The sequence below is a fragment of the Brassica napus genome, chromosome A9 (assembly GCF_020379485.1).
Source record: "Brassica napus cultivar Da-Ae chromosome A9, Da-Ae, whole genome shotgun sequence".
Classification (NCBI taxonomy): Eukaryota; Viridiplantae; Streptophyta; class Magnoliopsida; order Brassicales; family Brassicaceae; genus Brassica; species Brassica napus.
Window position 1 is genome coordinate 26392171 of NC_063442.1, and position 69837 is coordinate 26462007.

General features: G+C 34.1%; 12 protein-coding genes and 3 long non-coding RNA genes across 15 annotated transcripts in view; 5 read left to right on the forward strand and 10 right to left on the reverse strand.

The window, feature by feature from the left end:
• Nucleotides 1-1207: 1207 nt before the first annotated feature.
• Nucleotides 1208-2543, forward strand: LOC106352363 (transcription initiation factor TFIID subunit 8). Its single transcript, XM_013792007.3, has one exon. The coding sequence runs from the start codon at nt 1453-1455 to the stop codon at nt 2293-2295; it is 843 nt and encodes a 280-aa protein (XP_013647461.1). The 5' UTR covers nt 1208-1452; the 3' UTR covers nt 2296-2543.
• Nucleotides 2544-3227: 684 nt separating this feature from the next.
• LOC111198129 (bifunctional aspartokinase/homoserine dehydrogenase 1, chloroplastic) lies at nt 3228-7734 on the forward strand. The gene is made up of 17 exons (XM_048739082.1): nt 3228-3541; nt 3615-3989; nt 4075-4163; nt 4261-4567; nt 4683-4735; nt 4820-5028; nt 5107-5194; nt 5288-5401; nt 5548-5646; nt 5730-5924; nt 6001-6083; nt 6162-6387; nt 6509-6654; nt 6768-6903; nt 6994-7077; nt 7157-7249; nt 7350-7734. Exons 1-17 carry the CDS (start codon nt 3355-3357, stop codon nt 7593-7595), a joined length of 2730 nt encoding a protein of 909 aa, XP_048595039.1. The 5' UTR covers nt 3228-3354; the 3' UTR covers nt 7596-7734.
• Nucleotides 7735-7847: 113 nt separating this feature from the next.
• Nucleotides 7848-9019, forward strand: LOC106349174. The gene is made up of 2 exons (XM_013789102.3): nt 7848-8032; nt 8139-9019. Exons 1-2 carry the CDS (start codon nt 7966-7968, stop codon nt 8573-8575), a joined length of 504 nt encoding a protein of 167 aa, XP_013644556.1. The 5' UTR covers nt 7848-7965; the 3' UTR covers nt 8576-9019.
• Nucleotides 9020-9225: 206 nt separating this feature from the next.
• On the reverse strand, nt 9226-10959 carry LOC106349175 (phosphoribosylglycinamide formyltransferase, chloroplastic). Its single transcript, XM_013789104.3, has 5 exons — nt 10319-10959; nt 10134-10248; nt 9862-10038; nt 9659-9785; nt 9226-9577 (listed from the first exon to the last, which is right to left on the reverse strand). Exons 1-5 carry the CDS (start codon nt 10635-10637, stop codon nt 9464-9466), a joined length of 852 nt encoding a protein of 283 aa, XP_013644558.1. The 5' UTR covers nt 10638-10959; the 3' UTR covers nt 9226-9463.
• Nucleotides 10960-16006: 5047 nt separating this feature from the next.
• On the reverse strand, nt 16007-17834 carry LOC106350855. The gene is made up of 2 exons (XM_013790691.1): nt 17009-17834; nt 16007-16131 (listed from the first exon to the last, which is right to left on the reverse strand). The coding sequence occupies exons 1-2, from the start codon at nt 17832-17834 to the stop codon at nt 16007-16009; spliced, it is 951 nt and encodes a 316-aa protein (XP_013646145.1).
• A 924-nt stretch (nt 17835-18758) lies between these two features.
• BNAA09G25340D lies at nt 18759-19621 on the reverse strand. The gene is made up of 2 exons (XM_013792008.3): nt 19143-19621; nt 18759-19044 (listed from the first exon to the last, which is right to left on the reverse strand). The coding sequence occupies exons 1-2, from the start codon at nt 19406-19408 to the stop codon at nt 18930-18932; spliced, it is 381 nt and encodes a 126-aa protein (XP_013647462.1). The 5' UTR covers nt 19409-19621; the 3' UTR covers nt 18759-18929.
• LOC106349177 (protein PHLOEM PROTEIN 2-LIKE A9) lies at nt 19154-21023 on the forward strand. Its single transcript, XM_013789106.3, has 4 exons — nt 19154-19326; nt 19747-20261; nt 20338-20429; nt 20519-21023. Exons 2-4 carry the CDS (start codon nt 20184-20186, stop codon nt 20934-20936), a joined length of 588 nt encoding a protein of 195 aa, XP_013644560.1. The 5' UTR covers nt 19154-19326; nt 19747-20183; the 3' UTR covers nt 20937-21023.
• On the reverse strand, nt 20910-22992 carry LOC106349176 (phosphatase IMPL1, chloroplastic). The gene is made up of 9 exons (XM_013789105.3): nt 22588-22992; nt 22352-22419; nt 22130-22263; nt 21939-22027; nt 21801-21858; nt 21677-21729; nt 21385-21597; nt 21208-21309; nt 20910-21131 (listed from the first exon to the last, which is right to left on the reverse strand). Exons 1-9 carry the CDS (start codon nt 22888-22890, stop codon nt 21033-21035), a joined length of 1119 nt encoding a protein of 372 aa, XP_013644559.1. The 5' UTR covers nt 22891-22992; the 3' UTR covers nt 20910-21032.
• Nucleotides 22993-23006: 14 nt separating this feature from the next.
• BNAA09G25370D lies at nt 23007-23944 on the reverse strand. Its single transcript, XM_013789107.3, has one exon. The coding sequence runs from the start codon at nt 23903-23905 to the stop codon at nt 23624-23626; it is 282 nt and encodes a 93-aa protein (XP_013644561.1). The 5' UTR covers nt 23906-23944; the 3' UTR covers nt 23007-23623.
• A 7377-nt stretch (nt 23945-31321) lies between these two features.
• Nucleotides 31322-42372, reverse strand: LOC106352368. The gene is made up of 3 exons (XR_001271588.3): nt 41289-42372; nt 32894-40388; nt 31322-32673 (listed from the first exon to the last, which is right to left on the reverse strand). It is a non-coding gene; the product is annotated as an uncharacterized LOC106352368 (long non-coding RNA).
• An 8496-nt stretch (nt 42373-50868) lies between these two features.
• Nucleotides 50869-54796, reverse strand: LOC125577614. The gene is made up of 2 exons (XR_007316026.1): nt 51485-54796; nt 50869-51270 (listed from the first exon to the last, which is right to left on the reverse strand). It is a non-coding gene; the product is annotated as an uncharacterized LOC125577614 (long non-coding RNA).
• Nucleotides 54797-56848: 2052 nt separating this feature from the next.
• On the reverse strand, nt 56849-60454 carry LOC106350856 (agamous-like MADS-box protein AGL63). The gene is given in 6 exon segments (XM_022690942.2): nt 56849-57395; nt 57630-57806; nt 57897-57938; nt 57940-57970; nt 58497-58671; nt 60433-60454. Coding segments are annotated over 6 exon segments (495 nt in total). The 3' UTR covers nt 56849-57347.
• On the forward strand, nt 60200-61630 carry BNAA09G25400D. The gene has a single exon (XM_013789108.3). The coding sequence runs from the start codon at nt 60453-60455 to the stop codon at nt 61416-61418; it is 966 nt and encodes a 321-aa protein (XP_013644562.1). The 5' UTR covers nt 60200-60452; the 3' UTR covers nt 61419-61630.
• A 1505-nt stretch (nt 61631-63135) lies between these two features.
• LOC106350857 (putative F-box protein At1g30925) lies at nt 63136-68011 on the reverse strand. Its single transcript, XM_048739084.1, has one exon. The coding sequence runs from the start codon at nt 64310-64312 to the stop codon at nt 63542-63544; it is 771 nt and encodes a 256-aa protein (XP_048595041.1). The 5' UTR covers nt 64313-68011; the 3' UTR covers nt 63136-63541.
• A 1156-nt stretch (nt 68012-69167) lies between these two features.
• LOC125577615 overlaps nt 69168-69837 on the reverse strand; it is a 7644-nt gene continuing 6974 nt past the window's right edge. Inside the window, exon 2 of the long non-coding RNA XR_007316027.1 lies at nt 69168-69563. This is a non-coding gene — a long non-coding RNA (uncharacterized LOC125577615). The remainder of the gene's footprint in view (nt 69564-69837) is intronic.

Here is a 69837-nt window from a genome sequence, read left to right on the forward strand (position 1 = left end):
CAGCTCATGGGGTCAAGGAATTTGCAGAGGAGGGAGACATCACTACACTCGGAGCTGGAAGCGCTAAAGTGGGCAATGGAGAGTATGCTACAACACTCGACCTGCCAGAGGTTTGGGACGGACTGTAAGGACCTAATTGCAATGATAGAGCAGCCACAAGATTGGCCCAACTTCTCAACTGAGCTGGAAATCATTCAAACTCTTCGGTTATGTTTTTCGGACTTCAAGATAAGCTACTTTCCAAGGATGCATAATGAGATTGCGGATTCGTTAGCTAGGAATGCACGTTCTTTTCATAGATCCTTATGTTTTATTGGTTGTTCTATTCCGGTCTGGCTTCTCAGACCACCTCAAGTTTGAGTAATAGAATAGCCGTTTGCCGTCAAAAAAAAAATCTACTAGGTAAGAGCATTCCTAACATAGTATTTTCTTGAGTTTCTTGAAACTTCATATGATAAATTTTAAAGATACCCAATTATTATTATATTTTTATTTTAAGTATTTTTATATAAAAGATATACCATGGTTGAAAGTGCTCTTATAATAATTATAAGAAATACTTAAATCTCTACAGAAAAACTTTAATCAAAATAGGCTTCGGCTCGTATTGGGCTTCTCGTAACTCCACAAAAGCTTATGAATATGGGATATAACTTTGATAAACGATGTTCAAAGTTCAAACGATTGTGTTTGGTACGGAATAGGGATATACACATTTATCACAAAAAGAAGTTCGGTTTGGGTCTAGATCCTACTAATTATCCAAGCAAAATTTATATCCCCAGAACTAAAAATGTTCTAGAAAACCAGAACCAAACTAAAAACAAATAAATATCAAAATTTCTATAGTACAATTATTTATTTATAAATATTAATTATATTTAGTTTAAAATAACTAAAAACTTTAAAATAATATTTATAAACTGAAATAACCAGAAAAACAGATTTATCATAATAATTTTATCTAAAATATTTAAACTTATCCGAATTATCTATTTTTCGAAAACTTAAAAAATCTGATATTTAATAAAAATCTGAATTTTTTAATTTTTTTTAACTCGAATTAATCTAAAAATCGAAAAAAAATCATCTCGGATATTAGTTGGTTCCTAACTTTGTTACCTGAACCACTGGAAGCGAACCGAATTTTGTAAATAGTGAAATGGATTCTAAACCTATATAACCAAATAATCAAATCGGAATCGAGACCTGAATGCCCATAGCTAATGGGGCGTTTATCCATTGACTTGCCTTTTCTTTCTACAAAGTAAACAAGAAACTTTTAATGGTTTCGTGGTTCGTTCATGCTGGATTTTAAACTATTAACCTAAGGGGCGGCGGTTCGAAACTTGTGAATTTAGGGTTCTTTTAAAATTCCCTCTTTAAACAATTGCAATTCGCCTCCTCTCTCTCTCTCTCGAATCTCGTTCCTCTAAAAGATCTCGACCTCCAATGAAGAGACGGCGTAAAGCCAGAGTAAACTCTGAAGCACCCGACGACCAATCAGCGGCGGAGTTCTCCTTCTCTCTCACCAGAGTCGCCGTCAGCCAAATCTGCCTCTCCGTTGGATACACATCAACCGATACCTCCTCCACCCTCAACACTCTGACCCTAATCACCACCAAGTTCTTGCAATCCATCGCCGAACTCGCCGCGTCGTTCTCAAACTCAGCTAATCGCACGGAGGCTAACCTCTTCGACATCGTCAATGGTCTCCAAGATACCGCTCTATCTACTTCCGATTGTTTCCCCGGCGGATCCACGTTGCACAACACCGAATCGCACTGCCTGATCAAATCAGCTGTTCTCCGTAACCTCTCCGATTTCGTCGCATCCGCCTTTGAGATCCCTTTCGCAAAGCCGTTACCCAGGCTAGAAATCAGCGGATCACACGGAGGAGATTCGACACGTACGGCTCCATCACCGGAGAGGAGATCAATTCCAGCTTGGCTTCCGCCTTTCCCGGACTCTAGCCTTTACCGCGAACGATACGCGAAGGAGAGATCCGATCGTCTGTGGGAGAACTCTGATTCTGTTATTGGACGTGAAACTTTTGCGGAGACCTCCGGAGTTGAGAGTTGTAGAGGTAGAAGCGGCGGTCGTTTACCGCTGAGGAGAGCGAGTGTGAGATTTAAGGTGGAACGAGATTGGAGCAATGGCGGAGGCTCTTGTAAAAGTAATACCAGATTGGAACGGTGGCGGGATAATAAAGAAGGTGAATTTGAGGTTAAGAAGAAAATTGGAGAAGAATACATTTACTGTGCCGATATTGATGCCGGCGAGTGGGATATGTAGCATCATCATCTACCCGGTGAGGGAAAAAAATTTCAAAACCAGGAGGCTTAAGTTGGTTTCGAACCCGTGTCCTATTGAGGATTGGTGCAAAATATCATGGGTTTATACCACACGAGCTGCGCCTCTAGTTGTATCGGTTCTCCTTTATCTGAGTTTATAAACGATTAATATGAAATTATTTGATTCCTTCTGTGAGCTTATTTTGTATAAAGTTTCAAATCTATAAATGATAGAATTGTGTTTTTATATTTTTCAAAACAATGGAAACGAATATTGAACCTCACAGAATTTGATTGATCTTTAGACGTTAGCCAATGTTAAACTTGGTCATAAAAATCTAAAAGATGCTTACTTTATACATTTGAAATTTGATGGACGTTACTATCAACATATTATATTTCACTAGTTCTATTAAAAGGTGATTAAAATAATAGTTAGATAGTTTTATACAGGCAACTGGAGTAATTTGATGTTCCAAGTTCTTATTATGTTGTCCTTTTTTTTTGAACAAACTTATTATGTTGTCATCATTGTATACCCTCACACCCAAATGTTGATCATAACAAACAATTTAGTTATTTGTTTCACTTATATTTGTTGCAGAGAAAACTTTTTATAATAACCCATAGGTTGGTGGATCAAAAACTTAAATATATAAAGGAAAAAAAAACAGAAATATCATGTGTGTTTTCTTTCTTACCAAATTTCAAGTAGTTTTTTTTTTTCTAATGGGTTTTAAGCAACTTGACGACTCTAGTGTGGCGTGGATAGACACATTTTCGCAGTCTTTTTCTTAACATTATTTATGTAAAGATGAAAACTAATATCAACCGTTGATGCATCAGTGAAGCAATAAAGAACGTACGCGTGGCGTTCCACTCGGCGATGGTGTGTTTGTTAACCCCACTACGATTCATATATACACAAAAACAAGTCGCCTTCCTTCTCAACATTTACTGAAACTGCCACTGTTCTCGAGTCGCCGATCTCGGTGGTGTCATTTTCTCCCGGCGGATATTCTCATCCGATTCACTGAGCTTATTATTACTTCTTTACAACATGCCGGTGGTTTCTCTTGCTAAGATTGCTGCTTCCCCGGCCGTGACGGCGGGAGATTTCACCGTTCGCGTTCCTTGCATTTACGGGAAACGACTCGTGTTCAATCGCGTCTCCTTGCGTCGGAGCTTTGTAAGTCATCGCGTGAGAAGCGAATTGCAGAGTCCCCGCGTCCTTGGCTCCGTCACAGGTTTTCGAAAATCCGACGTTTGATTCTCTTGTTACGTCGATGTTGATTTGCGTTTTCTTTCGTGTATTTATAGATTTATCGTTGGATAATTCCGTCGAGAATGGTCACCTTCCCAAGGGAGATTCGTGGGCTGTACACAAGTTCGGAGGGACCTGTGTTGGCAACTCTGAGAGGATCAAAGATGTTGCTGATGTTGTAGTTAGCGATGGATCCTCGAGGAAGCTGGTGGTTGTTTCAGCAATGGCGAAAGTTACCGATATGATGTATGATCTCATTCACAGAGCACAGTCTCGGGATGATTCTTACCTCTCTGCTTTGGATGCTGTTCTTGAAAAGCACCGAGCAACGGCTCTTGAGTTGCTTGATGGAGATGAACTCGCCAGTTTCTCGGCTAGGTTGCATAATGATATAAACAATCTCAAAGCTATGCTCCGTGCCATTTACATAGGTACAGATGGTCTTCTGTGTATAAAGTAATTGAATTTGATTTGTGTATGTTCTTCTAAAATATTTGTTCTCTTGTATCTCTCTAGCTGGTCATGCAACAGAATCTTTCTCGGACTTCGTTGTGGGTCACGGAGAATTGTGGTCTGCTCAGATGTTAGCTGCTGTTGTGAGAAAGGTATGACTGTCATATATGATATGCTGCTTGTAAGTCCTAAGAGGGATGAACTTCTATTTATCTTCTCATCATATGCTTGTGTTTGTTTTGATCATAGAGTGGATTGGACTGCACATGGATGGATGCAAGGGATGTCCTAGTTGTTGTTCCTAATAGCTCTAGTCAAGTTGATCCTGACTTTGCGGAATCAGAAAAGAGATTGGAAAAGTGGTTTTCTCAGAACTCGGCGGCAAAGATTATCATCGCAACTGGATTCATAGCCAGTACACCGGAGAACATTCCAACGACTCTCAAGAGGGATGGGAGTGACTTCTCTGCAGCTATAATGGGTGCTCTGTTTAGATCTCACCAACTCACAATCTGGACAGATGTTGATGGTGTATACAGTGCAGATCCAAGAAAAGGTATGTGGAAACCATTGCGATTTGCAAGATAAGGACTAGTTTTTCAGCCGTGACACCCTGTGCTCCTTAGTTTCCTTTCTATTGTTATGCTGACAAATATGGTTATCATATGTAGTTAGTGACGCTGTTATACTGAAGACTCTTTCTTATCAAGAGGCCTGGGAAATGGTAAATTGCAACCTCGTACACTTGTTTTTGATGCCTATAATCATTGTTTTACACCCTAACTTTCGTGTTAATGTGCCTGTGCAGTCTTACTTTGGGGCTAACGTTTTACATCCTAGGACCATCATTCCAGTTATGAAATATGACATTCCAATTGTAATAAGGAATATTTTCAACCTCTCTGCCCCTGGGACAATGATATGTCGGCAGATTGAAGATGAAGATGGATATAAACTAGACGCTCCTGTCAAAGGGTTTGCGACGATTGACAATTTGGCTCTTGTGAATGTGGAAGGGTAAGTTGATTGTAGATATTGTGCTACACAGTCAGTGCTTATTATGTTTCTTATACAAACTTTGCGTTCTCTTTGCAGAACTGGAATGGCTGGTGTTCCTGGTACTGCAAGTGCTATCTTTTCTGCTGTCAAGGAAGTTGGAGCCAATGTGATTATGATTTCACAGGTCTGTGGATACTCTAATTCAGCTTTCTGGTACATTTATGGTTTTGAATTCCCTTGTTAGTTGTGGGTTCTTAGTAGGATTGCATAATGGCAGGCTAGTAGCGAGCATTCTGTGTGCTTTGCTGTACCTGAGAAGGAAGTTAAAGCCGTTTCTGAAGCATTGAACTCACGATTTCGTCAAGCTTTAGCTGGTGGACGCCTTTCCCAGGTGCCCTAAATCTCTGTGTATTTTCAGAAGATAGCAACTTGCTATTCCTTCAACCTTCGTTGTAGCATGTTCAGGGCCCTATAGAAAGCAGCAGGATCTTGTTTATGCATCACCTACTTTTCTCAAACTGTGGCTTTTCTTTTCAGATTGAAATTATCCCTAATTGTAGCATCTTAGCAGCAGTTGGCCAGAAAATGGCGAGCACCCCTGGCGTTTCTGCCACCTTTTTCAATGCGCTGGCAAAGGTAAATTAAGTGTGGTGTTTGTAGAACATCCATCTCTCTGCCAAGAAGCTTTGTTGATACAATGCTTGCCCTAATACCTGCAGGCCAATATCAACATCCGTGCTATAGCTCAAGGTTGCTCCGAGTTCAACATTACAGTGGTCGTCAAACGTGAAGATTGCATTAGAGCATTAAGAGCAGTGCATTCAAGATTTTACCTTTCGAGAACCACATTGGCAGTGGGAATCGTAGGACCGGGTTTAATCGGTGGAACCTTACTTGATCAGATTAGAGATCAGGTGAGTAGCTGTGTGAGACTATAGTGGCATACTTATCAAGGTTCAAGCCAACTCATCTTTCAAAATAATTTTACAGGCTGCAGTGCTAAAAGAAGAGTTTAAGATTGACTTGCGTGTTATAGGGATCACTGGCTCAAGTAAAATGTTGCTGAGTGAATCGTAAGTCAATGAACTTGTTAGAGTGCTTGTAGGTGAGTTGCCTTACTGCTTTTTCCTTACACAATCATAATCTTCTAGGGGAATCGACTTATCAAGATGGAGAGAACTTATGAAGGAAGAGGGAGAGTCGGCTAACATTGAAAAGTTCACCCAATATGTGAAGGGAAATCATTTCATTCCAAACTCTGTTATCGTTGATTGTACGGCTGATGCTGATATTGCAAGCAGTTACTACGACTGGTTGCTGAGAGGAATTCATGTGGTCACCCCGAACAAGAAGGCTAACTCAGGACCACTTGATCAGGTAAGTGTTAGATATTGATTAAATCACTGTTCGATAGGAAGCTACAGATCTGTTCTTGCTGAGGTTCAATGGTTCGATGATCAGAGAGACTAGTTGGTAACACTCTCCCCTGTGAATGCAGTATCTAAAGATAAGAGATCTTCAAAGAAAATCGTACACACATTACTTCTATGAAGCAACCGTTGGAGCTGGTCTTCCAATTATCAGCACTTTACGTGGTCTTCTCGAGACAGGGGATAAAATACTGCGCATTGAGGGAATTTTCAGGTATCTCCTGTTCGGCTTGGTACCGCAACAAGTTGTTCAGATACAAGAGAATATGCTGGCTTTGTCGTTTTTTTCACCTTCAACTAAACTCTTGCTTTGATGCCTTGCTGCAGTGGGACTTTAAGTTACCTTTTCAACAATTTTGTGGGCAACAGAAGCTTCAGTGATGTTGTAGCAGAAGCAAAGCAGGCAGGTTTCACAGAGCCAGATCCACGAGATGATCTATCTGGAACAGATGTCGCCAGAAAAGTAGGGTTTCTTGTCCTCAAATCTAGTCAATGCACCTATGTTGGACCAATTAAATAATAGGGGATTTTCTTGTATATGATACTTCTTCAGGTGACGATTCTTGCAAGAGAATCAGGACTAAAACTGGATCTTGACAGCCTTCCAGTCCAGAGTCTTGTGCCAAAGCCTCTACAAGTAAGTCTCTGTATAATCACACAATAAACCCATAAGGACAATCCTTTGGACGTAATCAATATTCCATTGTTGATCACAGGCTTGTGCATCAGCAGAAGAGTTCATGCAAAAGCTACCTCAGTTTGACGAGGAATTGTCCAAACAAAGACAAGAGGCTGAAGCAGCAGGAGAGGTAAGTAGTGCCTCCTAACAAAACTCATTTTAAAACACCAATATGCACCATCTCGAAAAGAACTCATTCCCGAATGTATTGTGTTGTGTCTGTTTTATAGGTATTGAGGTACGTCGGAGTTGTTGATGCGGTAGCAAAAAAGGGAACAGTGGAGTTGAAACGGTACAAGAAAGATCATCCGTTTGCTCAGCTCTCGGGTGCTGATAACATCATCGCTTTCACAACCAAGCGGTACAAAGAACAGCCTTTGATTGTTCGTGGACCTGGTGCTGGTGCTCAAGTCACTGCCGGTGGAATCTTCAGTGACATTCTCCGCCTTGCTTTCTATCTAGGCGCTCCGTCTTAAGTCACGCTTTGTTTCTTTTAGGAACAAATCTAATGATCAAAACAATGTTTCTTATAAGCTAGCATCTGTTATCTGCGTTTCAGAATTTGATTCTTATAGAAGAAATCAAACTTCAATGGAATAAAACATTAAACATCCTTATCTTGGTTTTAAAAGCACACGTTTTGCGCCATGGGCAATTATGGCTATGAGCAAAACGCCTTATGCTTCTATGGCGAGGTGACATCCATAAAGTGTTTGCCATGGTGCACTTTTGACTGAAGTTCGAGGCGCAGTAAGCCCAACAAGGCGATGCTTTGTAGATTCTTGGTGGGTACAGTAGTCTGTTAGCTTCTTGTATCTCAGGTCGTGGAATCAATGTTAACGGGGCATGTCCGCACTGTTCCAACCCGGAAACTGCTGTGCATTTGTTCTTCACATGCCCCTTTGCACGGCAGGTATGGGATCTAATTCCTGTTAGTCAAGCGCCTGATTTATCTACTGCCTCTACAATCCAGGAATGTTTTGGGATCATGTCGACTCTTGTTTGCTTACCACCGACAGGGATATCTAGCAACTTCACCTCTTGGGTTCTGTGGGGATTATGGACAACCCGTAATCGACTCATATTTGAGAACAGATCAACCTCGGCATGGACTATGGTGGACAACGCATCTTCAGCGGCTCGCGAATGGCTCCTAGCTCAGACAATAGGGACCACCAAGCAGGCACAAGGGTCTGTAGGCCTAGAACTTCCCCCTTTCAGTCCAGATGTGGTGTGTTGCAACACAGATGCTGCGTGGACTGCATCAAAAAGAGCAGGTCTGGGATGGTGCTTTGAAAACGTCTCCCACGGTGTCTACTCAGAAGGATCCTGGGCTCTCGATCACATCTCCTCCCCCCTCATGGCGGAAGCGCTGGCTATGAGGGAAGCAATGCAGGTAGCGAAGCGCACATCACTTCTCAACGTCTGGTTCCGAACCAGCTCGCTAGAGCTATAAACTCGAAGCTATATTCGGTGGAGCTCTTTGGAGTTCTCATGGATATCGAGTCACTATCTTCTTCTTTTTCTTTCGTCCATGTTTCCTTTGTTGGGCGCGAATACAATGGTGTGGCGGACTCCCTCGCGAAGTCCCTTCTCCAAAACTATTATTCGGCTTTGTAGTAAACATTTTCTTTAGATATATTATTCAGTTGGTTGACAAAAGAAAAAGGCTTCTTGTATCTCTTCTCCTCCTTCCTCACCTGACAGCTAAGTAGCCTTTAGGAAAAACTGTTACATTTGTGGAGAGTCTTCGAAAACTTGTTCTTTATTTCTACTTCCAGTTTTGTTGAGGTTGTTGCTGTCTTCTTTGTTGCCATTCTTGTTGTTGTTGGCTTGTTTAGATGCGTTAGCTACTTTTTGCCATTTCTTGAGAATATATTGAGCTTTAAGATCTCTCTAACCCTGTTTTACTTCTTGGCTTCCGTGGCAAACAACAGAACAAATTGCCCTATTCTTTTTGTTGTGTGATGATGGAGATATGGTGTTCAATTACAATGATCATGATGACAACTGTAAGGTGCTCTTTAGCACGTCATGGCGCAAGGCTCTAACCATTTAGCCACGGAGCCTCCTATGCGTTTAGAAACACATATCTTTAAGGGAAAATGAAATAAGGGCTTTTGGCTCGAATTAAAAATAAAAAGATGGGTTTATACAACAAAAACACCGCTTCCACATGATTTCAACCCAACAGAAACAAAAATTTAGCTTCAGAAACATATCTCAATCTGAAACTTCGGACAAAAACTTGTTACTTACCGAAGACTATAAACTAGGTTGAAACACTGTTTTCAAACCAATCTGAGACCCGATTCAGTTACCTAAAGATCATTCTGTGGAGGATCTAATAGTAGTCATCAGGGTTGTCTTTGCTTTGAATGAGGGGGACACCATCTTCTCTCCATTTAATCCGCTCTTCGCAAATGGCAGCAACCACCTCCACATACAGTTTGTGTTCCTAACCCCAAAAGAAGCAAATGAAATCTTCGAAATTGTTGAACCTTAATGCTCAAAATGTATTTATCTTAGGAGTGGGTACCTCATCAAGAACCCTTTTAGCCAACTCCTCTGGTGTATCATTAGCAATCACACGGACAGCACTTTGAGCAAGTATCCTCCCCGTGTCATACTCTTCATCCACAAAGTGAATGGTTGGACCTGAATACCTAACGTAAGTAAAAAAACTATAAGAAACCAAACAGAAAGAAATACACAAACAGTCAGTAACATTGTAACACATACCTAGCTCCTGAGGCTAGAACAGCTTTATGCACTCTCATACCATAAAGCCCTTTACCTCCAAAAGCCGGAAGTAAAGCAGGATGGATATTCAGAATCCGTTTAGGAAAAGCTTTGACGAGCTCAGCCGGTATAAGTTTCAAATATCCAGCTAACAGAACAAAGTCCACACCATACTCCCTGTTCATTAAAGCAGATGTTTTGAGTTTAAAGCAAATGGTTCAGTCCATGGACTAATATATAAATAAGCATAGAGAGAGAGACAAGTGACAGACCTAAGAACATCCACAAGCTCTGTAGGAGAGAGTCCATCGGATGATTCTCGTTTCGGTTTTGGGAATAGTAAGACAGGAATCCCATTGCTTCTTGCATAGTCAGCACCTCCACAATCTGTATTGAAGTAACCAAAATTTCACAAATCCAAACTTGACAATGTGAAGAAGAAGAAGAAAGAAGATACCTTTCTTGTTAGTGACCAATAAGACAAGATCCCCTTGAACTGAACCACCAAGGCATCCCTCGTGAATCTTCTTGAAATTCGAACCACCTCCCGACACAAACACAGCAAGCTTCTTCCTACTTATTGCTTCTTCGTCAACCTTTGCTACCGTCCGAGTAAAGGAAGCAGCTTTTACAATCCGCATCGCGAATCGGTCTACAGAACTTCGCAAGGAGAAGGAGAGAACGTTCCGGGAAGGCGTTAACGGAGCAATCGGGGTTTCTCGTGGCGGCTTCGCTGGGAAGGTGAGTTGGCCTGAGAACAAAACCCGTGTTACCATTGTGAAAGAATCTAAAGTTCGACGGTGTAGTCGCCGGGGGTTCTGTTCTAAAACTCGGGCGGGCTGACCGATTCTACGGCGTTAAATCGCTCCACGCCAGTGCTCCGTTGAGATTTTGTTAAAATCGGGTAAAAGCTCGGTGAAAAAACCAAAAAAGAATCAATGTTTCAATCATAGATTTGTCATATTTATTTGTGAAAATCAATAAAGCAAAGCATACTCCAAAAATGAATTATGTTACAGAAAAGTTTATCGCGGCCGTGGAGAGGAATTAGGTTTTCAAGTTGAAGAAGACGAAGTGTTATTTACGCTTTTGCCCCTCTCTTAATGAAAGATATAAAAAAATAGAAACATTTACATTCTAGGACACTTTCCCTACTTTATATTACACCTTAAGACACATTCCTCTACTGACACACTTTCCTTAACAGCTTGTGTCTGATCTAGTTTGTTTTTTAACTAACACATTCTCCTTTTCGTTACACCCCAAGTCCCCAGCTTCTTCCCATTGGCCATTTAGGCGGGATTATGCCCTAGCCGTCCATCTCGTTTTTATTTATACGGCTGAGATTTATTTTCGCAGATCTAGACAAGACACATTGCTTTTTTGCAACATCAACCATTAGATCAAACCTAGTACATCGGACGGCCGATATTAGTTGTTTCAGAACCACCATCTCTTATCAACCTTTTTGTCGTTGTTTCCAAGAGTTTCTTCAGCTTTACCTCATTCTTCCTTCAGAATCTAAGAACATTATCAATCCCCTGACAAGGGAATCTTCGTATCTGGACCACAGCTCGTGTTTGGTTAGTTAACTAACCTCTTTATCTATGTCTGCTTATCACGTTAACTCCAACTAAATTCAGTTTTTATCTAATTTTTTGCAGGCAACCACCATGGCCGACCACTGTATGATCATTGCCGGCGAATGGAAGATCTCCGGCGACGGTAGCTGGAACTTCTCCATCGACAAACACCAAATGTCGAGGATTGTCACGCTTAGCCCCTCCATGACGTTGTTAGAACTGCAGAACAATGTCTTGAAGGAGTTCTTTCCTAACAAACAAACACGCCAAGAAGCCTCTTTGAGCTACTGGCCTCCGAACTCTAAAGAACTGGCAACGGGCATCTCAACCCCACTCGTCATCCTCACACACGATGGTTCTGTTTGTTTCTTCTACCGGCATTTCGAGTTACAGAGGGGCATGAACTTGTTTGTCACCTTCAAACAGCAGTCGGAACCCATAAACACGAGTCAAGTTGATGAAAATCTATTCCCATTCACCACTCCCAAACAACCTATCACAAACCCCCCCCCCCTCTACTCAACCGCTATTCCGGTCCTCGTCCCCCTGCATCCGGACTTTCCCCGCCTTCTACCGCCGCGTCTAAAATCCCTGGATTTTCCCTTTTTCCTGATGATGATTTATTTGGAGCCAGCCCTTCTAAGCCATCTAACACAACCACCAGCCCTCACTCAGCTCCTTCCAAGATCCGACGTTTCTCACTTATTGATGAAACTGTTCTCTGTAGCGACGAGATGCTAGAAGAGATGTTCAAAGCAGACTCCGACAACCTCCCCGATAGTTGGCAAATAGATGCTGAAGAGGAGGAGGTTAGCGGTCCTGACAGTCCCCTTCCTCCCGGTTTTGAAGAAGTGCAACCACGTGGTTATGACCATGACTTTTGGGACCCTTTGATTGCTAAACATCTCGGTGGATCTGATGCGAAACAGGTTATTGCCGGCATAGATGTTCCAAAAATGGCTCCATACAGTATCTACACTGAAACATCACCTGCAGAGCAGCCAACCAACCAGAAGCCTGATCCTGAAGATCCTACCTCACACCATCACAGTTTCTCCCATGTATACCCTAATCCTATGGACACCCGCACGCCTCAATCAGTTCCCTCACAGCACCGAAGGTATCCATATGGACAGACCGCTACACCTTCTGCCGGAGAACAACCCCCGCAAAATCCACATGGACAATCTACTTTCACTCCCGGTGGTGTACACAAATCCACTACTCCACATGTACACTCATCGCCGTCCACGCGTACACCACCAGGCCGTCCCAACAACCCCTCCCAAGTCCCACCTTCGACTCCGCCGCTGCGCGAGACCAGACCACTCTTAGAGATTAGTGATGAGGAATTCGACGTCCCACCACTCTTTGACGATCTTTCCTACGAAACTGAGGATGTTCCTGACTTGAATTGGGACGATAGCGGCGAGGAACCATTCGTGGGGAAACTGTATGCAACTAAGCAGGATTGTCAAATTGGGCTTGCTATCTACGCAATCAAGGAGCAGTTCTACTTCAGGCAAACCCGAACCACTAGGCATTCCTTTGTGCTTAGTTGTCATGATACTAAGTGTGATTGGCGCATACTGGCGAAGGAGCTAACCAACTGTGGTTACTACACCATCAAAAATGCCCAGCTTGATCACACCTGCACCATTGACACACACAACCTATACAGGAAGAAGGTCACTTCCAAAGTCATTGCCCACATATATCGCTCTCGCTACACCGAACCCAACAACAGCCCTAAATCACTACAGCTTCAGCAGATGCTATTGGAAGACCTTCGCATAGATGCTTCCTACATGAAATGCCATAGGGCCAAAGAGCAAGCGGTGGATAACACTATTGGAAATGCTGAGGATTCATTCCTCAACATCGCCTCCTATTTTGAGAGGCTTAAAGCAACCAACCCAGGCCCGGTTACTGCAATCGAAACCAAGCCTGATATTGAAGGCAACACACGTTTTCTCTATGGCTTTCTGGCCTTTGGTGCTTCGATACAGGGCTTCCGGCGCCTACGCAAGGTTCTTATTATTGATGGGACACACCTTTCCGGGAAATATAAGGGGGTACTACTCACGGCTAGTGGTCAAGACGGTAACTTCCAAGTCTTCCCTCTAGCTTTTGCTGTCGTTGATGGCGAAACATAACATGCTTGGACCTGGTTCCTCACCAAACTTGAGCGGATCATTGCAGATTCAAATTCACTCACCATCATCTCTGATCGTCACTCCTCTATCATCAAAGCCAAGCTTGCAGCATTCCCAAAGGCACATCATGGAGCTTGCATTGTCCACTTAATGCATAACGTTATCTCACGCTTCAAAAACAAAGGTCTTGCAAAGATGGTGTGTGAGGCTGCATTTTCTTACAGGCGGAAATATTTTGATCTCAACTTCACAAAAATCAGGCAGGCCAATGGGGAATGTGCCACCTACCTAGAAGGAATCGGGACTTCAAAGTGGTCTCAAACTTACTTCACAGGAGATCGTTACAACCTTTTAACCAGCAACACAGCGGAGCAGCTCAACAACGCCCTTACCCAATCCAGGTCTTCACCCATAATTGAGTTATTCATGTTCATCCAACGCATGTTGACTCGCTGGTTCTCTGCTAGAAGGACCAAATCCGCCAAGTGTCGTGGTTTTGTAACACCCGAGGTTGAGAAGGTTATGCAGACACATATCAGGCTCACAAAAGGCAGCAAGATAGCTAGCATCAACACCTGGAGCTATCAAGTTAGTGGCCTTTTCGGCCATCCCAATACTGTCTCCTTAGAAAACAAAGTATGCACCTGTCAGGTTTTCCAGAAGCTCAAAATCCCATGCGGCCACGCTCTTCTAGCTGCTGATTCCATAGGTTTCCCCTATGTTCAGCTTTTTGGTGACTGCTACAAAACACAGACATGGATTGAAACATACGCAGGGGTTATCTACCCTGACGCTCCCATTGGAGACTTCCCCATACCTGCAACAATTAATTCTGTGATCATGCTTCCACCTCAGACTCGTCGTCCATCAGGCCGCCCAAGGGACAAGCGCGTCGCCTCAACCGGCGAGATCCCGGTAATGGAAAAAATTCCCTTCTTGTGTTACACACATGCTATAACTGGCCCTAAACTATACTGATGTTTAATGGCAAGCACCCAAGAAGAAAAAACTAGTCCCTAACAAATGCGGCCGTTGGACTGGCCACAACATGACCAACTGTGTTCGCCCAATCTGAATATGGTTAATACTATATCCATGACTCTTCTCTCATGGATAGGGAATTCACTCATCCTTCTTTTTTTGGTTTTCTTGAGCATTTAAACATGTAATAACTTTATCTAACATGTTATGCCTTCTGTGCCATCCCCTGGATTTATGTAATGTCTCTTTTTGGAGTGTCTATCGGGATATTCAAGACATCTGTTGCCACTTACGTTGAGTATCCGCCTATCCACATGTACACTTAATATACAGTATATCCGTGTGTACAACCGGAACATCCAATCCAGACACATACTTCTTCACTTCCCATCAAATATTCCGCACACGTGTTCACCTCATACGAATTAGGAAAAAACAATTACAAAACACCTCGCGCTGAAACATGTACTTTCAGAGTTCATCCAACCACATTTACATGCATCCTAACTCTTTCGTCCATATGTACAGTCACTTTAAACGTATCCACATGTACAACTACCATATGGTATGCACATGTGTACAGCCCTAACCATCCACTACACACTGACACTTCTTAACTTCTCATAAAATCCAGTTTGAAATCAATTCAATACGTTTAACATAAAAACAACAATTCGAAACATGTGCTTCGCCTTCACACTTCATCCAAACACATTTACATGCTAAGATTCTAGCTAACATGTACTAGCTACGGGGTATAGTTAACATGTAAATGCTCCAGTGAGACACCACAGTTTAAAGGAAGTCTCCTCTTATTTCTCGGGGCATTCAGAACATCTGATGTTCTGAATATCCACTTGTACAATCTAAACAACGATATCGTACACATGTACACACTTTCATTGTATCCATGTTTATACTAGCTACGGGGTATAGCTAACATGTAATTGCTCCAGTGACACACCACGGTTTAAAGGAAGTTTCCTCTTGTTTCTCGGGGCATTCAGAACATCTGATGTTCTGAATATCCACTTGTACAATCAAAACAACGATATCGTACACATGTACACACTTTCATTGTATCCATGTTTATACTGGGTGACCATACCGTCCATGTGTACATCGGTAACATCATTAAAACCGGTTTGTTCCATTACATATTAGAGTACATGTTAACGTCCATGTGTACACCTACTCATCTGGCATTATACATGTACACCTATTCTACTTTGCTGTACATGTGTACGATATCGAGCTACTCAGTTCTTACCCTATTCAACTGCTAATAACAAATTACAAGAAGCCATAACAGTCAACAAACAAGAAAACACTTAATATCATACAAACCCCACATTATCCAACGTCTTCAAAAACCCGTTCACGTCCATTTTAAACAAACACAACATAACAAAATAAAACCAAATCCTACACCATCTCCTCTCCCACATACACTGGGACTACCCAATCCTTGTATATGTCCATGGCCCACTGCCTCCTCATTATGTCCACAAGGTCATCAGTCAAACCATCCACAAGGTCATCAGTCAAACCTATTTACGGGCCCAAAGCGAGCAAATTCACTAAAAAGAAACGTCTTTTTCAAATCCACCAATCGTGTACCATCGATTTCGAAATTCAAAACCGCAAACGAGAGTAACCAGAACAACTTGTTGTTTTACCAACATGCCCACGCCTAGTTTCACTTTATTAGGGATACGATGGACTTTAACCACAATAATGTGTGTGAGTAGCAACATGTGTTCTAGCATGTAATAAAAACTCAATAAGTGTCTATTTATAAAAATCACTCAAAAAAATATACATAAACTTGCATGTAGCGGGGGGGCTTCGGACCAGAGATGCTTACTGCACGGATAGCCCGTAATGAGTTTCCGAACATGGATTATTAATGAGTCTTTAGAAAACAGAATTTATAGCACACCGTTCTGTTTCTTTATAATCCTAACCAGTTGATTACGCTAATGATATTTTCCTTGCTAATTACAGATATGCAATTTCTTTGCTACTGAGCTTCTGCTTGCCAAACAATATGTTATTATAAGAGCATCTCTAATGGTTGACTTCATTTTTATCATCAAATGTTCAATTTTTTCAAAATGAAGAAAAAAATGAAGCAACATTCACTCTAATGGTTTGCTTCATTTTTTCCTTGTAAAAGGAATATTTCAAATATATTTCATCTTCACTTTACCATTAATTATTAATAACACCTTCTAGTTTCTCACATTTACTAAATTTGCCCAACTATTTTTTTTTTTTTTGAATGAATGCTAAATTTTATTCATCAAAAAACCTTTTTACATCAAGTGAGACTTTATATGAAAAGAAGACTACTCCTATTTCTTTACACTTTCTTTACTAGAGAACCAAAACTTCTACCTCAAATCTGTATTTACATCCTAGTACCAAACCAATATTGCAAACTCACTTCAAGACCTCCAATTCCCTTCGACTGTACCAAGCTGAGTTTGTTTCTGATAGCTTTGTCGATGTGTTTTGTCAAGACAGTAGCATGTATTGGCTGTTCACCATGCCGTCTTCTGTTTCTCTCTCTCCACAGCATGTAGACAGTAGCTTGGAGCGTGTACCTGAAACAAAACTGTTTCTTCTTTTCCATGGGCGATGTGGCTAGTAGACTGATCAGCTCCTCCCACTTGCCTGAGTAGGAGTTGCGCAAAATCCCTTTCATGAGTGGTTCCCAAATCTGCGTGGAAAACGAGCACTCAAAGAAGAGATGATTTCGAGTCTCTGAAGCCCTTTTGCATAGAACACAAGTGGTGTCTACCCCTTGACTCCATACAGCAACCCGGTCCATTGTAGCTAATCTGCCTCTGATGGCCAGCCTAAACGCAAACTTCGGCGTGGCTTGAGAGAACCATATACTACCACCCCAGTCACATTGAGCAGCACTTACTCTTGTCATCCTCCATGTTTCTTGAGTTGAAAATCTCGGTTTGTAGCCGGAGTTCCATCTCCACATGTCAACATCATCTGCACCAACTCCCTCCACTTCTTGATTTGCTGCGATATGACTTAGCTCCATATCTATCTGTTTTAGAATCTCTCTTCTATGCCTTGTCCTCCTCCGCTGCAAGGCTTCCGCTACTGTGGCTTCTCTCCTGATACCCATTGCAATAAATCCTCTTTCCCCTAGCATCTCCGACATAACACCCAAGCTGGACCATTTATCGTACCAGAAAGAAGTGTGGCGACCATTGCCAACAGCTTTCATGTGAACTATTTTTTTTTAAGATAATCCAACATGTTCAACATTATCTTATAATAAAATTATTACACTAAACATAAATAAATAAACAAAAACATTAGATTTTATAAAGTAGTACCAAACATATGTTTTTCCCACAAGTGATCAGTTAAATCGTTTCAAAGTGCGAAATGAGCTTCTTGATCTTTAATTTTTCTAAAATCGAGCAAGAAATTCTTGAAAACGAATATTCTCATGTTCTTCGATATCAACCTCTGTAGGTGGAGCTTCTCTGGCAATGTCGATTGGTGCATTAAGATCACGTTCATCCTCAATTATTAGTATAAGTTTTAAGTATATTTAATATTTTAAATTAGTATGATGAAAATAATAACTGGAATTAGAAATTAATTGGATTATATTAAAGCATGTAGTTTATTTTGGTAAAAGATAAGAATAAATAAAAGTTAAGGACCAATTTGTAATTAGAAAAGTTCATCTTAAAAAATTGAAGATATGTACAGTAGATCTTTAAATTTGAAGTAACACTGTTCACTGCTTCATTTTGAAGCAATAAATGAAGTAGAGTTAGAGCAAAACTTTCTTCAAAATGAAGCAAGAAGTGAAAAATGAAGTGTGGTTGGAAATGGTCTAATTACTCAATTCTGTAATGTTTTCTTCATATTTGCTTGGTTTTTGGGCTTCAGTTTATTGTGTTACTCTTCTAAAACATCATATATGATGAAATGGAGGGAGTATAAAATTTTTTATTTTACAGTAAAAAAGTCTATAAACTCATACTTATTCCGGAAAAAAACATATACTAGAATTCTACTTTTTTGAAAATAAATTAGCATATTAGATCAAAATTAAAAATTTTAACAGATTTAACAAATTTTAACAAATTTAAGCCAAAAAATCTCTAGTTAAGAAGTCGAAACCCTCGACAAGGATCAGCGGGGGAGAAAGGATTTGTATTAATTTCTCTTAAACGAACACGAGCATAAGAAATACATTAACCAACAAAACCATGCAAAAACTTTATTCGGTTCAAGCTACAAATTCACAATATCTTCAGCAACCGGCTAAAACCGGTTTTCGATTTGGTATATGATTGAAAAATTAAGCTTTGGATAGATTAAAGCTGGGTGGAATAAGAGAACCGGAAGCCTTTCTGCTTCTTGCGAGAAGACCTTGCGTAATTGGAGACATCATTGCGTCTGTTGGACTTCTATACCTGAGAAATGAATAAAAAAAATATAAAATTAAATCACTGTACCGATCGGTCTGGTTTTGAATTGGGTCAGACCGGTTATTTCACTTAATCAAGATTACCTCTCTGGGTGCTTGAAAGCTACAGGGACTCTGAGACGATCCGGTGTCACGATTTTCTTCATTGGATCGTTGATGGAGGCTCGTGGAGGAGATTCTTGATTCTTGTCGGTTTCAGGGAACGGCCGAGGCAGCGATTCAGAGTTTAAAACGGTGACTTCGGGGTGGTCGGATTGAGTTTTGGGAGGTGAGTTCAAAACGGTGACTTCGTGCAGGTTGTCGGATTGAGTTTTGAATGGTGTTTCGATATTGGGTTGTTGAGACTCCATTTTAGAAAGAGAGACAAGAGTGAGAGACAATTGGGTTAGGACAAAGAACTTGAGTGTAAGCTGGCTTAAATAAGTAAAATGGCTGATAATATCACCGTTAATTGAAATTGAGGTTGCAACGGTCGGATTCTAGCACTATCTAAAAGTCTGTGTTATGTAATAGTTTGGTTATTGACCGTTTGGAAAGTTATTTTTTCTAAATGAATGTGCGAAATGTATTTTGAGTATAGGGAAAAAACAAATCATCCGATGAACTTTTGAATTTTGGCTTACTTTTTTGAGAATATTTGTAGAAGTAAAACAAATAAAAACACAATTGCTGTGATGAATGACTCTAGGTGACAGAAGATTACCCCAAGAAAGCTGTTTGGTTGGAGCCTTTAGCTTAGAAGGAATGGGACAAGTCTAGTTCGAAAGCTGCTGGTAAAACAACCGGAAGCGACAAAGTGATTGATGATTGAGAGAAAGTATGCGAAGAAGAAATTAATGTATAACAGAACAAATAACACTGTCAAAGTGTCAGGTGGTTTTAGAAAAGTACATTGTTTGTTTCTCAGATTCGCATTTGAGATTAAGTGCAGCAAGCTGTGGATATATGCTTTGCCTTTCATTAGCTGTTTGTTCAAGCATTTTTATTTTACTTTGTCCCTCGTCCAACCGAAGAAACGCTAAAGATTTTGCGTAAATTACTAATTCTCTTTCTTCTGTCACAATCTTTCTTTTATATTTGTTTGTTCTTCTTTTCTTTTCCTATATAAATCTCGTTTCGAGAGATATGTTTTCTCATTTTTCAAAGCCAATGTCCTCACAAAAGAGTTCGCATTATAAGGCAGACTCCAAGATGGAACTCGATGTAAGACATAATAAACTAAATTCTGATTAAAAATGCTGATATTGCTTGTGATTCTTTTTTTGTTAAAATTGTGCAGACCAATAGAAAAGCATGGATTTTTCAACCGAGTGATCTTAACTTCGTTTGGGGAGGTGACTCAAGATATTGGGTTGTCCCTAAAGAACCACGGTTTATACCGACTAAACCGATGAACAAACTTTGTGGGTTACTAACTAATACCAAAAGTCTTAACTGATTCATTTGACTGTTGGTTTTAGGGTGTCTGCTGAGCTGAAAATGGTGAGTTGGTTAGAAGTAACCGGTTCGTTTGAGGAGACTGAACCCGGGAAAGCATACCAAATCGGTTTCAAAATCTCCTTTAAACCGGATGCTACCGGTTGGGACGGAGCCCCACTCGTCATGTCTGCTAAAATCGGAAAGAAGGGCAAGACGGTGTGGAGAAAAATCAAATCTGTTAACCAGAACAAAGGCGGGTCCGAACCGGTCAATATACCTGACGAATCTAATGGCCAGTTCGAAATCTCGGTTAGCCCCACAGCGGATAACCAAGACACCAAGCTTCAGTTTGGTCTGTATGAGGTGTGGACCGGACGATGGAAGACCGGTTTGTTGATCCATGAAGCCTTTGTTTCAACAAGTGTAAGCTCATTGTTGGAAACACAAATCTTATTGTAACTAAAGTTCCACCGATTATTCATATAATATAATAATGTAACTCAAAAGAGGTAAGCCATATAGCAAATGATACCTTTCTTAAACAAACGCAAAGACTTAAAGTTCTGTATGATAATCTTCAGGCTTGAACCATAAGGAGAAATCGATTCCTTTCGTCTTCAAATTCTCAGTAGCTGGTGCGATTCTATCCAGAAGCTATAAAACCAGAGAACATGTTAAGACTAAATATCTCTAAAGCATTACAGATTTAAAAAAAAAAGCATTTTAAGACCTTGGAATGAAGAACGCCGTTGGACACCAAAACGGACCTATCGAACACGGTAAACTTCCCTCCATCCATACGAGTCACAGCTCCTCCAGCTTCCTCAACTATCTGTGTTCAAAAATTTTAAACTCAACAACATTAGTAGTTAGTTTGGTAAGAAGAAGAAAAAAGCAAGAAGATTACAAGAACACCAGCAGCCATGTCCCATGGCTTTAAACGGTACTCCCAGTAAGATTCGGCAATCCCGAGAGCCACGTGACACATGTCGACTGCTGCAGCACCGAGCCTTCGCACTCCTCGGCTCACATCAGTGAACTCTTTGAAAAGCTCCATGTTGGTACTCCATGCATCATCGTGTTCATATCCAAACCCTGTGATAAGAAGTGCTCTCTCCACCTACACTCGAAACCAACGAATACATGTGTAAGAAGATCAAGATGTGCAAACCAAAGGGTTTCCAGATTAAGTAACTTACAGCATCGGTGTTACTGACATGAATTTTCTGCCCGTTACACAAAGCTCCACCGCCTAAGAGGAGAACTAGTTAGACAAATCTTAAATAAATAACCTATGAACATAAATAAGTTGTCACATAGTACCTGCAGTAGCAGAAAAGGTTCGAGTGTTCCAGCACATTGGACCACCAACAAACTCTACCTACCATCATGAAGAGTTGTTTGTTTGATTGACTTACTTAACCAAAGTATCAACAAAGAGTTAGTTTGTGGAATGTGTACCACAGAAGCAGCAGCTGGATTTCCACGATAGAGAACACCAACGGAAACGGCAAAACTGGGATATCCATGAGCAAAATTGGTTGTTCCATCTATTGTGCATAAAAAGGAAGAGACTTTTTTTAAACTCAATTCTCACTCTAAAGCAAAACGCATAACATGAAGAAGAGAGAGAGAGGGAGAGAGAGGAAAACCTAGAGGGTCGATGCACCAGAGGTAATCAGAAGAGGAATCGCCGATGATACCTCCTTCCTCACCAAGGATAAGATGATCACTGAAATTCTTTTTCACTACCTCCAAAATAGCAGCCTCGCTTGCTTTATCAGTACTGTAATAAAAAAAAAATCACTTTCAGTGCTTCAGGTAATCAAATCATAGATAGAACCTCCTGAATGTAAACAAGCACAGATCCTTACTCAGTTACAAGGTCACTAAGGCCTTTATAAGTGATATTCCTTGGCTTGTTTACAGCTTCCATTACCACCTTACAAAACAAATCACAACAAACTAACATAAGTCAAGTTTGGATTATTATTTGTTTCCTTCTGTGAACCCAAGAAGTCTCATCAAAGGTTTATTTTTCTCAAATCTATCCTCCAATAAGACAACAAATTCGGATACTGTACTGTAAAGGAAGAAATGAAATTCGAACCTCAGCGCCGGTTTTAGCGGCGGCTTCGACCACTTGGAGGAGCTGTGCCGGGGATATAGGTCCGGTGGTTTTAGCTCCGATTCTGGGAAAACGCTGGTTCTGATCAGACAGAACAGCTTTTGTCCGGAGTCTGGTCGTGGACGACTTGAAGCTGTTAGACGAAATCCTCCAACACAAGAACTCATGTCGGAAATTTCTAGTTACTGTCTGGGATGAGAATAGGGTTGTGAGAGGGAGAGATGATCTGGGCAAGTGAGCGATTCTCATTGACATGCTTCCCGAGAAAATAAGAGACCTTCCCATTCTCTCTTTTTTGCTTATCGTAGCCCGAGAACAAAGCTTTATTTGTTTGTATATATCAACGTGGCCGAGTGAGTGGATGGAGGAGAGTGATAGTGTAAACAAAAGCTGATAGAAAAGGAAAAAAAAAACAAGTGTTTATCTGAAAATATTGAATTTTTGCAGTGTAAAATCTAGAATACGACATGAGGAATCAAAATACTATGTAGTGCAGGAGGATACAATGAAGTTTCTTCTTCATCCTCTCTCTCCCAACAATGGAGAACAAAACGTATCACAGTAAACAATAGACCTGTGATCGTACATTCGTAGTAGAGCGAGCGTAAAGCTCTTTGATTCTAATACTTACACAAGACCGAAGCAGCAATGTTTGTAATATTCTAATCATACAAATCCATCAGAAAGCAACATCATCCCCAACTACAGAGCTGAATACCGTTACAAGACTCAATCATTGCAGATTGAAAGTTTCATTGCAATCCACCACACTAGATTCTTGATTTCCCTCCAATTTATATAACATCACACCAATCTAAAGGATTACTTTGCAGCTCAACTTTTGATCCTCTCTTAAAATTATTCTTCACACTCTCTACCATTTGGATGTGGTAAAAGCTTCCCTCAACACACACAAACACAAAGCTGAAGAGATCAAATATTCAATCGAAATTCACTAAACCCTAATTCCAAGCTCACCAGATCCAACAATGCCAATTCATCCTCTCTCTCTCGTTAACTAAGGCTGCTGCTGCTGCTCAAAGTCTCGCTGATGGCGAGAAAGACAGAGAGAAAGTGAGAACTGAGCCTCCTCGCACTGTTTCCGCTTCAGGCTGGTTCCCCCGCTTGAGCAGAACGACCTCACCGCCTCATATTCCTCAGGGCAAGCCTCCCCCACCACGCACTCCGCCAACGCTTTGTTCAGATGTCTGCATCCAGACCTCCGCGCCGGCCCTTCCGGCATCCGACGATGGCACTGCAACAAAGCTTCCTGCAACCGATCGCATGAAGAAGATCTCATTACTCTGATTTTCAATCTTTCGTCTCATCGCTCACCCAACTCATTTATTTTCAAGTCATTAGTTGGTTTTGGGCTTTTTGTGGTGTCAGCCCATATCTCTTTATTATTAGAACCAAGCCCACTTATTAACATCCATTTTGTGCTCAGCTCACTAGTGAAAGAGAAACTTGCGTGATGATGACGACGACATAAACATAAAGGCTCTAAATTTTATTTTTTATTAAACTAACTAGATGATAACTCGTGCACGTAGTAAATTTTTATAATAATATTTATTTATTAAGTGGTTTTAACATTTTGCAACACTATAATTTTTATCGATTATATAATGACGAATACAAATATTGGTCTCTTAAATATATCATTGTTGTTGAATAGTTAACATGTTACATCTCATTTTAATTATTTTTAAGACTTCATATACACAAAAAAAAAATTAAGTTTTGCAGCTGACACAAATCACCAAAACCAAATAGGCAACATCGATTGTATAATAACGAAAAAGAGAATTAGATTTTCTGCTCTCGATTTGTTTACTATTGACTTTCCATAAGTGATTTCATTATCTACCTCTATAAAATTATGTTTTCGTTTCCGTCTTTGTTTCATTGATATGAGTTAAGTTTCTTTTTTTAACTTATTCTATGAATTCAGTGAATTATATAAGTGTCAATTAAAAAAAATAGACATCTATAAAAATTTGTTTCACTTCAGAGACATATCTAAGACTCAAAAGTTTGAAAAAAAATCACTGAAAAACTATATTAACAGGTTAATGTTCAAATCTAATATATCAAGTTGTTATAGAATATAACTGCAGACTCAAAATATAAATGTTTGTCAAGTATATATTCACCAGCTCGGTCTAAAAATCATCTAATTCAAAAACAACAAAACAAATTACTTATTTCACCAGTCCGGGTAATATCTGAATCCGAACGGGTAATATCTAAATCCGAATGGATATCCGAAGATAATCAAGCATAAGTATACTTAACCATATATTTCTAGTTTACTTCTCTCATTTTATTCAAAATATTTATATTAATGATGCTTATTGATCAAAATTAGATAATATACATATAATTATGGACAAAATCATTTGTTACTCACTTAAAATACATATCAAGCTCTTGCTTCGTGTATTAACAAAAGTTGAATCTAAAATTTCAAAACAACAACCAAATTATTGTCTTTCTAACCTATTACTAGTTTAGTCTTTTAAAAATTAGAAAACCAGTTAAGTTGAAATATAATTTAAATACAAAAAATTTAAACAATGAATAATTTATTTATTTTTTCTTCAAAATTTAAATATCCGAACCCAACCCAAAATATCTGAACCTTAACATAAAATACCCGAACCCGACTCGAAATGTAGAAATATCCAAATGGGTTCTATAACTTTCTACTAAAATACCTGGTACGAACGCGAACGTGTATATGAACGCTCACCCCTACGATATATGATCATTTGTATCTTGCTTGAACAAAAAAAAAGTTAAGCCATTGATTACAAAATTTTCAATGTGAGAGTTTTACCATTTTTAGTAATTTATAGTCGTTTTAAAAAATTCAAAATATAACATATAAAAAAATACCTAATTTTTTTATTATATACTTAATGTGATTTTTTAATTTTTTTAATATTATAAAATTAAACAAAAAGGAGAGAGGTTAGAAAAATTGTTATCAAATATGTATTATTCATAATAATTAATTTTCATATGTATATATGTTAACCGTATTAGGTAATTCCGTAGCTTTTATTTAAGGAAATAAAAAATATTCTCTTGTACACTACTAATTAATTTGATAGTTAGTTTAATGAAAAGCATAGTATATGTGTCTATAGACCAACTTATTTTTCTAAAAATTCTAAGAATCATTCTCGTAATAACATGTGGCTACGAAAATATGTTGTAATGCTCCAAGATTAATATATAGGGGATTCATTACATTATAAAAAATATTTCAAATTTTCGTAAGATTTTTATATTTTTCTTAACAGATTTTTGTTATAATTTAGATAAATATTAAGTTTATAATTAAAATTGATTTATCATTAATATCTTTATTGAATTAATTAAATTTCAAAGTTTTCTAATAGCATATTTTGTGAATAATATTTTTCAAATATTTTTATTTCGATTTTTGTAGAAATATTTAACTAATTTTACGAATTTTAACCCATTTTAATGGTGAACTAGGGCTTTACCCGGCCACCCGCGCTGGTTTGATTTTTACTTTTTTTATAAATAAATATTTATTTTGTATATAAAGTAATATATAACTTTTAAATGTACATATTTAAAAAGAAAATTCCTCTTCGCGAGCTCGACTGTAAGGCATTCCTCGAGAGAGAAACGACTAGGAAGCATTACTCCTCTTTTCATTCCGTTAGTGACACTTTAAGACCAGCAGCCTATAAGAAGGTGAGAGTCACAATGGCTTTCTCAATTGACACTGCACCAGAATCTACCACCCCATTCATTGAGTATCTCACCTCACCTCCAATGGGTCGTACATTGAAACTCAGACTTTCGAGAACAAATATTGGACCGGGAACAAAAAAAGGGACAGAAATCCATAAAGTTTAATATGAAATTTCTAAACACGGTAATTTTATACTTTATATCGAGTAATTTATTTTGTTTTTTCACTACAAGAAAACACAACTTTAACAACGAAAAATAACGAGGAAAAAAGTTCTCGTAAAATTACATCGTCTTTACGAGTATCTTACGAGGAAAAAACAAATCAACGTAATTTCGTCGTAAAATAACGACAATAAAGTTTCGTCATAAAAACGACGCAATTTAACGTGGTTTTTACAAGGAAACAAGGTTTCGTCGTAAAGTAGACGTAAATAAAACGAGGACTTTACGGCGAAATATAACATTTCTGTGATGGAACACCGTAATTAAACTTATTAAGGAGCAAGATCTCCCATTTTTTTACGTCTATTTAGCATCGATATCTTGACAGCACCAAATTTTTAGTTGTAAACACGTTTTTTGTTTCGGCTAACTAACTATATTTCCTTTCATACCCTCGGATGAGAGAATCGGGAATAAATTGGTAAGCCTTCATCAAAGTTACACTTCGTGGACGAATAATTGGTGGAGAAGAACAACATTTGCAAGAAGAACACATCAATGAGTCGAGGAACCTGAACAACAAACTGATGACATCCTTTTCATTGATCCGCATAATCGATACTACGAATGAAGCTGTTGAAGACGAGTTTAATGAAAATGATGATGTTTCTAGTGATGATGAGAATATCAATGATGTATCTGAATGGTGATGTATTTTTTTAAATATGATTTACTTTCAGACTTAATGCATGTGTTTAATTTGTTTAATCATGAAAATTAAATTATATAATTTTATTTTGTGTAAGGCAATTGGGGATTTGGGGTTTGGAAAGAAGAGATTGAGATTATAAGTTAAGGAACTTGGGGCTTGGGGCTTGGGGTTTCAGGTTATAGGGATTAACATATCTTCCTCTTAAAATCTTAGTAAAAAAACACGGGCCTTGTTATTTCCTCGTAAATTAACGAGGTCTTTACGACGAATTTTAAAAACACTTCGTCGTAAACTACTCGTAAAAAGAAAACGTGGACCTTGTTATTTCCTCGTAAATTTACATAGATTTTACGACGAAATTAAAAATGCATGTGTTTAGTTTGTTCAATCATGATAATTAAATTATATAATTTGAGTTTGTGTAAGGCAATTGGGGGTTTAGGGTTTGGAAAGAAGAGATTGAAATTATAAGTTAAGGAACTTGGGGTTTCGGGTTATAGGGATTTACATATCTTTCTCGTAAAATTCACAGGCTTTGTTATTTTCTCGTAAATTAACGAGGTCTTTACGACAAAATTTAAAAACACTTCGTCGTAAACTACTCGTAAAAAGAAAACGCGGACCTTATTATTTCCTCTTAAATTTACATGGATTTTACGACGAAAATTAAAAATGCATGTGTTTAATTTGTTTAATCATGAAAATTAAATTACATAATTTGATTTTGTGTAAGGAAATTGGGGGTTTGGGGTTTGGAGAGAAGATATTGAGATTATAAGTTAAGGAACTTGGGGTTTGGGGTTTCGAGTTATAGGGATTTACATATCTTCTTCGTAAAATCCCCGTAAAAAAAACACGGGCTTTGTTATTTTTCTCGTAAATTAAAGAGGTCTTTTTGACATAATTTAAAAACACTTTGTCGTAAACTCTTCGTAAAAAGAAAACGTGGACCTTGTTATTTTCTCGTAAATTTACGTGGATTTTACGACAAAAATTAAAAAATACATGTGTTTAGTTTGTTTAATCATGATAATTAAATTATATAATTTGATTTTGTGTAAGGCAATTGGGAGTTTGGGGTTTGGAAAGAAGAGATTGAGATTATAAGTTTAGGAACTTGGGGTTTGGTGTTTCGGGTTATAGGGATTTACATATCTTCCTCGTAAGAAAAACACAGGTCTTGTTATTTTCTCGTAAATTAACGAGATCTTTACAACGAAATTTAAAAACACTTTGTCTTAAACTACTCGTAAAAAGAAAACGCGGACCTTGTTATTTATGACGAAAATTAAAAATGCATGTGTTTAGTTTGTTTAATCATGATAATTAAATTATATAATTTGATTTTGTGTAAGGCAATTGGGGGTTTGGGGTTTGGAAACAAGAGATTGAGATTATAAGTTAAGGAACTTGGGGTTTGGGGTTTTGTGTTATAGGGATTTACATATATTCCTCATAAAATCCTCGTAAAAAACGGTCTTTGTTATTTCTTCGTAAATTAACAACGCCTTTACGATGAAATTTAAAAACACTTTGTCGTAAACTACCCGTAAACGCCTTTACGATAAAACGTGGGCCTTGTTATTTCCTCGTAAATTTACATGGACTTTACACCGAAAATTAAAAATGCATGTGTTTAGTTTGTTTAATCAATTATATAATTTGATTTTGTGTAAAGCAATTGGGGATTTGGGGTTTCGGGTTTCAGGTTTTAGGGATTTACATATATTCCTCGTAAAGTACTCGTAAAAGAAACCACGGGCCTTGCTACTTCCTCGTAAAAAAACACAGGCCTTGTTATTTCCTCGTAAATTTACGTGGTCTTTCTGACAAAAATTAAAAATGAAAAGGCGGGCCTTGTTACTTCTTCGTAATTTCAAGAGGATTTTACGACGAAATATAATTCCATATATATACCCGAACAAACTCACTTCTCATTTCGTGGTCACTTCCTCTCCTCCTCCTAGCAAGGTACTCATCTCTACTTCCGCTCTAGTTTAATTTAGGTGGTTAGTTTAGGGTAATTAGTGTTGATTAGGTGGTTAGTGTAGGGAATTTGTAGATAGGTTTATGGAATTTGTTGATAATATTGGATGATGATTTTTAAATGTTAATTAATAATCTATATATATATTTTCTTTTCAGATGGTTAATAATGAAAATTAAATTTTTTTTCAGATGGCTAGAAAAAAACAAATTTACAGGAGATGCGGAGACAAAATCCCGTTCCAGAGCCACCCCGCACACAAGAGGATGAGAAAGAAGTAGAGAGGAGGAGTCAAGACCTTTTCCAGGAGATGCAGAACAACAACCCTTAGTTTTTCCTTCTTCTTTTTATTGTATTATAAATTTGAAACTTAAATTTATAAACTATTTTTATATTGATTTATTATTTACATTTTTAATAATTTTGAAATAAATTTAAAAATATATTTGATTATATTTAAAATAAATAAATAAATAATCGAAGCAAATTTGTAGCTAAATTACGTCTAATAAACGAGAAAATTGAAAAATTGTTAGCGAGGAATTTACGAGGAAACGTTTTATGTATACTTTACAAGGAAATAATTTACGTGTACTTTACGAGGAAAATGTTTACGTGTTTTTTACGAGGAAATAGTTTACGTGGCTTTTACGATGAAATTATTGACACTACTTTACGACTAAACCTTTCCTCATAACTTTACGACGAATTAGCGAGAAAATACATGTTACGACGAACGATTAACGAGGAAATGACTTTTGTAGTTATTTCGTCGTAAACTCTATTTTACGACGAAATAACCACGAAAACCGTCATCGTTATGCATGCGTTTTATTGTAGTGTTTGACCCTTGATTTCTCATAAATTATCGTTATGGAGGGATAAATAAAGATATTCTGGTTTGGATTTTTATATTTTTGTTTTTTTCTGCTTAGAAATACTACAAAAACGATTGGGGGTACAAAATAACTAAACTAATACATACGTACGAATATATTAATTTGTGTAATTGGTTTGAATTTTATACATAAAACCCTGAATTGTTGTGGTTTATATCAAAGATAGTTCTAAGTTAAAGTTATGTACATCAATGATACTAGACTTAATATTTGAAAGTGAAGAATAAGTAATACTAGTGGTATTCCGGCGCTACGCACCGGGTTTGTTTTTTTTAATTTTCTAATGAGTTCAAAATTATTTTTCTAATCCGTTTTATAGTGGTTAATGACATGAGCATAAATTATTTTTATTGATCGATTGAATAAAAATAAAATAAATAGCTGATAGTTGCACCAAATTAAATATATTACTTGAAACATAAATTAAAGTTAATATTCCAAAAGAAAAAACATGTAAATGCATGTGTTTGCTACGCACGGATTGTTTGCCATTGTGCTATCCACATATGTTATTTGTTTGTTTTTTTACATGTTTGTTATTGGTCCCTTTGGAACTGAATTGTAATAGTGTGGTGGAATTGTTCTTTTGGAATTGTCCTTATTAGATATTAGTTTGATTTTCGGTTAAAATTTTGAGTTTTTTAGTGTATTGTAAAAACATTTATTTTATGTTGTATATATGTTTGAGAAAAAAAGAGTTAGACAAAAAGCAATTGTAAAAGAGTAGTAATATTTTTAATATTTGTGGCCAACATAAATCCAAAAATTATTGTTATTCTTGAAGTACATAAAAGTAATTGCGATCTGATGTTCAAATGTTAAACAAAAAAAAGTGATTCACCACATATCAGTTGAAGTAGGCGAATTTAATCATTTTCTTATAGAAATAACAGTTCTTGTATCTCTTGTTGATGTTGTTCGGATGACATTATATTGTACCTTTCATTGCTTGTATAAATCTCTTCTTTTTTCAGTTTTTTTAGAAATAAACATGATGACAGGAAATTGTTTTGATTAGTTAAGTTTTTGTGTTCTCCAATTTTTTTTTATAAGTTTCGAATTTTCATAATACTTGTAAGTAATTGCTTTCGGTTGTTGTGTATTTTAGGATCTTTTTTTTCTTATAAACGTAAAACGTAAATATTAATTTTGTTTTAAGCCATTTTCTTCAGAAGTTGCTCAATGAGCACTTCTTGCTCTTCCAGAATATAGTACATTTTAATTTTTTTTCAAAATGCTCAAGAAAATAATATAAATCAGTATTATATTGATTCTAAGTTTCTAACATTTACAATCAATGTTTCAGACACTGGGAAAGTTGTTAGTCATGGATCTATTTAAATCAACATCCTACAGCATACACTAACTAAAGGATGCGTATACCCTCCTATGAGTTATTCTCAACACTTCTAACCTTTGGTCATCATCTCCTGATCTCTAACCATTGGTCATCATCTCCTGATCTTTCTCTTGGATCTTCTTGCCCACGTCTTTCTCTAAGGCCGTGATAAAAGATGTGATATGTCTCTATTCTCTCATACCTTTCGTCCGTTGGATCGGTAACATGAATGTTATATATAAGAAATAACATGAGCTTTGCAGATAGAATTAGTACCCAAAATTTGATAAACTGTAAAGATCTTCTTCTTTACATTTAGCTCTTTATAGTTAGCAATATTCCAAGCAAAAAAAACACAGAAACTTACTGGCTCCAAGCAAGTGAAGCTTAAATGTGTTTGTTTGGTACTTGGGAACAATATTTCCTACCAATGGAAAATGAGGTAATATTTCTTAAGAAATTTTCAGATTTTCACCTGTTTTGGAAGATGTCGGTGAGTATTATTCCGTAAGCAATGCTTCCTTGTGGAGAATCAGCGTTGGTTGGTGCTGGACTGGGGATGACGTTTGCTATAAATTGTATAGTCTCTGAGTTCTCACTATCAATTGAATATCTGGTATGAAAGAAAGTATGAATATATCACCACGTTACACAGTGGAACAGACTTGTCTCTATATAATAGAGAGTGAATAATTTAGGGAGGGATTAAAATCAACTTGGTTCGGAGGGCATGAAGCTGTATTGATGATTTACATTTACATTTAATTTATGTAATTTGAAACTATTGTAGAGCCTGCAATATTGACCAAAATATATATTTCATATATTCTTTTCATGGTGAATTGCTGTAAAAACATGAGAAGAATGGTAGGTAAGTTCTAACCTCTTGATGTGAAGCCGTAGTATGTAGGGCGTAGTCCATCAATCGAACCTGTATGGGCGGTGATCAGATAAAGTTTGTTCTATCCTTGTCTATTGTTGTGTAAGAATTTTGGTGGGGGAGTAAGGCATGAGTCAGAACTGAGAGACAACATGAGTTCAAGATATTTGTCGGTGTAGAGTCAGTGCAAACTGAAGAGGCTTCGGTAGACGTTTCTGTCTTTTTCAGACGACATGGTTTCTCTTAATAGAAGCGAAAGAATGGTTTATCTTGCAACCCTTGCTCTTCTGATACTTCTCTTCAATTTGGCTTATGTTTTACCTTCAAGAAGAAGAATACCACCTCTGTTTTCTGGGAGATCAAGTTTCAACACAAAAGAGGTGATATATTAGAAACTCCACAGCAATAACCAACACTGATAGTTTCTAAACTCAACAGTCTCATTAAAATCAAAGCTCGATAAAATGTTTCACTTTCATACGAAACTCAGAAATCTAAACTCATCAAACCTCACCGAATATATCTATATCATATCCTCCGAATAATAAAAAAAACAGCTCATCAAACTAACCTTCTGAAGCATTTTCAAGTCACTGTCCTCAGTATCGTGAAAGAAATGACAAACGCTCGTCTACTGAATTTGCCTCCTCGTGGTCACATCTAACAACTCAAATTAAAGCAAATCAATTCGACATACATTTTACAACATCCAGTTCTGGGATATCAAAAGAAGACCCCCTCTTTCAATACAGAAAGCTCATCATCTCTTTTATACATATGAATTTCATAAACACACCATATAGAAACCATGCCTTCAACTTAAAAGATAATAATCACATTCTATACATCATTAAGCTCTTACCATATCAATTTTATGGCAAGGTAATATAGCGAGAACAGGAAGTGAAGCTCACGTGAGTGTACTGAGCATCTGAGAAGAGTAAACTTTACCCACATTATGATCAAAAGGATACGTCTAAGAAGCATATGATGTTGTTACACTCACACCTTGAACGAATTCTGCTTCTTATCTTTATTTTCTGGTAAGCCAAACCCAAAATCCATTGGATCATCATATGTCATTGACTTAAAGTTGCACGTATCCTTTTCCATGTCTTTGTCTGCAGGTAACCAATGGAATTTTACATATTATTAAAAAAATCCTCCTTTTTACAACTGGAACAACATCTCAAGCTTTCAGTCTATGTCAAAAAAATCCACCGCTGGACAAAAATTGAAGAATAGAACAATGAGGAAGATAATGAAGACTCAAAGATAGCATGCATAATAATTGTAAGAAACAAAATTTGGAGTCAATAACCAGCTCTTATACACTTGAAACTTACCAAGAGTTTGATCTTTTTTTCCTCTGCTTCTGTAGAACTTTTTAGCAGGTGGAGACATTGCAAAAGCTGTTCAGTATACCTCTTGACAATTTACTTCAAAGAAAATAAGCTACCATCATAATCATTCTATCACTCACTCACGGAAATACTTACCTCTCATGTTATAATCAACTATCGCCATCATCTCTGTCCGCTACGTCATCGCTGCAAGCTAGCTTCATCACCAATACTACTCCCTCCAGCGTCCTTTCTACCCAACTTCCTTCCATCTCCAGCCCATCCTCCGCCTCCGTGTTAGTCGTCCTCTCAGACGATTCGGGATCTCAAAACCTAATCCCTCAACCACTCGTATAGCTTTCTAAATACAGTTTTATGTGAATCGATTACAAAAGAGGAGAGTAATTGATTTGTAACCGATGACGATCGAGTTTCGTAGTAGGCGATTCACACAAACCAATAACAAAGAGTTTTCTGATGCTGACACGTGTCGGCAAAAGCCCCACTCTCCTTGAGGACGTGGAGAGCTGAGGTGAGAGAAAACTCAGCTTTATTGTATAAGATATGTATATCCCAATATATAAAAGAGATTGAACCAGAGCATTGAGGCTATCCATCTCAGCAAATTAAATCACCCAATCAGATGTATTTCATTTGCCACGTCACTGGCTTCCTTACTCGGAATTTACACTAACCTTTCACGTTCATTTGTCTCTTTCACTTCTCCATCATTGTTGCCAATTATTAATGAAAATCTTCGTTTCTGATCCACTCTCAATCTTTTCTTAACTCCTATCTTGATGAGTGAGCTATCTATCTTTCTACCTCCCTTTGTTTCTCTTCTTATATAAATCATTTTTAGAAAATTACATCGATTCTTCACACCTGTTCAAACCTCAGGTGAGTCTCATGCTTCTCTATAATTCAATGACAACTCACCAAACCATTGGATTCGGGATTACGCTTCCGTCTGATTTACAGGCCTCCAGCCGCTTCATCTCTCTCCTTTTCCATGTAACCCTAAACCTTCACTGCCTTTCCAAATCTCAGGTGTAACTGCTGTCTTCCATACCATGCTTCATCAAAATGTCTACATGACTATAACAGAGGAAAATCATCCAGCCTGTTCAATATCGATCCTCCCTCACTATATATTATGTTAACATAAAAGGGTAATTTCCACCTTCTTCAAAACTGGTTTAGTTGTGGTTTTAATGTGTTATGTTATACTTCGAAATACAGGGGAAGCAATACGTCAGCTCTCGATCATTACTATGCTGGCTGGAAAGGAGTATTATGATAGTTCTGAACAAGTAAGTTATCCTTTTGTTATCTTCGATTATATTCATTCTTCATCCGTGCAAATGCGTAATATTTAAGTACATTAGTTTCAGATTGTATTTTTGTGTGTGCTTTCTTTTTGTCGTCTACCCATCTAAGCTAAATCAAGTGGAGAACAGACAAGCCGATCCTCCGAGGAGCATCTCCATCTGTTCGGGTATGATCTATATGGGAGAAAATATAACCTCTGGTCCTTGCATCGTTTGCTAACATGTCTGCCCGGCCATTCCGACTCCGAGGAATATGAGATAGTCTCACATCTTCGAAGTCATCCTGTAACATCTGGAACACCTCGATCTCTGTCGCGAATGTTGGCCAGTCCATCGGGTTTGTAGTCATATCCACTAAGTCCAAGCAGTCCGTCTCAAACCGTACCGAAGTGATCCTTCTGTCTCTCATATATGAGGCTGCCTAAAGTAACCCTTCCATCTCAGCATGCAAAGCTGTATGTGCTTATCACTGGTGGTTCTTTTGACTTCTAGTTTCCTTTTTGTCAACCCATCAAGTTTAAGGAACACAAGGCTACAAAAAACTTTAAAATGCTAAAACCAGTGGTCCAATGAAAAGTTATTATCTTATAACATTTGGAAAGCGTGGTAGTTTTGAAAGAACTACTTTGGTTTCAGCTGAGCCCAAAATCTTATTTTGGAAGAAGATTTGATAAGGAGCTCACAATAGGATGGTAGCCACTCATATACAACTCCAGAATTAGATCTCACAATCTTATACAACTCAGGTAGCTACTCAATTTGATAGTAGAACAGTTTACTCTGGGTTTTATTCCTATGATGCTATTGATGATGACTTCTCAAGGTTTGGAGCTTAGTATCTTAACATTTTTGTTGGGAGATTACATGGTAAGTGTGTGTCTCACATCAGACCATCTTATGTATTTGACTATTAGTTTATAAGTTTTATGGTATTGTCCTAAAAATATATTTTTCCTGTCATGTTGCAGTTATCGAGGGTTTTATATGGGGTATTTTTTCTGCAACGATGACTAAATGGAATAAGATCTCAATCTTATCTTTCGAGATCGCCAACACCATTGTTAAAGGCGCAAATCTTATGCATTTTCTGTCAAAGATAGCATCACACATTTAAGAGATGATGTGTTACCATCATATGTTGTACAAAACCAATATCAAAGGATCGATATGGATGAATTGTGGAGAATGGTTGCTACAGACTAAAGGGAGCTCCTACTTTGAGAATATTTCTCTGTTGTTTATGTATACTCTTCTCACTGTTTTTCTATATGTGGCCTGGAGATAATCAAAGCTATGTATCGCGAATACATAATCTTTGAAGATCTTTTTCTGGAGAGGTAGTGCGTTTCAGGTTTGCGTTTTCCTTAGTCCGATGATACAATGTACTCGATCTTCATGGTTGATAAACAGTACACATATGTGTCCTGAAAGCATTACAAGGAGAGACAATTTTAAGTCTAACTATGGCAGACACGAAACAGAGTTGGGCATGTAATAACAAAGGCTTAACCAAATAAAATAAAAAGCATCAAATATATTCCATTAACTATAAGCCAAATATAAATAAATAAACATGTAAAGATAGAGTAATATAAATGGAAAAACAAAATTTAAGATACTATATCAATCATAAATATCCTGTTAGATAATTTCTGTGACAAACAACAACCTACAGATTTCATATAGTATGTTAAATGTTTAAAAATGTTTTTTAAAAAATAAAATGAAAAATTGGAGTTTGAACTAATTTGCGAAATTGTATTTACCTTCCACAATACGATTAGATGAATATATAAAAATACACTACACTGTAAAAAATTAAACCAAAATATGCAAACGTTAAAGACAAAAGATTAACAAGAAAACATAGTTAAACTTAAATAAAATAAAGTACATAAATTTATAAATAATTTTTATCATTTCAATGTAACTAAAAAAATTTCAGTTAATTAATAACCAATTCAACTAATACACCTAAAAGATCAAACATTATTGATCTTAATTTATTAGTGAACTATTGCTAAATTATAAAATATAAAACATCTTTGTTGAAGTAAACATAAAAGTCGGTATAAAATTGAAATAAATTCATATTCCTCTCCGAATGAACTATTTCATGTTCTGTAAAAATACTCTCGGCTGAAGTGGTCCAACTCGGTAAAAATACTCTCGGCTGAAATTTTTGGCAAATGAAATTGGCGGATATACATTGGTTTACTGAACTTTAACTTGGAAATGAAAAAATGAACAAAGAAATAATTAATATTTTATATTCAAATACTCTGATAAAATTATATATAATTCATTTAATATATACAAAAAAACCCGGGCGGGAAAATCTCTAGTAATAGTAATTACAAATTGATTTTCTTAAATAATTATTACCATGATTTTTAGTTAAAATTAGATTTAGGAAAATGTATTAATTAAATAGAAAAAGACAAAAAAAATCCTAAAATGTAGGCTATTAATTATTTTAGTACATTAACTGAACTGAAAAAGGACAAAGGAAACTTAAATTTAGAATCATTAAATATATTAGGGGCATAGAAGTGTAAATAAGTTTCAAATCAAAAGGGTAATTTTACTTTGTACTTTTATTTTAATAAGATATAGATGATAATTTATTTAAATGTAACTATTTTTAAAAAATATATAATAGGTTAATAATTAATTTACCAATTTAGTATTCTCTCATATTTAATTCATATAGTACTTCTATTTTAATATAATATAAATTATAGTTATAAATTTCTAACAAATAGCATAGAATTGTTTTTGACTTATTATAAAATTTTAATTAACATTAATTTATAATAGTATTATATTACTAACACGAAATTAATTAATTAATTATTTATAAACATATTTAAAAATATTAGTAGAATTTTTGTCAGATTTTGTTTCTCGGACGATTTTGTTACTACCAAAAAAATTAAAATTTCTAGTTTTATTATTAATATCATTATTAAAAATATTAAGATTTTTAGAAATGTAATGTATTTGATTGTTTCATGTAAATAATCAATTATGTTAAAGTAATTATTTAAATAATTTTATTATGACTTGTCAATAGTAGATAAAAATAATGAGTATATTTTAATAGAATACATAAGCGCAATCGATCATCTTCGGTGAAATAAAATAATGGTTCAATTTAATATTAGTTGAAAAACAAAATAATTGTTCGGAAGATCTCTAAAATCCTCCAAACAATAGTATATCAGTTCTGTTTTCCATCACTATTCTTAATTATTATTTTGAAGGCAATTACATGTGGTGGTTAGACAGCTTAATCAACATATAAAAGGTTTTTTTTTCAAGGTTGTTTAAGAAAAGTGGTTACCGATGTGACTACTTACCTGCACATTACTTAGTGATCAAGAAAGTTTTACTAACTGACTGGTCACGTTATGTTTGATATACAATCACATTTCTTGCCATTCATTCCTCAAAAAAATTATTGTTTGTCGTGGATGACTTTGTTGAATATACTAGTTCTCACTTCTCTAACTTCTGTAATTGTACAGTGTTAATTAATATTTAACTAGGTGATCCTTTCGGTACTCATCCACGAATATAATTTATAAAATAAATGTATTATAATAATAGATTGATATTTTATTTTTCGTTTTAAATTATTTATAATTATTTTGTATAATTTCAATTAATAGTATTATATTGTATTAGTTAGACATATGATTTTGTATATGTAATATCTATTCAGTACGGTTAATAGTATTATATTGTATTAGTTAGACATATTTTTTCTGATTACTTTATTTATTTTGCATTTTGATTGATTGTTGTCTCAAATATGTAAATATAGTTCAGTAAGATTATGTATAACAAAATATATATTGTTTTGAGAGTAAAATAGAAAAAAAGTGTTCGATTTAAAATTAAATGAATATAAGGACAGTATTTTGAAATCTCATGCATATATAAATTTTACAAAAAAAACTAATATATTTATATTGTAACAACTGATTAATAACTTATTTTTCATTATTAAAATGTTTTGAGTCATCTGATAATTAAAATTATAAAATAAAGAAAATATTATTATAAAATAGTATATTATTATTTTAGTTAGATATTTGATTTTGGATATAATAAACTGAATTAGTTGAATTACTCATTTTGTGAGTATATTAAACTACATATATTATTTTAACTTCAAATTGTAGTGTAACTATTTTTGATTATAATAAAGTTAATTCTAATTATTTTTATTTATCTAAGTATATTTTCGCAATATTATTAATAAATTTTTTTAAAAAATATTAGAAAAAATAAAGCGAGGATTGATAGGAAATTGCATAGATGACCAAATTGAAATATTTTATGTTTCTTAAAATTATGTGTTAAAGGGAAGATTATTTTGTGTATTAATATTAAGAATATTTTTGTGAAATTTCCTTCTTCTTTTTATATGAAAACACATCATATATAAATATACTTTCGTTTATAATTTGTTTTTAAGCTTTCTAAATGCTTCCTTTATTATTATAATGTTCTTAGAAAAAATAAGACAGAAACTAAACAAAAAAATCTAATTAAAATAAATTATTAAATTAAAAATTAGTCTGGAGTTTAAATGAAATTTTTATTCATAAATTCTATCTCTATATTTAACCGTCATAAAGACTAAATTGAGTGCAACACGTAGGATTTCCTAATTTCTCAAATAATACTATAGAGATAGATAATTTTTCCTTATCAGCGTTAGAAATCTTTGTATTAAAAGTCCAAAACTTAGGTCAAACCAACATCATTTTCAATAAACTGCGAGTAGTGTCCGTCTACTATTGTTACGAGATCAGAACTTATATTCCCACAAAATATATACTAATAGTGTGAATTGTGATACAGATTACAATGTTGTTCTTCTGTTAAGCAATTGCATATGTTTTTTGTATTAAGACTTTTTGGTTAAAAGCGTTAAAATTATGAAGCCATACGTGATAAAGTTTCTACAGTGAAGTAATACCTACAAAAAAATTCAAGCAATAGAAAAGACTGCTGCATATTACAAACATTCATAAAAAAAATTAAGGAGTATACAGTTTGCATAGATAATTTTGTAAAAAGTTCTAAAACATACTATAAAAGGGCGTTGTACTTATTGTTTCGACAAACCACTAAATCCTTACGAATGAACAAAAGACATAATGGATGCAAGTATAAGTAAGGAAATTAATATGCATGATCTTAATACAATCCATATATCGATCATGTGTTCTCCAGCTCCAAATGAAAGATCTTGGAAACAAAGGCTGGAGTTGGCGAGTTGTTCTCGTGCTGATTAACGCAGATAATCTAATACCAACCACTGGTTACTTGTGTCACAACCTATATTATAGAAGGCTTGATCCTTAGTCAATGGTACCTGCATGATATTGTAGACGTTTATTTCCGTTGGTCCAATATATAATAAAGATCTTCCAAATGCCAAACAAGAAAAAAAGAAAACAGTAATAGTGTGGAAGATTGTTCTTAGGTGTTTCTGAAACCAAGTATAATGATCGTTTCTATCTTATTAGATGGGGGACTATAAGACCCAAACTTCTATTTCAAAATAAGCTCCAGCTTAATACGTCCAAGCAAGTTTTCTCTATTAGTTCTCATTGCATAGCAAACACAACGCTTAAATCAAAATATTGTAGCAAACTTTTCTATTATTTGAGCTGTTTGTAGTAAGTAGTAACGTGTTGAATAATAAGACCTGATGTATTGGATAAACAATAAACACTTAACTGCCAATGTTTTAAACATTGTTAAGTTAGAATCAAAACAATATTTTGTTTTTTTACTTCTTAAAAATTGAAAGTTTGACATTCATATTTTTCTGATTCTGGAATCTTAAAAATTACTAATAAGATGGATACTAATGCGTCTTGTCACCAAAATAATACACCTTCTTCTTTATTATCACTAGATATATTATATGAATATATAATTATAAAGCTTGGCATAGGTCTTGGCAAACACAGTCACATGTAAACGCGTTCCTACCAACAAACATGAGCTTGTGGACATGGTCATATATATAAACAGTAACTAAATCATATATCACTGTTGCGTCATTGTATATATGTAATTATATATATCATATAAAATTAGATACATATATGAGTATAGTTTCCAGAACTAAGATGTAATACACCAAGCATGAATGATTGAAGACGCTCGTCCAAAAATAAAATAAAAGAAAAGAATGAATGATTCGATTTATAAGGGGATCCCGATTTATAAGGAAGTAGAAAGATATAAGCAAATGTATTGTTACCTCCAATGATAACCCAGGGAAGTCGTAAAAGTCGACTGGAATCGTTTTTCTTAAGAAGCTTAAGTTCATTGTTGGTGATTTGAGTGAATGAAGCCGCAGGATGATCTGGTACCACTATCTATACACTTATACACACACATACATGCATGCATCCATGAAAAAGAGGAGAAAACACATTTTTAACACTAAGATTATATATGATCCAAATGTTAGCAAAAAAAAAAAAGATTATATATTATTTGAGAGATACATTGATATATGTGGAAGTAAATTAAATTAGCATGTGTATGTATATATGTCGTATGTAGCGATTACCAGATCATGCTGGCAGCTTCAGCCTCCCAAAACCAACATAGAAATAGATCCATCTAGATATACAAATCTCACATCAACCCTAGCTATATACTCGAAACTTATTAATTAATTACGGAAGATACAGAGAATATGAATTGCTATCCAATGAAAATTTTAGTTATCAGAAGTTGGGTTTTGAGGGGGAGGAGAGAGCAAAACATTAAAAGGAAAGAAAAGAGACGACAAGTGTCTCAACTTGTAATCGTAATCGAGCATCTTCACACCCACACCCACATTTATATACACATATATATTATCCCCTATATATTAATTGAGAAACATTTAAAAAGATGTAACCTCAAGTTTGTAATATTTAAAAAAAGTCTCCGCTTAGGTGTCAATCAATTAAGTACTCAATTAATCCTATGTGGCAGCATTATATTCAATTGGAAAATTGGTAGGTCCAAATTCTATTTTCATTTTTTCGCTAGATACATTAACTACAAACTATATGAGATTAATTAAAGCAAGGTATTATAAGCGTACGAAAGGAGCATATGAATAATGGTCGTCTCTTTTATATCTAATAATAATAATAAGTGCAAATATTAGATTCAATGGTAATCATCGATAAAGTTAACCTAATATACAAGCCTATATAAATGATTTTTTATCACCTTTACGAGACCATCATATTTCAATCGAGCAACTAAGCCACAGAAATACGAGAAAAAGAATCCCAACGTTCGATTGTTTTCTTGCAAAATCGTTCTTTCAATTCTGAAGCTTTCAGAAACGTTCGATTGTTTTCTGAAGCTTTCTGTAGATTCTAAGCTTACAGTTTCGTGTAACCGAGAATCGTTTGTTCTGAAACGTTCGATTGTTTTCTGAAGATTTCTATGAGGGTTTAAGTAATCATTTCTTTGCCAAGTATTATTTTGACTGAAATAAGATGAGTGGCTGTAGGTTTGTCAAAGGGCTTTGTCTCATTGTATGCCAAGGAATAATTCCATTATAATGCAACAAAGCAAACAACGTGTGAAGTACCAAAACAGAGAGCAACTCAAAAAACAGAGTATAAAAGTAATGATCAAAAAGTTTGTCAAGGATACATTTCGGAAATAAAAACATCATGGCGACAATAAAAACTGGTTTTATACCGGGTAACTAACTGGTTCTTTTTCCAATCAATCTGAGTTTTTCTCAGATCACAATTGGTTCTGAACCTATAAGTCCAAACTACTTTAGCATGTCTGCATGTGTTTGAATTCATGTTCATTAATGTTAGATGTTGCTATTATCAGATCATTTTAGGTGGAAATCGCCTTTTTGGTTTTTGTTTTTTTTTGTTTCATCAGTTTTGAAAAATGATTAGACAGTTTTCCGGTTCAAGTTGGAAAAGATTTGGTTTGGTTTTGGGCTTGGGTTCGTCTTTCATCAGTCGGTTGATAATTGCTATCATCACATGTGTTGGTCAGTAATGCACATTTGTTTTTTTTGTTTATATTTTAAAAATTACCTAAAATAAGCCAAAAAAATCACGTTTAGGTAAAATACTGAAACATAATTGTATTTACTCCATTTGAGTTTGACTTTTGAAAAAAATATATATAAAGTTTGGTTTTTACCCACTTCCAGTTTTGATTTTTGTTTTTTTTTTACTTTAATTACAGATTTTATAATATTAAAATTGTATGGAATAACTATAGTTTTCAAATAAATGTGGGACGTGAAAGGAAATAAAATATATGTAGGGCTATGATATATTACCACATTAATATAAATCATTGGCATTTGTGACTTTCTTAAAATGCAAATTGGTAAATTTATATAAATCTTTCTTAAGTGAAACTTTCTTAAAAATCAAATATGCATATTTATTCTAAATTACTTAGACATAAATGACAATTTGTCATTGGTATGTATTATAAAGAAATATGCTAGATTTTATACCATGATTTAGGAAATTAAAAGTTAATTACATACTATTTTCTTTAAGTTTCTCTATGTTTTTCTAAATACTGCACATACCCACAAGGTTTGGTAAGTATCTATCTCTTTAATAAATATAAGATCTTGAATATTTTCTAAATCTCACGTCAAAACAAAATAAAAAATGATAATGAATTCAAAAGTCACTGATAAAACAATAATAAAGCGATACAAAGGAAAATAGAATTGTTGAAGAAATATAAGATAGACGCCTCAACGTGAACTTCTCATAATTATAATTAATTTTTAATTTCCTAAATCATGGTATAAAATCTAGCATAATTCTTTATATTACTCTCTAATCCATAACGAATGTCCGTATTCTCTTTTTCCCAAAAAAATGCTAGCAACTATCAAGTGACTATTATGCTAGCAACTATCCATTTCAAATATATATATTCTACAATGTTAATTATAACATTAGAATACGTGGATTTCTATTGTTACATGGCCTAATCCATTTTTCAATCGAGTTTGAAAATTAAAACATCTTCATCATTGTAATCAAATGAATGATTTGGATTTTCGTTCTAACAAAAAAAATTGAACATATATAAATCTTAACTTCTTTAATTTTTTTTTCGCAACAAGCCATCATATATAAGTTGGATTTTAGCCTAAAACTTATATAAAACAAACTAGGCCAACCATTCGCTAAACAAATTATATAATTACCAGAATATTGTATATGGACTAAAATATTAATTCATTAAATATATAAATTTTATTTTTTAGTATAATATCTTTTAGAGAATTCTATTTTAGTATAATATATAAATATTAATTCATTAAATATATAAATATTAAACAAATTATATAAATTTTATTTTTTAGTATAATAATTTTTATATAAACCCATCCTGCGCAAAGCGCAGGTCTTATCCTAGTTTAAATAGTAATACACGTTACACAGATGCTTGTTTTGGATAAATGGACCACAGATGATTATTACCAACAAAAGAAATGGACCACAAATGTGTATTAAATTTGTTATATGGTTATTCTTTATTAACTACCATGTGGACAAGTGGCTTAAATGATGAAACCTTTAACACCTTAACATTGTAAAATGTGTCTACATGAGTTGGCTATTTACAATAATTAAATGTCAAAACTTAATTTCAATCTATAACTAGATTTGTAGTAACATTGTAAAATATGACTAGATTTGTAATAGTTGCAGTATTTCCAATCTAATTCATCAACATTTTAAAAGGAAAGAACTCATTCAAAATGAAATTAATAGTATACCTGATCAAATCTTATGCTCAAAATCACTGTTTGTCAAAAAGAATTTTGGATTTCGATTGTCAAAGAATCATTTAGATATCGAAAATGTTAATTGAACAATGTATCATATATGAAGTATACATTGAAATCATTAAATTGTGTGTAATATATAATAATATTTAGAAGAAACAAAACATAAGGATGGATGAGGAAGAGAAGATGGGGTTTGGGAATTAATGGCTGAGACAAATGAAAAGGATACGACCGAATCCGAAATCTCCGTTGCATGCGTCTTCTGTCTTATTGCATCTCCTCTTTCTTTGTCCTTAGCCCTCGCCTAGGACCCTCACCATCCATCCAACATGTTTCACACATATATAAACAACTTACATATATCCTATATATATTTATAAATTACTAGGTGAAAACTTATATTCGTCGCACTAAAACTCATATTTAAGCACTATATTTCAATATTCAAAAATAGAATTAACACGTAAGTTCTAATTGTTCTAAGGCTAAAAAGTTATAATAGTTCTAGCGACTTTAACGAAAAAAAAATAGTTCTAGCGATAATCAAAATGATATATCGATATCGTAGTGGCCATTTTGAGTAACAAACTATAGTTTTCTCTAACATAATAAACTATATAGTTAGTTCGATGTAAAAAAAAAAACTATAGTTAGCGGGCAATCATTTTCATTTAGATTATAGAGATATACATGCATGTTTTTCTGCCTAAGATATACATGCATGTTTTCAGATCGAATTGTATTAGAGTTGAAATATTAATTTTTAAAATAAAATGAATATATTAATTCACTATTGTTGATCACATTTTCTACGCACAAAATAACGGTCGATTTCGATTATCATTATTAATCACAAAACTGACCATGTTACGGCTACAGCATATTTGTACACAATACTAATTAGTGATGACAAGTGTATTAATTGGATTCGCTAAGGGGGTGTTAGTGGGAGTTATATTTATGATGATTGTTAGAATTTATAGAATCTAGTGTTATTGGTTTACACATTCTCACATTCTCATTAAAATCTAGTGTTATTGGTTTTATGATTTAGTAATTCTATACACAATCTTTTGTTATTCAAAAAGTTTAGATTTTAATGATTCTTTAAATCTATTAAAGTTGGTGTTATTGGAAGTTGTATTCTTCACCATTTAACTCATAACACAAGATTTTGAGAATACTACTTATATACCTTAGATTCTTAGAATCATTATATCAATGTGTTTTCATAGAATTTCACAATACACAAAACTCTCTATAACTCTTTCCAAATTTAATAAATCTTTCAACTTTTAAAATCAACAAATTCTATATAAATCTTACTCCCACTAACACCCCCTAAAAAGTAGTAATATATCGATGTTGGTGTGACAAGATTGGTTGGAAGATGGGCTTGTCTTGAGCTAATGTGTTGTCATTTGTCATCTCCGGTGTCTTTGTGTTTTACATATGAATTGAACATTTCCAGTTGTACATAAAACCTTTTTTTTTTTTTTGGTCAAATACATAAAACCATTTTTATTCCCAATTTTACAAGACGCCTGCAATCTTCTTACAAATAAAACCTGAAAGACAACGTTTTGAAAATCGAACCGGATATCAATTCAACATTGTAACTGGATTAATTATTGGATCAGTCCAACCGATTCAACCGTATTTTAAATTTCAATCTGATTTTAAATTAATTAATTAAATATATATATATATATATATAATTATTTTTATAAAATTTTATATCATTACAAGAATCTAACTAAAATTGATACATCAATAAAATAAAAACTTTAAAAATAGTATAAAATAATGAAAACTAATTTAATTTAGAAATATATTTTTGAAAATATGATTCTTAAATTTTAAATTTTTAAATATATTTTTTTAATTTAAATTTGAGAAAACTGGGTTTTAATATTGAATCGGGTCACCGGTTTCACCGAGTTTGACTAATTTTTTACCAGATTTACCGGTTTAACTCAAATCCAGTTTTAGTACAACTCATAACCGGTTAAAAGAGTGAGTCACGGTCCGACCGGTTTTTAAAACACTGCTGAAAAGTATTAACTTCATCAATTTTACAAAGTGATACTACATCAACAGTACCTACGTAAATATGTAGATCTCTTTTGTCTTCATCATAACTACAAGAAACAAATAAACAAGTATAATAATGCTACCAGTTTATGATAACTCCATTAATGGTATTTGCCTTGTTTTTGTTGTTTTTTTACGTAAATAATTTAATAATTGGGTCCATAGAAACGTGATTATGTTTTAATGTCTCCCATGATTGAAATCAGAAGAGATAATTAGATTATATTACGTGTGAGGAAACAAAATCTTCACTCGTCTTTTTTGGTTGACAAGTAGTTTCTCAATAAGATTCGTTAGGCAAACCAAATCAATAAATGACGTGATTATCCGTGCCCTTCAATCAGCATCTACCACCTCTCAATTATACATTCTAGATCTATATTATATTATTATTTAAAAGTTGGTGTATAAAAAAAACCAACACAATCAATGGAAGATTTTAAAATTACAAATGAAATTATACTAAGATAAAAACTTTAAGTCAAACGAATATTGCGTTTAATGTTCTAATATACAAATATCTGATCAATTATTATACTAGAACACAAACGAATATTGCGTTTAATGTATAAAAACAGTAAAATTTTATTTAAGTCAAATGAATAATTGATGGAAAATTGTGTTATAGTATATTATTGAATGTGTAAAAACAGTAAAATTTTATATTAAAAATGGAAGTTTCCGAGATTTTATCCCAAAATAAATTATTATTAGTTCGAAGATGTCTAAATTTGAGTTCGGCTTCTGTCAAGTTCGATCGATATCTTGGCAAAATTCACTTCACTATATTTTGGGGACATTTGCATAAACAGTTTTTTTGTTTGTTTGTTTGTTTGTTTGTGTGTGTGTATTTTCCGTTTATTAATTGATCACTTATAAATGTTTAAAAATAATTTATAAAACATTTATAAAAGTTTATAAATCTAATCATATCTCTTAAATAATAAACCTTAAGTAGTAATCACTAATATTTTAATCCATATATTAGAGTATTTTTGATTAAATATTTTTTTTTAAATGATAGACAATTAGAATATTTTATACAATTTCTCAATTAGAATATGTTATCCATTAATTTCTTGGACGTAATTTACCTCGGCTTGTTCATCAAACTTCGGTGAAACACGTTTATATATATTACCAATAACATTCTAAATTGAAGAATGTTTATAAAAATAATTCAGAAAACTATGAACAAATTTTTACTTAAATTTACTTTAAAATCCTCAAATTTCTGTATAAATATTTAAACTATCTCACAAACTTATTATTTAAAAAAAAATCAGATTCGCAAAACTTTTTTTTTGCCAAGACTCGCAAACTTATATTCTTTTTTTAGATATCTTTACTAATAAAGTATAGTTTTTTTCTCTCCAAAGGAGGCTTCTTCTATCACTTGTCATGTTATCATTTGTTGAAGGGTGTTTTTTGATTTGGGCTTTATTTTTCAACTTAATTATTATTCTTTGTAATGAAAATCAAAAATTAAAACATCATACATTATTTTTAAACATTTAGTTTTATCATCTATTAAACCACTTTTTTCTCTATTCACAACAAAATAGTGGCGACAAACAAATACCTTCAATCAGCATCTACCACCTCTCAATTATACATTCTAGATCTATATTATATTATTATAAAGTTGGTGTATAAATAAAATCAACACAATCAATGGAAGATTTTAAAATTACAAATGAAATTATACTAAGGTAAAAACTTTAAATCAAACGAATATGGCGTTTAATGTTCTAATATACAAATATCTGATCAATTATTATACTAGAACACAAACGAATAATGCGTTTAATGTGTAAAAACAATAAACTTTTATTTAAGTCAAATGAATAATTGATGGAAAATTGTGTTCTAGTATATTATTGAATGTGTAAAAACAGTAAAATTTTATATTAAAAATGGAATTTTCTGAGATTTTATCCCAAAATAAATTATTATTAGTTCGAAGATGTCTAAATTTGAGGTCGGCTTCTGTCAAGTTTGATCGACATCTTGGCAAAATTCACTTCACTATATTTTGGGGACATTTGCATAAACAGGTTTTTTTGTTTGTTTGTTTGTTTGTGTGTGTGTGTGTATTTTCCGTTTATTAATTGATCACTTATAAATGTTTAAAAATAATTTATAAAACATTTATAGAAGTTTATAAATATAATCATATCTCTTAAATACTAAACCTTAAGTAGTAATCACTAATATTTTAATCCATATATTAGAATATTTTTGATTAAATGTTTTTTTTTAAATGATAGACAATTAGAATATTTTATACAATTTCTCAATTAGAATATGTTATCCACTAATCTGTTGGATGTAATTTACCTCGGCTTGATCATCAAACTTCGGTGAAACATGTTTATATATATTACCAATAACATTCTAAATTGAAGAATGTTTATAAAAATAATTCAGAAAACTATGAACAAATTTTTACTTAAATTTACTTTAAAATCCTCAAATTTCTGTATAAATATTTAAACTATCTCACAAACTTATTATTTAAAAAAAAATCAGACTCGCAAACTTTTTTTTTTGCCAAGACTCGCAAACTTATATTCTTTTTTTAGATATCTTTACTAATAAAGTATAGTTTTTTTTTCTCCAAAGGAGGCTTCTTCTATCACTTGTCATGTTATCATTTGTTGAAGGGTGTTTTTTGATTTGGGCTTTGTTTTTCAACTTAATTATTATTTTTTGTAATGAAAATCAAAAATTAAAACATCATACATTGTTTTTAAACATTTAGTTTTATCATCTATTAAACCACTTTTTTCTCTATTCACAACAAAATAGTGGCGACAAGAAAAATTACAATCTATATACACAAAAAAATTTGAACCAATAAAAATATATAGTTTTATTAAAAAATAGTTCTAAACAATAAAAATATCGCAATAGTAAAAAAGAATTAATTGAAACTTCATTTTAAGTCATATAATATATATTTTCAATATTATTAGCGTTTTCACTTTAGTAATTTAAACTTCATTTTATTACTATATTTTGTAAAAATAGATAAATGCGCATTATCTATATTAAAAAAAGTATAATAGATTAAGAAAATTAAAATTTATATAAAAAAAACTTGGTGTATCCCAGAAAACCCACTAGCTAAAAAATATAATAATCTAAAAGATAATGCATATAGTGAAGTGGACGTGATGATTGAAATTAGCCCACTAGATTACTAGTAGATTCAAAGCATGTTTATTACAATAAGTTGACAAGTCTCACTTTTCATGAAGCCACCTCAGCAAAGGGGGTTCCAAAACGCGACACGTGTTATCTCATTATTTATTCATCTCAAGTTTTTGTTTATGTTAATGGACCAAGTGTTCTATTTAGTAAGTTATTGGGCTTTTATAATGGACCAAGAGTTTCCATCTTTTAGACGTTGGAGATGCTGAGCAGAGCCGCAATATCATGACGCCTCGGAACAATTCCTCTATAACGGCTGCAGTTTCATTTATTTGCTACTTCAATTCACCATTTAAGTTTCTCAGTTACGCCATTAAATCTACTATTTCCACTACGTCGTATTCAATATCCCTACTCTTTCTCAATAAAATGAAAATAACTAAATTGAAGGTCACTGAGACATGTCATATAGTCAAAATATTTATCAAATTATAAATACATTAAATTATTCTATCAATTAAAAAATAATTACTCCATAAAAATCTGTTGTACAAAAATTATAGTTTGACAATTGCCTTAGTAACATAACAAATTAAATTAACAATTTTTGCCATTGAGATTTATCTTTTATTTATAAAGCTCAGTAAGACTATTTTAGTTCGACATAAGAAGATTAACCAACCATTCTTATTCACATTCATGGCTGCTACATATACCATTCCTAAACAGTTATATTCAAACACATGAACAAACTTAGTTTCCAAAAAAAAAAAACTTAAGCAACTTGAAAATGATATTCATTCATTATATTCCAAAAAGTCTTTTGCCATTTTCTTTGCGGCTTAAGCAGCTTGTAGAAACTAGCATTTTCATTAATGAATATTTACCATTTAGCAAAAAAAAAACTTACTTTATCATTAATCTAATATAATCTAGTTCACTAAAATTTGCACCAAAATTTTGTTAAAAATTTGGGGGAACAAAAATACCATATCTAGCTTCTACGTCTAACTGCATCACCAGAGTCGTCCTATGAAAATCCACGTCCTATAAATAAGGATGTGTTCCTCCGTGAAGCTCAATCCTCCTTAGACTCTGAAACAGCCACCTTGAACCTTTTGTTATCCGACTTGAAAGCCAGTTGTTGTGCCAACACCGTTGAAGCCCGACTTTTTGGGTTTACCTGCTCATCATCGGAGAAGATAATTCCAATGAACAAATTAAATTTATGGTTTTTCAGAAACAGCCTAAGCTTATCCACGGCTCTGTGAACACGCGCATGCTTAACACCTCTAAACATATGTGAGGGTTCAACCTTCTCGTTTAACAGGTTTGACATCACACGGATTAACAATAACTCTGTCACTCACCTCTTTCCACAAGTTTCAGTGACTTACTTCTTTTGTTGAGATACTTTATCCGGAAGATCATGTTTGAAGGTTAAGATCCGATGTATTTATTTGTACAAAGACAGAGATTGGTGAAACTTAAAGGGAAATTAAGAGAAAAAGAGAGTCATTATAGAGAAAGGGAAACTTAGAAATACTTTATTCTTACTACTTTTGAGTGAGATCTATGGAAAAGAAAAGATGAATACAAATTTTTTTTGGAGTCTCAATTTTGAAATTAGAGAGCAATTGAAGTTCTAGGAAAAAAGTTGAAAAGCCAAAAAATGTGAGGAGAGAGTCAAACGACAGAAGCAAGATGATGGAAGAAAAGAGGAGTGGTGACATGTTCATACCTATGCATTCATGTGACATGTTTACCCACTCTATACTTTTCTTCTTCATTATTAGAGAAAAATGCTAATAGTTGATAAAAAAAAAGAGAAACGATAATAATAATTATTTATATTTCTACTTTTGACTTTTTCTTCATGACTTTTGGGTATCTATAGAAATATTTTCTACAGTAGTCATTATATTACTCTAACATTTCACCAATTAAATCTAATTTGATTTTAATATATATATATATATATACAATTAATGAGATGTTTCTATAAATACATGAAGGCATGTGTTAAATCCAGAGTTTAAATATTGGCTCATGCGTGGATGGGTGGGCAAAAAAACCGAACAAACTGAACCGAAACCGATCCAAACCAAACCAAAGTCTATTATTAAATAGTTCGGTTTAAAGCTAAAGTCACTGTTAACTTTATTAAAAAATTTTTTTAAAAAAATTTCTATTTAATTTAGTTAACTTTGGTTTGATTGTGTTCTTATCAACTTTTTATGATTTTTAAGGTTTTTGTTTCAGTTTTCTATTAGATTTAATTTACATAGTTTATTTTTAAGAGAAATTATTAGCAATATTTTTTAATTTTCTATTTATGATAGTTAACTTTGATCTGATTGTGTTCTTCTAAACTTTATGGGTTTTAAAAAGATTTTTGTTTAGTTTTACATTGGATTTAGTTTACATAATGTTTTTTTTCATAGTAACCAACATGATGATTTCGTGACCATGGGTTTATGTTTTCAAACATGATTTCTCTTAAAAGAACTAAACTAGGGGAATCCGATTGAACGAAACCGAAACACAAATCAAGCCGAATACAAACAGAACCGAAACCGATCCAAACCTAACTAATTATGGTTAAATTCAGTTGGAAATTTTTTTAGAACCAAATTAACCAGACCAAACCGAACCTAAACCGAATCGATATAATAACCGAAGTGCCCACCCATACAGAGGAGAAAGAAACAAAAAGTGATTATGTACCTGGAAAATAGACAACATTCAAGGTATTGACTCAGTGCTAGCCTCCCAAACGAAACCAGCTTATCTATGCAAATTGATCTTTTACCTGCACACACACTTACATATATATACTCGCAGGTTGTGTTCTAAAAAAAATTTAAAATCTCGCAGATTCCACAAAAACCGTTTATGAGAACTCATGCATCTTCTACTTATTATTTTGAGGTTTTTCTCTACGAAGAAGAATGTAAGAATTAGTTGAAAAATTTTAAGTGTTTATGCATAAAGACGGAGATATTTCGTTTCTGAATTTAAATTATGAAAATTCAGTAAAGCAAGAAAATTTACAAAAAAAGTAAAGCAAGAAGAATTTCCATCGTCATTCTCTCCCGCGAGTGATGGCCATGACCCATGAGATTAAGAAGTAATAATAAAATCCCTGCTTTGTTCATTCATAAAGACAATCATATTTAATTGGTGCACCAACATATTTTAAAAATGTTATAAGATTTCACATATATTATTTTCTTCTTATTATTTGGCCAAATATTCATATAAATACAATATTTTATATTCTATATATATTTATAATCAATGAAATACTTTTCAAATAAAATTGATTTTAATTTTTAAAATCATAAAAATTAGTTATATTAATATCTTTATATTTTAATATTTTAAAATTACTTTTATTTATTAAAAAATCTATCATTATTATAAGAAAAAAACAATTTATGTTATGTGTTACTCTTACTTTAAATTTCAATTTTTGTTTATTATAAAATGTCAACCCCGTCACACCACATCAAATGATGAAGTTGTGTTTTATTTAGTCACATATACATAACAAAATCGTATTAAAATAGTTAAATCTGACACTATGAAAATGAATGTGTCATAAGATGAAAACTAAACCTTTTTTTGTTCACCTATGAGAGAGCATGTAAACAAAGACCATCTTCATCCATACTCCATAATTTACCCCAAAAATAGAATGGGAAACTAAGTATCAACAAAAAATAAATAATTACTCCATACCTATTACCCAGAAACAATTATTAATTAGATAAAAATGAATCCGAGCCAATCCAAACAATACCAACAGATCAAACAAGTTCTTGTGCTTCAATAGTCGTCCAAATACATGGCACATAGTAACAAAACACAGCCCACAACCAGTTAACCAAAAAACAATTACAATATCCAGTCATCAGTCTGTGCAAAATTAAATATATTTCTGAACACTAACGTACAATAATATATAAACTAACACAGAAACGGCAAACAAACACTACTTCACACTTATGCACAGTAATAACACACTAAGAATATACAATTGAATAGACAGAACTTCAATAAACTCCATCAGTTGCATTTAAGTTATATGCCTTACAAAACTATAAAAAATGGCTACGGCAACAACACAAACTATACAACCGCCTTACAAAAATATAATTGGTCGAACATCATTCCAAATTCTCTCTTCAAATCAACTTACTCTACCCACTAACTCAAAAACCATAAATCATTGCGTACAGCCGTACATAAGTTAAAACCACCTAAGTACTAATCAAGTAACACAACAATGATAACCACCATTTCAACACCACAAAATCCGGGACCTAATTCCCAGTATAAACATTATCAACATCAATACATTACTAAACATATGGTTGAACAATTATCATAGATCCCGCGCGTAGCGCGGACACACCACTAGTATATAGTAATACTTGGGCTTTTGAAATCATAATTGGGAATTTTCATGTTTACTATTTTGTTGATAACATTATTTATGTTTACAATCACTAAAGAGACATTTTCAAAAATATCTTTTCCACTAAGAGGTAAAAAAACTTATACCTTTGTTCTCTCTATATATGTGTAATAAGTAACTATTCAAATAAATAAATAAAATAAAAAATAAAAAATAAAATATTTTTTTATGTTTTCAAATTATACTTTTTCAAATTTGAATATTTTTATAAATTTTTTTTCAAAATTTCTTTTTGAAAATCAAATTTTTTTTGAAACTATTTAAAAATTTTTAAATATTTATTTATATATTTATTAAAATCCTAAATTTCACATTCCAAAAACCATATACCATCCCTCAACTCTAAACCCTAAATCTAGATTAGTTAACCATGGAGTTTAAATATATTTTTTCCTTTTTAAAAGTGAGGATAAAAATGGTTAGTGTAAACATGAAAAGTGGTATTATGAATGTGGTTGTAACATCCCGAGTTGTGATATATGAAAAAGTTAAGTGAATTGATTTGGCTACTTATGTCACCAAAATTGATTTATCTTTTCCATCACATAAACATTTAGAACTCCAAAGTTAAACATCCTTGGACTGGACTAGTAAAAAGGTAGGTGACCTATCGGAAAGTGATTCGTGATATCGTGCGAGTGAAGATAACACACGGGAAAATGTCAGGTGGTGATTGCAGGGTCAGTAAACAATGATTTCGAACTTTAAAAAAATTAATGTACTGATCGTTGTAACGGGATGGAGCCCATATACCGAGTGAACAGGCATGGATGGCCCATTAACCGTAGGTGGTCAGATCGTTACAATGGTATTTTTGACAATTTCCCATCATAATTATACTTTTTTTGTTTGCTAACCATACTTCATTTATTCAAATAAAACAAGTTCATCCCTTCCTATCACGAGAGCTCATCTGACATCTGCTAGAACATTTTCCAATCGTGGGATAAAAACAAAAAAGATAGAGTTAATGGGTGTTAGTCATAGATACTTGTTCTCGAACCCGGCTGCGAGCATCTCCGTGTGCTCCATCCGTATCCACAAAGATACACAACTTTGTAAAGTTTTCTCCTTTTTAATTTTTAGTATAATTTTTATTTTATTTTATTTTATTTCTAACATGATCTTTGTTTTTTTAAGGTTCAACAAGTCGAACAATAGCATTAGCATGAACATTAACCAGATGATGTATTCTATGCTCCGCAAGGGATATTCGACCTACAGTGTAATGACTATCCATGAGCGCGAGTTGTGGTTCCGTAACTTTGCAGTAATTTCTAAATTTTAATTTTTTTGGTTTTAATTTTTACTATATATTATCTTACTTCGTTTTTTTGGCAGCAACAATTCAGTTGGGAGTCAGGGCCTCACGGAAACTATCCGTCAAACCTTCCACGAAAATACGACACTCTTATATGAAGAAGATATATGAGTGGAAGCAGCTATGGGCTCAGGAGGAAGACACCAAGATACATCAACAGAACGGTTTGGCAAGAGTTGCAGGTGCATTGGGCAGACCAGGCGACTTTAGACAAATCAATCAAAAACTCAGCCAACCGCAAGAGCGATCGTGGCGGGAAAGTTGTTTATGTCCACAACCTCGGTGCTTGCAGTTTGTCTTCTAAAGAAGATCAATTTGTAAGTTCTATATATATTTTTTTAATTTTTTTTATATATGTATTGATTAATATTGTATTTAGGTTGAAGCAAATGCAGATAATCCCGTTGATCATCTCGATGTCGTGAAGGAGGCGTACACTAACAAGAAGACAAGAAAATTTGAGAATCTCTTCATCAGAGATGTCGTAGACTTGGTGCAAACCCAAAAAAAAGCATTTCTTGCTTCTCAGCCTATCTCAGATGACAATTCCTCTGCAGCATCCACCAATATATCCCGAGTTTGAATAAACCAAATGGTGGAACATGTAATTTTTTTACCATTGCATTACTATATTAACTTTATTATTAATATTTTATTTATTTTTTTATAGGCGGTTCCATAGAAGAAAGGTCGTTTGATTGGTTTGGCTCGGTGTGACTCTTCTTGTCTTTCCTCTTCACAAGCTCTGTTTGCTCCTTATGATCCTATGATTATAGAGCAGCTGCAGAACATGGATGATCGGATTGTGGTGCTGGAGATGCAGAACGCCACAGTTCTTGCTGAACTGGCGGATAAAAAAAATGACAAACGAGGAGATAATGGAAAAGATGAAGCGTTTGTTTCCTAGTGAATTTTATTTTTATTTTTATATTCAAAACTTGTAAATGCATTTAATTATTTAAAACTTTTTTTCTATAATATTTATTATAAATTCAGTTCTTTAGATTTTTATTTTACAAAATAAATATTTTATAAAATACAATTTATAAAAAAATAATAATAAATAAAAAGAACCGACGGAAACATGTGCGTCAGAATAATTCGACCACATATTTTGTCGAAAATTTGTCATACAATTCAGACCAAATTGTGGTTCGCGACGAACGTGTTTCGTCGGAAATGTCCAACAGATATATTTCGTCGGAATTGTTTTTCCGATAATCACTCCGATCGGAAATGTGTGACAAATTTCCGATGAAGTATATCACAACGAAAGGTATTGTCAGTCGTCCATTGGAAATGTAGCCGTCGGTTTCTCTAGGATTTTCGTCGGAACTTGTCACGAATTTCCGACGAACTTTTTTTCCGATGAAAGCATTCCGACGACCTTTTTCGTCGGAATTTCGTCGAAATTGGGCAATACCGACGAAATACCAACGAATATAGCCGTTTGAATTCACCTGTTTTCTTGTAGTGTTTGGTGCAGCTGATGCATGAGCTCAAACTACGTAATTGGTAAACAAGAGACAAGAATTAATAAAACGATCAAAACAGAACTGTTTCTCCATTTTCCTAGATTATATTTCGAAAGAAATATGGAGGCACATGTGCGAGAGTGTGTAAAATTGGTTTAATTCACCAAAATACGTAGACATTACATCTGATAGATATACGTGTATATCAAACGGAAGTTATCAATTTATATCAATGCATGTTAATTGAGTGTATTTACATATACCTTACGAGCTCGAGCATTTTGGAGAGAACATTCGAGTTGGAGCTGAAAACGAAGGAGATCGTCGTAGGTTAAGAGGTTCAAGTTATGTCCTCCTCCGTAGAATTGAAGATTCATTTTAAGATTCTCTATCTCTCTCATCATTGATTCCTTCGTCTCCTCACAATATGATCCGTGGTCCTGTGACCAAAGTTATAATCATATATCATGAATTTTGAAACTTGTGAAGGTAAATGTTGTGATTAATGAATTAGATGAGTATTATATTACAGGGTGGAAACTGTCGACTGAAGTGGCATGACCTTCTTTTTGCCATTTGATATCTCATGATGAGCTTCTCCATGCTGATGTTGAAAAATAAAATAAAATTGGAACCTTATATAAAATAGAAAATGCTATATAAGATGCGTCTTTTTGAATCAGAAAGTTATGAATCTCACAAGTACTATCTTAGAATCGAACCTAGCTATATCAAAAGATACTTTTTTATTTATTTGACTGAATTTTATAGAATTCAAAGAGAAATTCAAACCAAGAAAGCATATAAACGTTATAAATGATGTAATACCAATGTTAAAGTAATAGATGGCCAAAACCACACATGGAATGTACAATTCAGCGAAATAAATAAAGATTTACTATATGTAATAATATATTCTCATTTTCAAGTCTGCAATAATGTTTTCTTTTTAATAAATCAAAGAAATTAAATTACGAAGAAACCCTGTGTTGATGATAGTTTTCTTTTAATTTGTTCTACTAAGGCAAGAACACACATACGCATGATTCTGTGACACATATATGCAGCAAGAACACACATATGTATGATTATATATATATATATATATGGGGCTATATACACATGTAAACCTGGTGGACTGGGAGGAGAAAAAGTAGAGCTTGTCTGATTGGGAAAAGATGATGAGACCAATAGGAACATCACAGAGAACAGAGAGTTCACGTGCCTTCTTCATCAGACTTAACTTCTTTCTCTTCGCGAAGGTCACTTGTCTTTTTACCTTATCCTCTAGCTTCTTTATACTACCTTACCTTTCCTCATCTTCAATCGGTCTTTCTAAAATCCTATAACATGAGAATCTAAAACGGGAAGAAGAAAGAGAGAAATATTGTTAGTGGTTTTTCGGCAAATGAGACCTTGATATCGATCTATATATAGACGGCTGTTATTTTCATAATTAATTACTATCTATACATGATAAATGATTTTTTAAATGCAAATACATGGTACTGTACTCTAGATGCTTGGAAGGTTCATAAACAAGAATATAAAGTTTTACTACAGTGTTAAATTAAGTTCAAAAAGTTTTACTACAGTGTTTAAAATATATTTAATTTTTAGTTTGTGCTAAGATATATATGTATACTCACCTTCAGGAAATTTTAAGTCTTAATGGTAATTGCGGTTTGAGCGGTGCGGGACAAGCGGTTTAACTGCGGTGCAGTTTTAACAGTTATAAAAACGTATAGATATATGGTATATGTAGAGATTTTTGTTACTGTTAACTGCGGTGCGGGACAGTTCGTAACATTCGAAGCCGTTGAGTTTATTGTTAAGGTACGTGTGGAATGTGTATGTGTGCAAGATATTTGATTTATTAAATATTGTGATGAGAAATGTTTTACAATTTTGTTATCATATGGCTTAAAAAGCAAGCCAAACCACAATTTACTTGTCTGAAACGAATAATACATATAAGTTTGTAACATGTCTATTACATACAGATCAAAAGACAAACCGGTCTTGTACAGGTGCTACATTTTTTTACAGAAAACCGAAAAAAATTAACTAACCAAAAGTTAAAAGTATATACTAATGACCGATCTTGTCTTTTATTAGACGTTTCTATACAAAACTTAAAAGTATAAGGGATATATAAGACTATCTTATAACTATGTGTTTGTGGGATCGTTTTAAACACCAACAGTTGATCCATCTTATAATTCAAGATGACAGTTGTAACTTGTGAGTTTTTTTCTTCTTACATGAAGCTATAAGTTCTGTATTATAAAGTTGATGTCGACTTTTAACCATTGGGACCATCAGTCCATGTGATTTCTCTGCACCTGCGATTCAGTGGAAGAAACGAATCAGTCCTAGTAGCTTCTATCTCTTATAAATGTGAACCTAAAAATTAATTTTGTAGACTAGAAATAGACTAGTATAATCATATATATACAAATCTATAAGAACTTAATTATCTTATTAAGAGTTTTTTTTTATCTTTTCTAGTAAAAGACTTGATTAACGTTGCACTCTTTATTAATGTATGAAATCACTTTGAAAAATGATTTAACAATTTTTTTTTTTACTTATTAAGAGATTTTTGATATTTTCTAGTAAAAGACCAGAGGTATGCATTGATTTTATGATACACACAACACAAGATGAACAATTAAATGTTAAAAGTACATAATTAAAAATGTAGGTACTTAAAAGATGAAAGTCTTAAGCCTGTTTCCAAGATTGCGTCCCAGCATCATGCAAAAAGAACACTGCTCATAGAATAAGACTTGACCAATTATTACATATTTTTACCATAAATAAAGCGAATAATAACTATATTAAATAAAAATTAAAGTAAAAAGACAACAAAAAGAATTAGTTAAAAAAAAGTAGTGGTACAAACATAAACGTGTTTTAAGAGTTTCCCCGAAGTTTCTAAGAAAGTCTTCATCTTCTTGATTACTCATTTAAAAAAAAGAAAGAAAAATCTCATCTTCCTCTCAGATTTCGATATTGACCCGTCGGTGTTTCTTCATCTCTCGTCTGTTTTCTCTCTCTCACCAGATCCCACCAACCCCGCCATGGATCTCCAGCCAGAAGAGCTCCAGTTCTTGACGATTCCTCAACTCCTTCAAGAATCCATCTCAATCAAGAAACGATCTCCAAGAACCTTCTACCTCATCACCCTCTCCCTCATCTTCCCTCTCTCCTTCGCCATCCTCGCTCACTCCCTCTTCACCCAGCCGCTTCTCGCCAAGCTCGACTCCTCCGACCCTCCTAACTCGGATCGTTCACGTCACGACTGGACCAAGCTCCTGATCTTCCAGTTCAGCTACCTCATCTTCCTCTTCGCCTTCTCTCTCCTCTCGACCGCCGCCGTGGTCTTCACCGTCGCTTCTCTCTACACCGGGAAGCCGGTCTCCTTCTCCTCCACCATCTCCGCCATCCCCAAAGTCTTTAAGCGACTTTTGATCACTTTCCTTTGGGTCGCTCTCTTGATGTTCGCTTACAACGCGGTCTTCTTTGTCTTCCTAGTGATCCTCTTCGTAGCTCTTGATATGAACAGTGTAGGCTTAGCGGTTATCGCCGGACTGTTGATCGCTGTTCTGTACTTCGGTGTTCATGTCTATTTCACTGCGTTGTGGCATTTAGGTAGCGTGATCTCTGTTCTTGAGCCGGTTTATGGACTTGCCGCCATGAGAAAAGCTTATGAGCTTCTCAAGGGGAAGGTTAAGATGGCCACGGGGTTGGTCTTTGTTTACCTTTTGCTCTGTGCGTTGATTGGGGTTACTTTTGGATCGATTGTGGTTCACGGTGGAGGAAAGTATGGGACTTTTACTAGGACTCTGGTTGGTGGTTTGCTTGTTGGTGTTCTTGTCGTGGTGAATCTTGTGGGTTTGTTGGTTCAGAGTGTGTTTTATTATGTTTGCAAGAGCTATCATCATCAGACGATTGATAAGACGGCTTTGTATGATCATCTTGGTGGGTATCTTGGTGATTATGTGCCTCTTAAGAGCAACATTCAGTTGGAGAATTTAGACATTTGAAGCATAAGAAATGGGTCGAGAGATTCTGCTACTACTGTTTCTTCCTTACCTTTCCATCTCTTTTATATATATATATATATTTATGCTATGTAAGATTGGAGAGGAAGTGGAAATGTGGAATCAGAATGAAGTACTAGTAATGTGATGTTTATGTACAGACTCAGCACTCTTTGTTAGTGTTTTTATTTGGTTAATCCATGATTTTAAGGATATTTCAGTTCTGTTATTCTGAATTTCTGATCATTATAGTGAAAGTTAACTCTCTTTTTTTTCTCTGTGGGAGATTTTACTTGCATGTAATAAACCTAGGGAAAAATGCTGGTTCGTAGATACTTAAAAGGACCAGGACTAGTTTTAGTGGGTAAGCTAACTTTCATAAGTAGGGTTTGACCTTTGCAACCTACGCTAAGTTTAGGTAATAAGAGCAGTTTATGATACCTTAGTTTATTTCATAGTGTTACTAAGTTTGAATTTTGTTCATCAGTGGGAGGTCTGGTGTAGCCAAACCTAATGTAAACAAAAAAAAATTGAACGTAATCCAAAAAGAAAGATTACATTTTACACCTAATGTTTTATTGATTTCATTCTTGGATTAGTGGAAATGACGATTACATAATCGACGTTAGTACAAAGGACAATCCAGTGCCATAGCCAATAGTCGGTGGATACAACATCCTCACGGAGAAACAAAACCGAGAGTAGCTGTAGCGCTTTGGCGTAACAAGTATTTTCCAGAGACGACAAAACTAAGACAAACGTCCACATGAACAAATTTCACAAAACACAACCCATTTAAACCACCAAGGATCATCGTCCAAAGCAAACAAACAAAAGACGCAAAGCTCACTTATCAACGTACTGTGGATGACTGAAACTCAAACCTTTTCAGTCCAAGACCATAAGGGACCCCTGCTAACCGTGGGAAAACGAAGGCAAACAGTCCTGCCAAATTGACACACAATTCTGATGCACCAACTAGGAGAAAATGCCTTATTACGGATTTAACTTTTCGTGTTGCATTTCTTCAATTATATACGTGTCTTGTCCATTTCATCGTGAATTACAAATAAATTCAAATGAGTTACTAAACTTAAATTCAAATAAACTACATAAATTTTTTTAAAAAAGTTGTTAAATCTAAACCAGAAATCAATGGTTAACTTGACTGATTGAATATCTGACATGAGTAATCTCTCGAACAGATTCTCATAACCGAATATTTAACCATTGATATAAATCTTGAACTATACATAGTATTCACACGTTTTGGAGAAACTCTCACCAACCTATCGAGAACTTTTGTAGAATCATCAATTCAACTCATCTTACAAACCACATTAATCAAAACATTATAAGCGAAGACATCAGGCTAGCCGAGTTTCTCGAGACTCTCCATAACCCTAATGGCTTTCGGATATTTCTCAGGTTGAAACATCCTTTTATGAGCTTTGTGGAGAATATCACTTTGGAATTGTACCCTTTAAGTACCATGCTCTCGAGTAGATGTGGAACTTCAATGTTGGTGTAGTTTCTAGCATTTTTTGGTTATCCAAGTTCCCACACGTGAAGAAAAACTTAGCAAATGTTGTCTACAAAATATATATCACATGAAACATGTTTCTTCCAGCTTTAAATATCCAATAATTATGATGAGATTTTTCAAGTAGGAGATTTGAGACGGTGGTTATTTTTCTCTAGTAATTTCATATAAACAAAGTAAAAAAAAACAAGAATATTATAGAGGTCTTAAATGAACGTTTTAAAAACATTATAACATGAAAAAACGAGTTATAGGAAGCGCAATGTAAAGATAAAACAAACACTAGTTTGCTACTTTTCTCCCAATTCCTAAGTAGCACCACAATTATAACCAGAAAGAACAAAACAGCTCATACCAAACCTGTAAATGAGAAATCACAGCCAAAAACAGCGAGACACTTGTTATACAAGAATGTCACTTGGCCTCCAAGATCCGATTAGCGAACAACAAATCAGCACATGTCCTCATTATAACTTTGCTAATAATAATTTGTACTTGTTCAGCAGGAAGGTTGTCGGCTGCTTGTTCTTCAAAGATGGAGCATAGTTGCAGAGTTTTCTTTGTGGTTTTGGCCTTGAATCGACTAATTGAAGTACTTTGCATCATTGAGATTAAGATCCTCTACATAGTCCACGAACACAGAAACGCTATATCTATCCTCATCACTGCATTCTCCAAAACCTTGGATTTCAACACTCTGGAGAGTGTTCCTTTCGAGATTGAAGTAGGAAACATAAAATGGTTTAGATGTACGATATCCCATCGACAAAACAATATCACCTGTAGATGTTGCTCCGGCGACACCAACAAGTTCACTAATAGCCGGCAAAGTGTAGACATTTTTGGACCATTTCTGTTTCTCTATATCCTGTAAGACCCACACACGCAACTCAGCGATATTGCCATCAACATCATTCTTCCATTGAGACACACGAAATCTACCTTTGTAGTTTATAAATTTAGTACGAAAATAAGCAAAGAACTCTGCGTCAATAAACTTTAATTTCTCAGACCTAACATCAAAGCAAACTAACACAGGAGCATGAGACGAATCACTCGAGCTTAAAGCTAGAGCTAAGTAATACAAAACCCCATTGATGCATATAGATGGTTTATAAGCCTCATGGTTCAAGGGGGATTGGATATTCCTCCACCTCATTTCCCCAGTTCCTAATGTCAGAATTTTATAAGTAGATTTACCAGTCATCCTGATCCATAATACCTTGAATCGATTGTCAATCGGATCAAACCCTAAAAAGATTCCCAAGTATTTGCAGTGTCTCCTTCTCGGTTTAGGTAAGCTAACATAGTGTTGCGTACTAGGGTTAAATATCACAGGCTTTGAACTCTCCATACCACTCTTTTACGAGAAATACATACTACAGAAATAGATCAAACCAGAGGTGAAGCCATCAAAGTATCATATATATACCGACCGGGGCTACAAGAGAAGACTTCTTATATGGATTCTGAAGCTGGGGCTATGAGAAGAAGCTGAATTTAGTATCTAGTTCGAAGACAAATAAGAGACGTGGGCGAGTCCGTGAACTGGTCAAAAACAGCTCTGTGAAATATGAACGGTGAAGCATGAATACCATAACTTCGAAACCACGAAGCTGACTTTGCAGGCAGTCTAGAGAATATCTTGACGATGAGATCGTTCGGGATGGAATCTGAGATTTCTCCTCCCTTATTCATGATCCTTAGGGTAGGGACTAGGGACTAGGGGGAGAGAACCTAAGAGCATGATTAAAGGGGATTCTTAGGGTGGAGCTCTTAGCGGAATATAAGAACCCCCTCTTTTAACTTTCAACTAAAAAAATTAAGAACCGACTCTTAAAGAATAAGTTTCGCAACTCAACTTCTCTCGATCTCCGCGAGATTCTCATCCACATGCATCAGTTGTTGCGGAAAGTGGGTCTTCTCCTTCTCTTTAAATATGGCCTTTCCTCCTTATTCATTTCTCAAGTTTTCACAGCAAAAATACCATCAAAACTCTAAAGCGTAAGTTTAGAGAGTGTTTCGTAGATATTAGTTCGTTAGGGCATTCATGAGTGAAGCGTGAATCGTCTGACATGGTTGTATCCTGAGACTCGATATTCGTACAATTTAGTCTCACTACAAAACGAATATTCAGAGTTAAGGAAAGTTATTGTATTTCGACTCAATGTCCATTTCTTAAAACAGTTTTCTTCTCAGTTTCTATCCGAGTTATTCAGAGTTAAAGAAAGATATTATTTCAATTCGGTTTCCTGCTTCTACAATCAGTTCAGCTTAATCTTTAGAAAAAGTAGTCCTCCTGTCCTCCTTTTTAGTCTCAGTTACTTTCTCGTTCGTAGATAGCACTATCCCATTGAACTGTTGTGAAGCCCAGAACAACCCGAGAAGGTAAATTATTTGTGAGAAGGACAACAGATAAATTAGATTCTTAGTATTATTTAGGAGGACATGTTCCATATTTTACCAAAATCTCAGCGTCCAATACAGAGCATGATATGTCGTTTGCAAAAAGGGGACTACCAAAACTATATTTTTTTTCCTGTCAATTCAGAATGAAAGGAAAATTTTCATTAAAGTTCAAAGAAAAGGTAACATTATTTCTGCCCAGAGTTGGTCGATCTTCTTGGGTTTAGGATCTTGAGAAGACATGGTATCATCGTCGGAAGAAACACTATGGTCATGTCAGTTTTTCTTCCACGCCTTCACCATTCTTCTTCTTGAATCCTCATACTAAACACAGCCAAAGATGCAGAACGCAATCTCCATTTTCTCATTTGCGTGACATCGTTAGGCTGGCCACTGAACGAAACCAGAGATTTAAAATCGCCGCCGGTGGTTTATCTTTTCTTATTCTCTTCTCTTCCATGTTTCTAATTAAGTTTTGTCTCAATATTTTGTTTGCTCTCTTCCTTCAGCATCTTTTTCCGCAGCAATTTTTATTAGAATTTCAAGTGTGAGAGTTAGGTCGCACGAGAAGAGAAATGAAAATGGATGTATAGCTAGACATTTGATGACTTTTTCCTAATTTTTCTTTTGTTTTGTCCATATTTTAGCAAATATTTTATTGGTTAATATTTTATTTTTACATTTTTATATTAGTTTATCATTTATATCTTGACATGTAAACTGTATATATTTCAGTTAACATACATAAATGATGAAGATGTTCGCAATCACCTATATAATTTTATGATAATTTTCTTACTAATCTAATTTTATCTCTTCGCTAAAACTAGTGCATATAAAATGGTTTTATATATTTTTATTGGTATATTAATTAGATTTTCATAAAAAGTTTGTGGTAAGATATTAATATGTTTATCTTGAGCCCGTAAAATGCTGGAGACACGTACGTCACTTTGTAGGTGTAAAGCTAGTTAATGAAAAGTTCTTTGGGCATGAAGATTGGAACATTGGGACAGTGCATCATGAAAGGAAGCTCGCAAATTTTGTTAGCTAAGTGAAGTTTGAGTTGATCATAAGCTCATTTCTTCCCAAGTGATGCGTAGATGTCTTCTTTCTTGAGGATCATGTTTGGGATTGAGTGTTGGCTTAGATAAACAGATGTTGCTAAACAGCTGGTCCAGTTCCCACAATCACCACTACAGTCTCCATATCTATATATCTCGTGTGTTAAGGTATGATAGATTTTCTCTTTGGGTTGTTCGGAGATGTTCATTAATTCTGTTTTTATATAAAGATATGAGGACATGGTGATATGTGTGAGCAAAAACAAGGAAATACGGAATCTTAAAACTTTTGACGCTTGTAAGAAAATGCAAAGTGGTTTTTATTAGTGCTGACGGTTTTGAAACTATGTACTTAATTTCTGTAAATAAAGGAGAGTTCAGTTGAGAAATAGCCTAGCATAAACGTTACGAATTTAAGAGCAAAAGGTAACAAATTTAACCATGCGTGGCTTACAACTTAAATGGTGAGTTGTCAAAGAGGATGTATGATAATATATTTCGTATTTGACTTTGCTATTTAATTTTAACATTATTGATTATGATATTAACTACTATACTTGCTTAGATATTAATCTTTGTTTTGTATATATTTGATAAGACTAGCCAATAAAGAATCTGAAAATATTTATTATTTTGACATTCTTTATTTAATTTTGAAATACAAATCAAGTATGTAAGTGGATGACTACTAAACTTCTAAAAAATAATTTTTTTTAACAAAATTGACCAAATTATCTTAAAATTTTACTGACACCCATTATTTTATTTTTACAGTGAATTACTTAAAAATAAAGGAATATGTTTAGAATAGTTACTAATTAAATTGACTATCTAAGTTCACAGTAAAAGACAATATTAGTGTCATATTTATTGTAAAACTACTACAGTCATCTTTAAAATGCGATTTTGTTTTGTCATCAACATAGAAACTCAACTAAGACTCTGTAAAAAGCGATTACATACATGGTTTTTATCTTGTGGCATTTTACAATTATCAATAGAAATAGACTGATATTCTTTGTATTTTGTCATTTTCCAAAACTAAATATAAAATTCTATAAGATTATTTCTTCTATCCATATAAGTTATATTAAAAACAAAAACCAATATAAGTTTCAAAAAAAAAAAACAGTAGACGTTATATTGAAATGATCAGTCATAGAGTGATACGTGTTTTTTAGTCTTATCGCTGTTCTCTTAATATTTTGGGAAAGTTATAAAATATATATTCTAAATGAACTGAATCATTTATGAAGTCATTACACATATTGTTTAACAAAGACATAACACATATTGATTTACATAACACATATTGATTTACTATATACGTTAGATGAACGTGTTCATGCACTACTGGAATCTATTTACTTTGCATGTATCCAAAAAATGGTTTCTTCGTATGCCCATGCAAGTTCAGATTAGTAGTGATGAAAAACGTTTCCTAATGTTCGGATATACGAAAGTCGAAACATATTCTTATTCTACAACTTATCCGTTTGAAAATTGAAACCATCGAAAAAGTTAGTTGCTTTAATGTTAAACTAGATTTTGATCCGCGCTTTCAAAGCGCGGGTTTATTATTACTTTTTTTTCAATTGACAAATATTTATTAAATGTCACATTTTCATATATTTGTATTTTATTTTATAAAAAAAACTTAAAATTTTATCATTATTTATCGTATTTTATTTTAAATGACTATTTATATTTAAAAAATTAAACTTTATTTCTTTAATGAATTAAGTTGGTATAACTCTGATAAATTAATTTTATTATCTGGTTAATATTTTAATTAAAAAAATTATATACTTTTAATAAAGATTTATACTTTTCAATGAAAAAAATCAATAATTTTTATGAATGCTTAAATTATATTAAGAAAAGAAAAAATAATAATTAAGAATAGTTGAAAAAAAAATTATTTGAACTTGGACCCAATGGCCCAAAGAAAAAAAAATGTGAGAATTGGATCTGATTTCATAATCGGCCCAAAGGGCCCAAGAAAGATCTGATGTGGGCTGGATCCGAAAATAATGATCCAATATAGAGGTGTTATTAATATTACTTGATTGCCCTTATGAAACATGCAACGTTAGTAAAGGAAATGACATGTTAAGGTAAAAAAGACAATATGATCTTGCTTTAATAGTATAGATAAGAGAAACAAACAAGTGTGAGAGTTAGGTCGCACGAAAAGAGAAATGAAAATATATGTATGGCTAGACATTTGATGACTTTTTACTAATATTTTTTTTGTTTTGTCCATATTTTAGCAAATATTTAATTGGTTAATATTTTCTTTTTTACATTTTTATATTAGTTTATCACTTATAACTTGACATGTAAACTATATATATTTCAGTTAATATATATAAATGATGAAGATGTTCGCAATCACCTATATAATTTTATGATAATTTTCATACTAATATAATTTTATCTTTTCGCTAAAACTAGTGCATATAAAATGGTTTTATATATTTTTATTGGTATATTAATTAGATTTTCATAAAAAGTTTGTAGTAAAATATTAATATGTTTATTAGAGGTGTCAAAATGGATAATCCAACTCAAACCAACCCATATCCATATGAACCCATTCTCTTATGGACTATGGATAAACCCAATCCATTTAGTTAATGGTTTGGATCAATCCATAACTCATTTAAATTAATGGGTTAATGGTTTTAATGAGTTGACTCACTATTACATATTATCAATATTACAAATCAATCAAAATAAGTAAATAATTTTGTAAATTTTAAATAAAAATATTACTAACACTGTCTAAAATTTGATTATGCAAATTTAAAAGTAAAAAAAAAAACTAACAAAATTATAAAACATAAAAAATAAAACAGAGTATCTTCATTAGACTAGCTTTAAAGTCTTTGTGAAAGGCTTTTTTTTTAAACTTGTTATGGTAGAAACATTCCAACACTTTACAAACAGATGAAAACGAAACCATACGAAAGGGATCAAGCACATCAACTCTGTCACCGTACTTATCCGCAGATGATCTCCATATATCAGGAACAACCTCCCATTCATTAGATCTCAAATCAGTAGCAGCATCATCCCCTGGTATTGATGAGCGTTCCAAGAACTGTGAACAACGCCTTAGCCTTCCTGAACCTGTAAGAATGGTCCACAGATCATTCAAAAAAGCTGATAACACTGGCAACAACCAAAACTAAGACAAGTCAAGAATTCAGAGATCAAGCTCTGGTGAACAAAAAGTGATATAGCGGTTGTTAGACATAAACTAGTCTGGTTTAGTGCAACCCATAAAGTTGACAACCCCAAAAGTCAACCCTCAGCAAGACCAGCACATACAACAATCTTAGCAAACCAATAAGACCAACAAAAGATCATATGTACGTCCTTGCTATCACCCTTTAGCACACAT

Excerpts from the sequence above, each read along its gene's own strand:
- BNAA09G25340D (XM_013792008.3), bottom strand. The coding sequence starts at position 19,408 with ATGGAGTCTCAACAACCCAATATCGAAACACCATTCAAAACTCAATCC. Across the intron at positions 19,045-19,142 it reads GCTTTCAAGCACCCAGAGAG|GTATAGAAGTCCAACAGACG; the intron begins GTAATCTTGATT and ends TTCATTTCTCAG.
- LOC111198129 (XM_048739082.1), top strand. The coding sequence starts at position 3,355 with ATGCCGGTGGTTTCTCTTGCTAAGATTGCTGCTTCCCCGGCCGTGACG. Across the intron at positions 3,990-4,074 it reads GCTCCGTGCCATTTACATAG|CTGGTCATGCAACAGAATCT; the intron begins GTACAGATGGTC and ends GTATCTCTCTAG. Across the intron at positions 5,647-5,729 it reads TTTTCAATGCGCTGGCAAAG|GCCAATATCAACATCCGTGC; the intron begins GTAAATTAAGTG and ends TAATACCTGCAG.
- BNAA09G25370D (XM_013789107.3), bottom strand. The coding sequence starts at position 23,905 with ATGAGATCTTCTTCATGCGATCGGTTGCAGGAAGCTTTGTTGCAGTGC.
- LOC106349175 (XM_013789104.3), bottom strand. The coding sequence starts at position 10,637 with ATGGTAACACGGGTTTTGTTCTCAGGCCAACTCACCTTCCCAGCGAAG. Across the intron at positions 9,786-9,861 it reads GTTCTAGCCTCAGGAGCTAG|GTATTCAGGTCCAACCATTC; the intron begins GTATGTGTTACA and ends TACTTACGTTAG. Across the intron at positions 9,578-9,658 it reads CTAAAAGGGTTCTTGATGAG|GAACACAAACTGTATGTGGA; the intron begins GTACCCACTCCT and ends TTTTGGGGTTAG.
- LOC106350857 (XM_048739084.1), bottom strand. The coding sequence starts at position 64,312 with ATGGAGAGTTCAAAGCCTGTGATATTTAACCCTAGTACGCAACACTAT.
- LOC106349176 (XM_013789105.3), bottom strand. The coding sequence starts at position 22,890 with ATGGGAAGGTCTCTTATTTTCTCGGGAAGCATGTCAATGAGAATCGCT. Across the intron at positions 21,730-21,800 it reads AACCTTTTCTGCTACTGCAG|GCGGTGGAGCTTTGTGTAAC; the intron begins GTACTATGTGAC and ends TTCTCCTCTTAG. Across the intron at positions 21,598-21,676 it reads ATGTCAGTAACACCGATGCT|GTGGAGAGAGCACTTCTTAT; the intron begins GTAAGTTACTTA and ends TTTCGAGTGTAG.
- LOC106349177 (XM_013789106.3), top strand. The coding sequence starts at position 20,184 with ATGTTTTCTCATTTTTCAAAGCCAATGTCCTCACAAAAGAGTTCGCAT. Across the intron at positions 20,262-20,337 it reads ACTCCAAGATGGAACTCGAT|ACCAATAGAAAAGCATGGAT; the intron begins GTAAGACATAAT and ends AAAATTGTGCAG. Across the intron at positions 20,430-20,518 it reads GTTGTCCCTAAAGAACCACG|GGTGTCTGCTGAGCTGAAAA; the intron begins GTTTATACCGAC and ends TGTTGGTTTTAG.
- LOC106350855 (XM_013790691.1), bottom strand. The coding sequence starts at position 17,834 with ATGAAAGCTGTTGGCAATGGTCGCCACACTTCTTTCTGGTACGATAAA. Across the intron at positions 16,132-17,008 it reads GAGTTTGCAATATTGGTTTG|GTTTGACTGATGACCTTGTG; the intron begins GTACTAGGATGT and ends GCCCGTAAATAG.
- BNAA09G25400D (XM_013789108.3), top strand. The coding sequence starts at position 60,453 with ATGGATCTCCAGCCAGAAGAGCTCCAGTTCTTGACGATTCCTCAACTC.
- LOC106349174 (XM_013789102.3), top strand. The coding sequence starts at position 7,966 with ATGTCCGCACTGTTCCAACCCGGAAACTGCTGTGCATTTGTTCTTCAC. Across the intron at positions 8,033-8,138 it reads CATGCCCCTTTGCACGGCAG|GGATATCTAGCAACTTCACC; the intron begins GTATGGGATCTA and ends TACCACCGACAG.
- LOC106352363 (XM_013792007.3), top strand. The coding sequence starts at position 1,453 with ATGAAGAGACGGCGTAAAGCCAGAGTAAACTCTGAAGCACCCGACGAC.